Source organism: Biomphalaria glabrata, chromosome 16 (genome assembly GCF_947242115.1).
Source record: "Biomphalaria glabrata chromosome 16, xgBioGlab47.1, whole genome shotgun sequence".
In the NCBI taxonomy this organism is placed as follows: domain Eukaryota; kingdom Metazoa; phylum Mollusca; class Gastropoda; family Planorbidae; genus Biomphalaria; species Biomphalaria glabrata.
This window is the reverse complement of record NC_074726.1, coordinates 29760110-29832198: the sequence shown is the minus strand read 5'-3', so window position 1 is coordinate 29832198 and position 72089 is coordinate 29760110. Positions and strand designations below refer to the sequence as shown.

General features: G+C 36.5%; 1 protein-coding gene and 1 long non-coding RNA gene across 3 annotated transcripts; both read right to left on the bottom strand.

Moving 5' to 3' along the window:
* Positions 1 to 22911: 22911 nt before the first annotated feature.
* Positions 22912 to 64701, bottom strand: LOC106052852 (uncharacterized). Of its 2 annotated transcripts, XM_056013625.1 has the most exons (17): positions 64585 to 64701; positions 60061 to 60129; positions 56594 to 56722; positions 45870 to 45920; positions 45389 to 45451; positions 44908 to 44970; positions 44515 to 44540; positions 42315 to 42484; positions 40164 to 40231; positions 39981 to 40030; positions 34837 to 35080; positions 30105 to 30350; positions 28814 to 28948; positions 27271 to 27437; positions 24748 to 24894; positions 23483 to 23559; positions 22912 to 23140 (listed from the first exon to the last, which is right to left on the bottom strand). In XM_056013625.1, exons 2-17 carry the CDS (start codon positions 60122 to 60124, stop codon positions 22969 to 22971), a joined length of 1872 nt encoding a protein of 623 aa, XP_055869600.1. In that variant the 5' UTR covers positions 60125 to 60129; positions 64585 to 64701; the 3' UTR covers positions 22912 to 22968. The 2 variants fall into 2 exon arrangements, with proteins under 2 accessions (XP_055869600.1, XP_055869601.1); XM_056013626.1 differs by lacking the exon at positions 44908 to 44970.
* Positions 47880 to 56086, bottom strand: LOC129923321 (uncharacterized). The gene is made up of 2 exons (XR_008775253.1): positions 55235 to 56086; positions 47880 to 48653 (listed from the first exon to the last, which is right to left on the bottom strand). It is a non-coding gene; the product is annotated as an uncharacterized LOC129923321 (long non-coding RNA).
* Positions 64702 to 72089: the final 7388 nt, after the last annotated feature.

The following is a 72089-nucleotide window of genomic DNA, read 5'->3' as shown; positions in this document are numbered from 1 at the left end:
TTTATCAATAATAGGCTATTAATAGTTTGTAACCAGTTTGTTAACAACAATGCCTGGTCGTGCGGTTAACGTGCTGGACTGCTTATCTCGACGGTCCCGGGTTCATACCCTGCTCGTTGCCATCCCCTTTAAACATTATTACTCATTGACAATGAAAATAAAATCAAGTCTAGAATATTCCTTGCGAATATGCGGATCCGACGGGGCCGTCTCTGAGTTTGTGTGATAACACAAACCCTCTTTGTAATCTTGTTATTTTTTTTTTACGAAATGTTTTTTTAATGAGGCTTTGAATAAGGGATTGCTCCTATACAGATCAATTAGATCAATAAGATAAACAGTAGGCCTATATGAAATCAGTTAAGCCAGGTTCACATCTAACTTCACCTTTATTTTCACCTATCCTGTGGTTTGCTGTACCGTTGGGCACCACACAAGATCTGTCAACCTTCTTTCTCCATTCTTCTTTGTTATTTGCCTTTGATAGAATTTCATTCTGATATTTTTTCGGAAAATATTGAAACTTGCCTGGGTGGACCACTCCTGGGGTCGATCTGGAGTTTGTGTTTCCACACAAACTGTCTTTGTAACATTGTTTATTTATTTTTTGTTAATAAAAAAAAATTACTTAGATTTTTTAAAAAAATTTGATGATTTCATAATCATGTGAAAACCTGGGGGTGGGGGTTGCGCGGAGAGACGATATTCGTACAATAAGAAGTTATTTTGAAAACTTAAAAAAAAAAAAAATGCGGCGCATGAGGATTCCCACGCGTTTTTACATAGGCGCAGACTCCACCTGGCCTTGAATTTTCGCGGATTGTTTGTAATATTTGTTTCAAGTCGAATAGCTCGCCCTGTAAGTAGATTAGATCTAGTGATTAGAAAGTCAATTTTAAAACATTGTCAATTTTATTTGAATAAAATACATTTTTAATTATCTTCGTTTCGTTGTAAAATCAGTTAAAAATGAAATCTGTTATAAATATTTAATATTAGAACTACTTAATATTTAATTATATATAACGGTATTTACATTTCTTTATAGTTTTTATTAAAAAAAAAAAACTTGTGAATTATTCCATTTCCGTATTGGATTTCTATTACTATTATTCTGTTTTGCATAATTGATCCTGTTGTCACGAGTCGAGCACTGGCGGATCCAGAACTTTGGAGGGGGGGGGGCGATTTTTTTTCCAAACCCTAACCCTAACGCCCAGTAAACCCTAACCCTATGCATAATCGTGCGTACAGCATATATATATATATATATATATATATATATATATATATATATATATATATATATATATATATATATATATATATATATATATTCGATATATGAGAATAAAATAAGACTGTTTCTCAATCTTCGGCGAAAAAAAACAGAAAAAAAACAGTCTTTCTCTTGCAAGCTTGGGGGTCTGGGAGAGCGCTTTAAGCTTCTTCACTGGGGTTCGGGGCGAAGCCCCGACGCCCAAAAGCGTTTTCTTGCATTTTTCTCTGAAGAAACGCATTCTTCTGACATCTACAGCTCATTATTTATCAGTGGGGTTCGGGGCGAAGCCCCGACGCCAAAAGCGTTTTCTTGCATTATTCACGGCTGAAACGCATTCTCATGACATGTACAGCTCATTACCTATTAGTGGTGTTCGGGGCGAAGCCCCGACGTCCAAAAGCGTTTTCTTGCATTTTTCTCTGAAGAAACGCATTCTTCTGACATCTACAGCTCATTATTTATCAGTGGGGTTCGGGGCCAAGCCCCGACGCCAAAAGCGTTTTCTTGCATTATTCACGGCTGAAACACATTCTCCTGACATGTACAGCTCATTACCTATTAGTGGTGTTCGGGGCGAAGCCCCGACGCCAAAAGCGTTTTCTTGTACGTTTCACGGCTGAAACGCATTCTTCTGACATGTACAGCTCATTATTTATTAGTGGGGTTCGGGGCGAAGCCACGACGCTAAAAGCGTTTTCTGGCATTCTTCACTGCAGTAACGCATTCTCCTGACCTACAGCTCATTATTCATTCTATTATAAAGTGCCTTTTGAATAATGAGAAAAATATTCTAATATGAATTTATAGTCCCTTAATACATTGTAAATAAAACTGATTTGTTCTTTGAAAAGATTAGATACCCCACATATTTAGATTAAGGCCTTGAGGATCGCCGCCGAAAAAAAAAATATTCGATTAATACAATTCAAGCATAAATTGTGAGTTATAGTCCTAAATTTATTTAACTAGAAAAATATGAGATAGAGTAAAGGTTGGAAAAAGTCGACTAGGAAATGATTATCTGGCTTTTGAACTCATCTCAACCGTGACTGTTATATTGAAAAATTTCGTTTGAATTATAACTTTTCCAAAGCAAAGTCTTTCTTAAAATAGTTATGATAAATTCATGTGAAATTACACAAACTCTGTCTGGAAAGGGGAAGGGCGGTAAAATGAAAACGATTAATCCTCGCTCCTTTTATAATTTCTGCTAATGATTGCATTTTGCATTAAAGAATAGGGGTTGGGCGACTCGATATAAGAATTTACTTTATAGCATATATAAATTATATTAGTGACAGATTTTTTTTATTTTGTAATTTCTTACTATAATACAAAAAGAAAAGGTATTGATTTGTCCAATGGGGGGAAGGGGATTGCATGTATCGCACTTCCACCTGTTTATATTATATAGATATTCGACTAATTTTGTTCACATACTATGATTTCTCCATAAAAGTAGGACCGCCCCCCCCCCCACTCAAAGGGTTTAGATGGGAAGGGTGGTGGAGGTATTCGCTCTTCCCCTTCCAATCGGCCAACAGGTGAACGAAATTATATAAAGACCGGTTAAAATACCAATAACAAGTTTTAATCATATAGATATTTAATTGATTCTGTTAGCAAGCTGTGATTTCTACAAATAAATAAGACCGCCCCCCCCCACTCGAAAGTTTATGGTGGAGGGGGGGGGCGGATTGATGCCATCGCCCCCTCCCGACCCTACCAAATCGGCCAAAATACTAGAAAGGGGGGGGGGCGAAATAATCTAAAAATAGGTTGAAATATAAATAATTAGTATATATTATTAACATAAGTAATAAATTCGCATACAAATTGTGTGAATTCGATACTATAATTCGTCCGCCCCCCCCCCCTGGATCCGCCAGTGGAGTCGAGTCTGTGACCTATTTCGACCAGTTTCTAGAAGCGAGTTCAAACCAGTGCAAGTGTGCAGCGTAAACAAGTTAATTTTAGGTACCGATATCCAATCAAAGAAAGCGGTTAAGGGAAAGAATAGCACACGTCAGCTTCTAGAAGGTCAAAGTTACCAAATTAATTATCGGAGAAGTTTCCATGATTCTGGATTGTACGATTAAGAAAGGTATACATTAGGGGAAAGTGAGTTAGACGGGGTCCTCGCATAGTAATAGTTCCTGTAGAGCGATGGTCCTCGCTCAGTTATCGCTTAAGTCCTCTCTTAGTAAAGGTTTAGTTAGGTTTTGTGATATTAGCGGGTCCATTTAATTAAAGTTTTAGTAGTTGAAGTTGAAGTTATACTAAGTGAAGTTTCATGTATCTTTAAGTTTTATTTATGAAGTATCAAGTCAAGTTGTTACTGAATTGAGAAGTTAATTTGATGTGAAAGTTGAACAAGTATTATTAAAGAAGTTTTAAGAAAATACAGAGAGATGTTTCTTTCTTCATTTCATTGAATTGTCAAGTTTGATAACATAATTCCCGGCAAGTGTGATCGTCACACTGTGTATTTTTAATGCAGCGTTTTTCAAACTTTGGGACGAGTACCTCTAATGGGGGGGGGGGGGGGAAGCAACTTCCTGACAAAAAAGGGTGTTATAAAGTGTGCGTGTTTCCTAGGTGACGGTAAGAAGAGGTTAAATGATTGATCATTGAGGATGATGAAATTAGTGAAACGGCAGACGATCTTCAGACATGAAAAAGTAAAAAGAGTAAAGGCGTTGTTTTGTGGTGAGCTACGTTTCGTTTTCATATCATTCATATCATTCATATCATTCACATCATTCACATCATTCATATCATTCATATCATTCACATCATTCATATCATTCACATCATTCATATCATTCATATCATTCACATCATTCATATCATTCATATCATTCACATCATTCATATCATTCACATCATTCATATCATTCACATCATTCATATCATTCATACAATTCATATCATTCATATCATTCACATCATTCATATCATTCACATCATTCATATCATTCATATCATTCACATCATTCACATCATTCATATCATTCACATCATTCATATCATTCATATCATTCATATCATTCACATCATTCACATCATTCATACCTTTCATATTATTCACATCATTCACATCATTCACATCATTCATATCATTCATATCATTCAGATCATTCATATTATTCACATCATTCATATCATTCACATCATTCATATCATTCATATCATTCACATCATTCACATCATTCATATCATTCACATCATTCATATCATTCATATCATTCATATCATTCACATCATTCACATCATTCATACCTTTCATATTATTCACATCATTCACATCATTCACATCATTCATATCATTCATATCATTCATATCATTCATATCATTCACATCATTCATATCATTCATATCATTCATATCCTTCATATCATTCATATCATTCACATCATTCATATCATTCATATCATTCATATCATTCATATCATTCACATCATTCACATCATTCATATCATATCATTCACATCATTCATATCATTCACATCATTCACATCATTCATATCATTCATATCATTCATATCATTCATATCATTCACATCATTCATATCATTCATATCATTCATATCATTCATATCCTTCATATCATTCACATCATTCACATCATTCATATCATATCATTCACATCATTCATATCATTCATATCATTCACATCATTCACATCATTCACATCATTCATATCATTCATATCATTCATATCATTCACATCATTCATATCATTCATATCATTCATATCATTCACATCATTCATATCATTCATATCATTCATATCATTCACATCATTCATATCATTCACATCATTCATATCATTCATATCATTCACATCATTCATATCATTCACATCATTTATATCATTCATATCATTCATATCATTCACATCATTCATATCATTCACATCATTCATATCATTCACATCATTCATATCATTCATATCATTCACATCATTCATATCATTCACATCATTCATATCATTCATATCATTCATATCATTCACATCATTCACATCATTCATATCATTCATATCATTCATATCATTCACATCATTCACATCATTCATATCATTCACATCATTCATATCATTCATATCATTCATATCATTCACATCATTCATATCATTCACATCATTCATATCATTCATATCATTCATATCATTCACATCATTCATATCATTCATATCATTCACATCATTCACATCATTCATATCATTTATATCATTTATATTGTTACGACTTTGGAGTAGGCTAAAGATAGTTAACTCACCGATTGTCAGGTCGCCGATATTCTTCTCGTTGCAGAAGCACAATCTACTACGAACAGTCAATAATCCGAATAATCGAAACAATTGCACAGTCCTCCTAATCAAAATGTACATACAACTCTTCACAAAACCGATTTAAGAAAAGAAACAATCCTCCGTTGAGAAATCCACGATCATAACTCTAGTTCCTTTTTCCTCAACACACTCGCTCAGGTCCGTTTCGCCTCCAAAACATAAACAACAATTCAAAAAGATCTCACGTGGGGAAAAATGGTCAGTCGGGGGGGGGGGACAAGTTTACAACACTGCCCCCTCCCTAGGTCTGTGCGTCCCGAACAGACTCTCCATCATCTCCACAATAACGGTTCAACCGATCTAGGTGCACTACTTTGCATTTGGTTCGAGGGCCCTTCTGGATCCGGTACACAACGTCGTTGATCCTTTTCACAATCCGATATGGGCCTTCCCAGTCTTTCTGTAATTTCGGCGATCTTCCCTTCTTTCTCTTGGGGTTGTATAGCCAGACAAGATCATGTTCTTCAAACCCCGCAGAGTTGGCCCTTCTGTCGTATCTGGTTTTCATAAGGTCGCTACTGTCTTTTATCCTACTCCTTGCAACTGCATGAACCTCTTCTAGTCTCCTTCGAAGTCCTGTGACATATTCGCTTGCCGTTGTTGGTTGGTCTCCTGGCTGTCCGAATAAGAGGTCTGCTGGCATCCTAAGTTCTCGACCAAACAATAATTTGGCTGGTGTGTAACCTGTAGTTGCATGAACTGCTCCTCTATAAGACAGAAGGAATAGGGGAATGTAGTCATCCCAATCATTTTGCTGTTCTGCTGACATTTTAGCCAGATGCTGTACCAGCGTACGATTGAAGCGTTCTACCATCCCATCTGATTGAGGGCGTAGTGGTGTGGTTCGCGTCTTCTCGATATTCAGGATTTTACAAATCTCCTGAAACAGATTAGATTCAAAGTTTCGTCCTTGATCTGAATGTAATTCCATTGGGACACCAAAACGACTAATCCAATGTCCTACCAAAATATCGACTATTGTTGTGGTTTCCTGGTTGGGCATCGCGAAAGCTTCTGGCCATTTACTAAAATAGTCCATTATCACGAGAATGTATTTGTTCCCTTTGTTAGTCTCAGGAAAAGGTCCAGCTACGTCCAGTGCGATTCTCTCGAATGGGACACCTACGTTGTACTGTTGCAAGGGTCCTCTAGTTCGACGTTGCGGGCCTTTAGTTGCCGCACACCGGTCACATTTCCTGCACCAATCTTCTACGTCTTCCTTGTAACGACACCAATAAAACCTTTGCCTGACTTTTTCTAACGTTTTGTTAACGCCTAAGTGACCACCTGTGGAGCCGTTGTGCATTTCATGTAGCACTTCTGGGATTCTAATCTTTGGTAAAACTAGTTGTACTCGTGTCGAAGTCCCATCGGTGGATTCCCAAATCCGTTTTAGGACGTCGTTGTCTATCACCAGAGAGTCCCATTGCGCCCAGTAAGCCTTGGTAATCTCTCCCGTACTAGAAATTTGATGCCAATCAGGGCGTTGTCCAACTTCCTTCCATTGCAAAATTGGGGCAATATCTTTGTCATCCTTTTGTTCTCTGCTTATCGTCTCCTCAGACCAAGACGCTGATGCACTTAGCTCCAACCGCCTACAATCCAGGGCACTTGTTTTCCCTTCTACTTTTGTGCAATGCTTGCACTCCTGCTTACAAGGTCGTCGTGATAAAGCGTCAGCATTCGAATGGGCTTGTCCCTTCCTGTGTTGTGTTTCGAAATCATAAGTCTGTAACCTTTCTAACCATCTAGCTACTTGTCCTTCCGGATTCTTGAAGGAAAGTAGCCATTGGAGGGCCGCATGGTCTGTTCTCAACTTAAATCTTTGTCCATACAGATACTTGTGAAAATGTTTAATGGAGTCCACTACAGCTAGCAGCTCACGTCTAGTCACACAATAATTTCGTTCAGCTTTTGACAAACTTCTGCTAAAGTAGGCTACCACTCTCTCGCTACCGTCCACTTCCTGTGATAAAACAGCACCGATCCCTGTATTGCTAGCATCCGTGTCAAGTTGAAACACATTACCTGGTAGGGGATAAGACAACATGGGCGATGAGATGAGAGCCTCTTTCAATTTCTCAAAAGCTTCTTGACAATCTGGCGTCCATTGAAATTGCGTCTTTCTCTCAGTCAATTGGTGAAGGGCTCTAGCGATAGTGGAAAAACTGGGTACAAAGCGTCTGTAGTAGCTGCAAAGACCCAAGAAGCTTCTGAGCTCATGAAGATTAGTAGGTGTAGGCCAGTGCTTGACGACTTCCGTTTTTTCTGGGTCTGTGCTTACCCCGTCTTTGGATACAATATGGCCCAGATATTTAACTTCCCTCTGAAAGAATGAGCACTTCTTCGGATTTAGTTTCATTCCCGCACTTCGAATACGCTGCATCACTTCCCTCAAGTTATGTATGTGTTCATCAAATGTCTGTCCGAAGACTATAATGTCATCTAGGTAGACCAGGCAAGCATTCCAATTTAAGCCCCGCAAAACTTGTTCCATCAGTCTCTCAAAAGTTGCCGGTGCATTGCAGAGCCCGAAAGGCATAACCGTAAACTGCCATAGTCCGTTTCCCGTGGAGAAAGCTGTTTTCTGTTTGTCATCAGGATGTAAACCTACTTGCCAGTAGCCGCTTTTGAGATCTAGGGTTGAAAATATATGAGCTCCAGAAAGAGTGTCTAATGTGTCATCGATACGCGGCAGTGGATAGCTGTCTTTTTGTGTGACGTTATTTAAAGCCCTGTAGTCAACGCAAAAACGCAGAGAGCCATCTTTTTTCTGAACCAGAACAACAGGCGAGCACCATGGGCTGTTAGACGGCTCTATAATTCCTTGTTCCTTCATTTGTTCCAACATGTGAGCGGCCTCTTGTTGCTTTGCTAATGGTAGTCGCCGTGGTGTTTGCCGGATTGGTCTAGTGTTACCTGTATCTATCCTATGGGTTACCATATTAGTCCGGCCACCTTTATTTTCACTGTCTTGCATGATGTCTTTAAACTCTAGCAACAGTTGTTTAGCTTTATTGTACTCTTCCTCTGACAGATTCTCGCCCACATCTCCAAGCATTAGATCAACTCGAGAGTCACATAACGATGCACTAGCTACAGGGGCCACCGCACCACACGTTGCAATAAGCTCCACTGGGCAACAGGTGGCGATAACATTATTCTTTTGTAGGTTGCAAGCTTGAGTGTCAACGTTCATAACGCGAACAGGTACTCTCCTGTCTTCTCTGTTAACAACCAATATTCTCCCAACAGGCAACCTTCTGTATGCTTCCTTTGACTGCTCTATGAGGCTTGTGATAGACATGGGATCGTTGCCTTCTATTGTTCCCCATATGATGGCTTCAGACTGTGGGGGTATGATGGTGTCTTCTGTTACTAAGACCCTCTTAATCTGTTCTTCTTCCATGTTGTCCCCCAGCAAGGGAATTTCTAGATTCCCATATTGTACTGTGCCACCCCCAATGTTCAACGTGAATCCAAATAATTGCATAAAGTCTAGTCCCAGAATACACTCATCCATTATATGGGCGACCAAGAATTCGTGACTAAAACGTTGGTTAGCTATCTCAAAATTTACAAAGGTTTGTCCTAAAATCGGCAACAGTTCACCACTAGCTGTTTTTAGTGAATAGCCACTTGTTTCATGAATCACATGGTTTTCTACGAGACTAGGGTGAATTATTGATCTTGATGCGCCAGTATCTAAGAGAAATCTGCAGAAACGAACTCCTACTTTCCCTTGTACACTCAGACTTCTATTTTTACCTAACACAGCCACTGGGATGATAAGTCTAGGGCTTCCTGTAAATCTCGCTGCCTGTCTCCGCCCCACGAGACCGGCAGAATCTAGTTTTCCTGGTTCTGAGATTGGGCGGTGGCTGCTTGCTGGTTACCCAATCCATCTCTTCCTCTCAGGCGGCCTGCATTTCTTCGAGTACAGTTCCTTTGAATATGGCCAGGGGCATCGCAATTCCAGCAGCGAAAGACCGACCTGTTCTGCCTGGGCATCTGCTGTGACCGCCGGTCCTCTATCGTGTCCACCACCTGTCTGATAATATGCGTGAGGTCCTCCTCCTGCACATGGAGCCCCCGAGTGAGATAGGTCGTTTTCGCTGTGCCTTTAGCTGCCTCAAAAGATAAGGCGTATATCAAAGCATCGCTCGCCTCTCGTTTCCCACTCAATCGGATGGCCTTCTTCAATTCGGGGTCATGAACACCATCGATAAACGCGTCCGTGACGAGAACGTCTAAGATCTCTTGGGTCAGGGTCGGATAAGCCAAGCGTGCCAGTCGTTCGATGTCTGCCATCAACTCTTGTAGTGTCTCTCCTGGTTTTTGCTGCCGAGTCTTCAATTGCACCCTATAAACCTCCTTCATGTGTTCGTCCCCGAATCGCAATTCCATAGTTCTAACAAGTGCCTCATAATCTTGCTGGTCGCTTACTATCTGGAGCAATTCAGTGGCCTTTCCTCGTAACGCAAGCATTAATCCAGTGGCTTTTTCTTCGTTTGTTCTCCAGTTGTTCACTTTTGCAGCCGCCTCAAATTGTCTTTTATAAACTGTCCACGAAACCGTACCATCAAAGATAGGTGGCTTGACTTTTCCAGTTGCCTCGCTTGACCCTAAATTTACTTTTGTGCCTTTAACCTTGCCCAGCTCAACTCTGACTGCCTGGACCTCGTCTCTAAGGACTTGAATCTTTTGCTCCATCTGCACTGTGAGCTCCGACTTCACTGCAGCGATTTCATCCCTTAGCTTACTTCTGAATTCCTCCATATCTGTTTTCTGGCTAGTCGCAATTGTTTGCATTGACCCTAGAAGCTCTTTTTTCATTTCACTCAATATTCCGCCGAGATCAGTCTTCACTTCGAACTCGTGAGTGTCCGGGTCGAACCCATCTTCTTTCAAGGCCTCTCTCAGACGGCTAACAAGGGCTTCTTTGTTTCCTGACGCTACGATGTCTCGCCTCTTTAGCTCTTTTCGGATTTCATTAATCTGGAGCTCGTGAAGGCGTTTAGAAGTAGACATTGTAAGTAGAGTGGGCGGGGTCCCACTTGTGACACCAGTTGTTACGACTTTGGAGTAGGCTAAAGATAGTTAACTCACCGATTGTCAGGTCGCCGATATTCTTCTCGTTGCAGAAGCACAATCTACTACGAACAGTCAATAATCCGAATAATCGAAACAATTGCACAGTCCTCCTAATCAAAATGTACATACAACTCTTCACAAAACCGATTTAAGAAAAGAAACAATCCTCCGTTGAGAAATCCACGATCATAACTCTAGTTCCTTTTTCCTCAACACACTCGCTCAGGTCCGTTTCGCCTCCAAAACATAAACAACAATTCAAAAAGATCTCACGTGGGGAAAAATGGTCAGTCGGGGGGGGGGGGGACAAGTTTACAACAATATCATTCAGATCATTCAGATCATTAAATAATTCACATCATTCATATCATTCACATCATTCACATCATTCATATCATTCACATCATTCATATCATTCATATCATTCACATCATTCATATCATTCATATCATTCACATCATTCATATCATTCATATCATTCATATCATTCACATCATTCACATCATTCACATCATTCATATCATTCACATCATTCATATCATTCACATCATTCACATCATTCATATCATTCACATCATTCATATCATTCACATCATTCACATCATTCATATCATTCATATCATTCACATCATTCATATCATTCATATCATTCATATCATTCATATCATTCACATCATTCACATCATTCACATCATTCATATCATATCATTCACATCATTCATATCATTCATATCATTCATATCATTCACATCATTCACATCATTCATATCATTCATATCATTCAGATCATTCATATTATTCATATCATTCGTATCATTCACATCATTCATATCATTCATATCATTCATATCATTCATATTAGATGTGTATCTCAAGTTAAATCTGTGAATACTGTAGTTACATTGAGTTTATGTTCATATAAGAAGTTTGTTTAAGTTATTTAAAGTTTATTTATTAAAAATATAAAATGCCTACATTGGTTCAGTTGTAGGCCTACTAGCTGTTTGGAGCGACAAGTCAACGACCAACCAACAAGGAGAGGGAGCGGTGAAAAAAAAAGTTTTATTTTCAGTTTAATTTATCTGAATACTAATAAAATTACTTGTTTAAAAATTAAAATATCTTCAGTCGTTTTATAATTATAGCTTTTGTATAGCGCTATAGTTTCATGCTTATAGCATGCTCAGAGCGCTTAGGTCCAATCTCATTTGTGGACCAGTGGGGGAAGGGGGTATCCAAGAGTAGGTTTTCCATGCTGCTTTAAAGCACTCAGTAAACACAACTCTGCCCGAGTCGGGTGTCGAACCTCGAGCCTCTTTCATAGGTAGCCAAGCCAAGCCAAGTTCAAGTTCACATGACCGAAAAAGGAAAAAAAAACGAAATGAAATCGACCTGAAACAATTTTATTAGAAATCTGTGGCTCTAATACTTGATTAAATAATGGGATGTTTGAAGTTTATCTTTTGTTTTTTTTACGGATCGGAAAATGTCTTCACGTCTCTTCTTAAAATGTGAATATCATTGTAGCTACCTTTGCCACCGACTCATTTTGTTGTCGCTTTTTGGTAAATATTCCCATCGATCCTCCAATCTCCAGTCTTTAACCATCTTTATTCACAGCTCAAATAAGAATGACGTCATATTTGTTTTATAATGCTTGAATGCCGTTTATATGTTGTTGTTTAAAAAAAACAACAGCTACACTTTGTTTACAAAACAAACATGGTGTATTATTATCATGTTCCACACACAAAAAATAAAGATCCGTTCACTTTCCCTGGTACATTCTAAAATACATAAATGTACACACATTAAAGGTAATGGTACCAATTCATTAGAGAAATGAATTTAGGTAGGTAATGTTAATTGGGTATTAAAGAATCCAGGCAACGAATGTCGATGTTGGGCCGTACACTTTTATTCAATCATCACTGGGCGCCATCTTGGGCAGAACCGCTTGTTCACAACCAAAGACGCACAACTCACAATGACTAAGGGCTATAACTTACATATATCAAGTATTAACATATTTATTACATATATATTTTATTTATTTATTTTTTTTTTATTTTTTTTTCTGAGGGAGGGGATTTTCTACACTTTGTGCCAACGGTTCGGAGGGCCGGATAGCACCACATCGTGGGCCGGGTCTCCCCCGCTGGCCGTATTTTGGGCATCACTGATCTAGATCTATTACACATTTAATGACATGACAGATCTAAACTAATTGATACAATTACACTTCGTATAGGCCTACGTTTTCTTTTTAAATAATTCTTTAGATTTTTCTTGATTTTATTGATTCCGTTTGATCGTCTTATGAACTGAGCCGAAGGCTCTTCGAGCTCAAAGTTTGAAAAAAAAACTATTTGGACGCCAAACAGTAAAAAAAAAAAAAAAAACTTGCGTGAACACACAGTTCTGATTTGAGAGAGACCCGAGTCAATGCCTATGTAAAGCATTGCTGTTTCCAATGCCTTTGGCCCCGGACGCATGCTTGGCTGCACATGGCCGAAGGCAGAGGACACTGGGAGCCTCCGTCATTTTCCTTCGTTAAACCAAGCTAACCGTGGGGGATTCGCCATTGAATGTGACGGTCCCTTGAGGAACAGCGCATGGATTATCGACTGGACCGTAAGGGCTCTCTTTCAACTACGCTCCGTGCAATGGGTTGACTCTCACCTACCCTTGGTCACCCTCACGGGAGTCTTGTGTTGCTACCCATTTAGCCTAACCACTTCCTCTAATGGCCGTTTCCACACGAGCGCCACGATGAGGCAGAGTAGCCGTGCTCGCATTTGTGGATTCCTGTTTTTTGTCTGGTACAAAAAATAATTGTGCAAACTTTCAACTTGATCCGAGAATGGTTGTGGGAGAAATAGCGTGTTCCAATCTTTTTCAGAGAGCTTTTCTATATCTAGAATTAAAATTTGTGGTGATGATGGGTCTATCAATTGAAGGATACTAAAAAAGAGTTTGGGGCGCTGTAATTGTAATAAAAATGGAGTGACAACTGTGAAACCTGGTGTGTGTGTGTGTGTGTTTTGTGTTTTCCGGTCAAAAGGCAAGCTAGAATATTATAATATTGAATTGTATTGCCGAAAAAAAGTCAAAGATTGGTACTTAGGACTACTTTTTTTTTTCGTTGAAGGGCCCGGGAGGAGCCAGGGCCGGCCTTATGCCACTGCAACATATGCAGCCGCAGTGGGCCCCACACTTTCATAGGCCCCGCGCTAATTCTAGTTGTAAATTATTAAATAAAACCATTATATCTTATATATAATAACAGTTTCCGCGGCCTCCTGATTTACCAGGGTCTCCTGGAAAACTCCTGAAATTCTAAAATATACGAACAAGTCCTAGAAATCTGAAATTTTTAAAATTGGTATTTTGGGATGTCAATTGTACACGCGATAAAAACATGGTTTGTCACCTTGCATTTAATAAAAATTTATTGCAAAGACGAATATATCTTCTAATACAAAATTTTAATTTTGACATTATGTTTATTCCTACCCAGGTTGGGCCCCGCGCTATCCGTTTCGCAGAGGGCCCCGCAATTTTTAGGGCCGGCCCTAGGAGGAGCGTATAAGTGATATCAGAAATCACAAGAACCGAAGTTGCAAAGGGAAAATGGCGTCTCCTGAAACGTAAAATGAAAGAAGATGTTCCTGCGATAATATACACTACAAAGCCTGGAACTATGCTAGTAGAATTATAGAAGTGTAGTTACTAGATTGCAGATGTAGGTGTCAGGTAATAAATAGAGCTACCAGATATCTGGACACATGGGCGCCCGCAGAGAGTGCTCGGTGGTGCACATCAGGATCGGACTGGGTGTCAAAATCGGCCCAGGCATTTCTATACATACCGGCCCATAAATTCTATATCATACGATGGGCCTCCAATTATAGGCTTACCTTTCCTCAAAATCATTATGTTAAGTTTAATAATGTATCGATAACTGTACGCAAGCTTTATATCTTTATAAGAAATATAGGCCTAGTCCTTATGTTGCTTTTTCATCGCTAAGTGTGTAGGCCCTAAAAGGATGAAGCCTACAGTAGCACTGTCTACTGGTGTAGGCTATTAAATTATTTCGGAAAATGTGTTAAATTAGTATTTTAGGACCTACAATGTAGAGTCTGTAAACGATTTTTTAAAACCATGACGCTCTGAGGGCCACTTTTATTAGAGAATACCATAAAACCTTTAACAATTTAATACGTGCCATAGTTGCACTCATGCGGCCCTTTAGGTCGCCCAACCGGCCCTTTAAGGTACCGGCCCACCGGGCATTTACCCGAATGCCCATATAGCCAGTCCGACCCTGGTGCACATGCTTACACTGGATACTGAGTAGCCAAATTCTAGGCAATTGTTTTCGCACCATCAAATCAATTAACTTCTAAGTAAATTAACTAAAAAAGTAGTACTTTCGCTGAAGTACAGTTATAAAGATAAGTAAATTTTGTAGTAGACTAGCCTAAGTGTTATGAAGTGTGTGTGTTTCTATGGTGACGTTGAGAATAGGTTAGCGATTGGGTGTGAATGATGCAACATAGGTGATAGTGTCGTCACTTGGTTTAGTTAGGACAGACGACTATTAAAAGTTTATTATATCTATATTATAAATAAAGTTCTATTTAGTTCCTTCACAAAAGGAAGTTATTAAAGTTATTTGAAGTTTTATTAGTTAAGATACATTACTCCTACAACGAAAGGTTGTCTACCAGCAGTTTGGTGCTTCAAGTCAACGACCGGTAACAACACTAGGCTTATCAGGTATAGATGACCAATCATGTACGCGCACCCCTCTAGATTCTGAGTAACCTAATTTTGATCTTTTTTTTTTTAAAGTCAAATCAATTAACTTTTTCTAATTAGCAACGTAACAAGTGGTGCTTCCATTGAAGGACAGTTGTAAGGGTAACTATTATTGTAATAAAAACTAGATTGAGTTGATGGCTGAACATGACCATTGAAGGTTTACTTTTTTTTTTGTCTTTTTCAATTTCAATTCGTATGAATATGTTATTGTATTCACATAATTAGTCTACGTTGACAGAGAATATACGAACATTCTTAACATTACATCTTCCGAGTGAAGACGTTGATTTGAATCAGCTGATAACTGAGCAAAAGAAACCAAAAAAAAAATACTAGCAGAGGCATCATGAATTAACTTCACTTGCTGGGTATTTTGGTGATGAAACTGCAGATATCTCAGGCCCTTTGGGGCTTTCGGTTTGTTGATTGTATTCGAGAAAATGTCATTGGTTTTGTCCCTGTAGTTAAGAGAGACGCAATATCTGCGTCTAACGTCATAGCCAGCGAATACATTGTGTATAGTCTATAAATGGACAAACCACGCGGCCAAGGCTACGATGGAGGCCCCGTGATGGCTAGCATTCAGAATTGTGTTCAGGCTAGGATTCATGAAAAAACAAATCCAAAAGCAGACCTTGTCCGTTGCGCGTCTCACAGGCTTTTCCTTGTTAACAATGACTTGAATGACGCTTCACATGTAGTTTATGATGTTAGCGACATCAAGAAGACTATCCATTTCTTCCCGCTGTTGGTGACACCAAGAAGACTATCCATTTTCTTCCCGCTGTTGGTGACATCAAGAAGACTAATTTTCTTCCCGCTGTTTTTGACATCAAGAAGACTATCCATTTCTTCCTGCTGTTGGTGACATCAAGAAGACTATCCATTTTCTTCCCGCTGTTGGTGACATCAAGAAGACTATCCATATCTTTTCGCTGTTGGTGACATCAAGAAGACTATCCATTTTCTTCCCGCTGTTAGTGACATGAAGAAGACTATCCATTTCTTCAGTAACAGTTCCAAGAGAAAGTGTTGGTGCTAAATTTACCTCTTTTTATGAGACATGATGGACTGAGAAATACGAACTAATTCTTACTTTCAATCACAACTTTGAGAAGATCCTTGATCCTTGCTTGGCGGATCAAAATCCGTCCATTACAGTGCGTCTCTACATAAACTAAAATCTTAAATCCAAGTCTAGGCTACTTAGAACAGGCCCTAAATGAGCAAAGAAAAAAAAATTCACTTAAACATTTGAATGAAAAAAAAATTATTGACAGTATAGTTCCCCTTTCAGGCCTTGCAATATATAGGGCAGATGATGTAAAGATCATCTGTTTCTATGGCTTATGGTTAACGAGGATGCCATGTGGCCAGCACAACGACCAACTGCCTTAACTTTTCCCAAATTAATGTCAGTTACCCATTAGAGCTGGGTGGACTCAGAGGTGCCCAAAGGTCCGGAAATCGAAAATCCCAGACTTCACCAGGATTTGAGCCCGGGATCCCTGGTTCAGAAACCACTCAGTCACAGTGCCTCCTTTATTGACAGTATGCCCAAAGAAAATTGAACTGTATTTTTACGAAGTATTTAACAATAATACATTTATTTTTGAATTTTCATACAATTTAATGTTATAATTTAATCAAAGTATAAATCGTTAAGGATGCACAGTCCATTTGCTTATTCAATAAAATGTTATGCTTTCTACGACAACCTTCACCCATTAAAGTATTAAACCACTGTTACATAAGATCTGAACGAAGTGGTCGTCTCCTTTCCATTAGGTCTAAAACAGGAAGATTTAAAAACTCCTTTATCCCACTGTCGGTCAGAGTGCTACAAGATCAGCTGTCGTCATCGAGAAGTACATAGAAGTCTAATTCATAAAGCGCTGGTTGTGAGTGTGAATGTGTTTCGTGTGTGAATGTTGTTCGTATTTGCATCTACATTGTTATTGTACAGTAGTTACGCTGAGGTTGTCAATTGTAGTCAAACTGAATTTCCATTTGATTGGATTAATAAAAATTATCTTATCTTATTTTTAGTGTCATTGATAGTTGTGGATTTAATTTGTATGTGTGTGTGAATTAACACTAAATCTGGGAGATTAAAACCACCGTCAAGCCAATCAACATCGTTCAATTATATGAAAGTATGCGTTCGATATTAGTTTAACACAAAAGTTATTGTAATTATGGCTTTAGTCGATTACAACGAGGTTTAGAATGTGCTTTTCAGGATTTTTAGTGACAAAGCCTTCTGTTTTCGGGGGAAAATTCCAGCCTATCACTATGAAGCAGCTTTCTTCATCTTATCACCAAAGAGTGTCTTGTCTTCCCATTGGCGAATCCTATGCCCTGTTCATCTAAATTAATATCAACATTAGCATTTCAGACTCAAGGGATTCGTATTTGCTAAGGAAGAAAACTAGTTCGTTGATAGAGACGTGGAGCTTTGACCTTATTTAACAAACAAAAAAAAACCACACACACACACAAAAACTCGCGTATTACTCAATAGTCCACAGCATCCATCTCTCCTAGGCATTACAACTGTCTGGTGGAAGACTTGGGGTTTAGGCAGATATGTATGGTGAAAGACTTGGGGTTTAGGCAGATATGTATGGTGAAAGACTTGGGGTTTAGGCAGATATGTATGGTGAAAGACTTGGGGTTTAGGCAGATATAATTGTATGGTGGAATACTTGGGGTTTAGGCAGATATAATTGTATGGTGGAAGACTTGGGGTTTAGGCAGATATAATTGTATGGTGGAAGACTTGGGGTTTAGGCAGATATAATTGTATGGTGGAAGACTTGGGGTTTAGGCAGATATAACTGTATGGTGGAAGACTTGGGGTTTAGGCAGATATAACTGTATGGTGGAAGACTTTGGGTTTAGGCAGATATAACTGTATGGTGGAAGACTTTGGGTTTAGGCAGATAAGTATGGTGGAAGACTTGGGGTTTAGGCAGATATAACTGTATGGTGGAAGACTTTGGGTTTAGGCAGATATGTATGGTGGAATACTTGGTGTTTAGGCAGATATAACTGTATGAGGGAAGACTTGGGGTTTAGGCAGATATAACTGTATGATGGAAGACTTGGGGTTTAGGCAGATATAACTGTATGGTGGAAGACTTTGGGTTTAGGCAGATAAGTATGGTGGAAGACTTGGGGTTTAGGCAGATATAAATGTATGGTGGAAGACTTTGGGTTTAGGCAGATATGTATGGTGGAATACTTGGTGTTTAGGCAGATATAACTGTATGAGGGAAGACTTGGGGTTTAGGCAGATATAACTGTATGATGGAAGACTTGGGGTTTAGGCAGATATAACTGTATGATGGAAGACTTGGGGTTTAGGCAGATATAACTGTATGATGGAAGACTTGGGGTTTATGCAGATATAACTGTATGGTGGAATACTTGGTGTTTAGGCAGATATAACTGTATGATGGAAGACTTGGGGTTTAGGCAGATATAACTGTATGATGGAAGACTTGGGGTTTAGGCAGATATAACTGTATGATGGAAGACTTGTGGTTTAGGCAGATATAACTGTATGGTGGAATACTTGGTGTTTAGGCAGAAATAACTGTATGAGGGAAGACTTGGGGTTTAGGCAGATATAACTGTATGATGGAAGACTTGGGGTTTAGGCAGATATAACTGTATGAGGAAGACTTGGGGTTTAGTCAGATATAACTGTATGAGGGAAGACTTTGGGTTTAGGCAGATATAACTGTATGAGGGAAGACTTGGGGTTTATGCAGATATAGCTGTATGATGGAAGACTTGGGGTTTAGTCAGATATAACTGTATGGTGGAAGACTTTGGGTTTAGGCAGATATGTATGGTGGAATACTTGGTATTCAGGCAGATATAACTGTATGAGGGAAGACTTGGGGTTTAGGCAGATATAACTGTATGATGGAAGACTTGGGGTTTAGGCAGATATAACTGTATGATGGAAGACTTGGGGTTTAGGCAGATATGTATGGTGGAATACTTGGTGTTTAGGCAGATATTACTGTATGAGGGAAGACTTGGGGTTTAGGCAGATATAACTGTATGATGGAAGACTTGGGGTTTAGGCAGATATAACTGTATGAGGGAAGACTTGGGGTTTAGTCAGATATAACTGTATGATGGAAGACTTTTGGTTTAGGCAGATATAATTGTATGAGGGAAGACTTGGGGTTTAGGCAGATATAACTGTATGATGGAAGACTTGGGGTTTAGTCAGATATAACTGTATGATGGAAGACTTGGGGTTTAGGCAGATATAACTGTATGATGGAAGACTTGGGGTTTATGCAGATATAACTGTATGGTGGAATACTTGGTGTTTAGGCAGATATAACTGTATGATGGAAGACTTGGGGTTTAGTCAGATATAACTGAATGATGGGAGACTTGGGGTTTAGGCAGATATTACTGTATGATGGAAGACTTGAGGTTTAAACAGATATAACTGTATGATGGAAGACTTTGGGTTTAGGCAGATATAACTGTATGAGGGAAGACTTGGGGTTTAGGCAGATATAATTGTATGATGGAAGACTTGGGGTTTAGGCAGATATAACTGCATGATGGAAGACTTGAGGTTTAGTCAGATATAACTGTATGATGGAAGACTTGGGGTTTAGGCAGATATAACTGTATGATGGAAGACTTGGGGTTTAGGCAGATATAACTGTATGATGGAAGACTTGGGGTTTAGTCAGATATAACTGTTTGATGGAAGACTTGGGGTTTAGTCAGATATAACTGAATGATGGGAGACTTTGGGTTTAGGCAGATATTACTGTATGATGGAAGACTTGGGGTTTAGGCAGATATTACTGTATGGTGGATTACTTGGGGTTTAGTCAGATAAAAGTGTGTAGTTGAAGACTTGTGGTTTAGGCAGATATTACTGTATGGTGGATTACTTGGGGTTTAGTCAGATATAGCTGTATGGCGGAAGACTTGGAGTTTAGGCATATAAAGCTGTATGGTGTAAAACTTGGGGTTTAGCCATCGAAATTCATTTGTTAAGTTTTGTCAGTATTGTGTAGGTCAGTGTCACTCCACTGGGGTGATCAATTTATTTCAGTGATGACGTTGTTTAGTGTTGAGAATTTTAGGTACTGCGTCTTCATGTCAGGGAAATTATTTTAGTTTAGGGTAAAGACTTGGGCTAGATGAGCAGAGATTTCTACGGCGTGATTCTTGAAAACACAGAGAAAGATAATGTTACTTTTAGTGTAAGTTTGTTTGTTTGACATGTTTCGGATGTTCCTTCAGAGTTGAAGATAATTCACTTCCTAGTCCAAACCTCCCGCAGGACGACGGGGGATGGGAGCGGGTAGGGTTTGAACCCGGGACCATCGATGAATCTGAACGACAGTCCAGCGTGGAAACCGCACGACCAGGCAGCCATCCTATAATGGTAGAGGTATAAAGTCTATAATGGTAGAGGACTGCTGACTTATTAATATTAATATATTCTATTTATAGTTTAAGATGTGCTTGATATAGACTAGAATAGTCTAGATAGACAGATATATATATATATATATTTATAAATAAATGAATAGATTGATAGACACATAGATAGACAGACAGATTGATAGACACACAGATACAGACAGATTGATAGACACACAGATAGATAGATAGATAGATAAAAATACATATACACACACACGCACATATATATACATACATACATACATAGTACATACATACATACATACATACACGCATTATATATTAGCCCAAATACATACATGCACATGTACTTGAAAAAATACTTGCACCTAACACATTTTCATATTAAAAAATCTCTTTTATTATATTCAAATTTTTTAAATGTCAAGCGTGTATAAGTGTAGTAATAAATATAGAAATAAAATGATATTTTAAAAAAGCACATTGTTTTTCCTAACATAAGCTATCAAGTCCGGACTAGTGTTACAAACATCTCATCATACCTGTCAAAACTTTTTTTAAAAATCAAAACATGAAGCACAATATTTGGATTGTGTTACATTAAATACCATTGTTTTTAATTAAAAATAAATTAGCATTACAGTTATCAACTTTTGGTTTTCCAATTTTAATTATATTTTAATGTACAATTTTTAATCAAATTTATAGCTCTTGAAAGTGACAACATTGTCAAAAATTGAAAAAAATGGAACCAGTTTGAAAAATGTAAGTATTAACAACTTTTTAATAAATATTTTCAAATAAAACTACTTGATTCAGAAACATAAAGTATCCTAGTATTATAATTAATGAATAGATTTAACATTTATAGCATGGTCTTTTCAAATTTTAATTTTTTGTAATGTACATACCACTCCCAGTGTAGCCTACATGGCAGGATATGCCACTGTAGGAATCAATTACTGGTATATGAATCAAAATAGATCAAGACTTCATTTAGAACATAGATTTGCTTGTTTTAACCAATATTATCATATATTATTGCTATAAAACACACATACCCTTATAATTGCAAATTATAGAACTAATTTTGATGATTATAAGGTTATTATTTAAAAAATATAAACAATAATATAAAAATTCCTTTTCTATATTTTGTTTTGTTTTGCTTCATGTAGTTCTCCTAGGCTATAGTATTTTAACTGACTGCTAAGAAAAATATTCTTATTGATATATGGTTATGTGAAAAATAAATATTATAATAATAATTATAGATATTTATAATTTTTTTTAGGGTCTCAAGTAAATATTAACAGTTTACAATGTCATCATTAAGAATCAAGATGAGAACCTGATATCTAATAGTAAATAAATGAATTAGACAAAAACATGATTGAGTTTTAGTGACATTGGAAACATATAATTTGTTATTAGGTCCTTGTGTTATATTATAACATATTATGTTTACCTCTTAGACACCGTTATTTATTATGTATAATTATTTTTACTATTTAGTATTACAAGATAATGTTGTATATTTGATGCCTTTTTTGTTACTATATTGTTATAATTTTTTAGTAAAAAAAAAGCATTAAAAATATGCATTAAAATGCTTAATTTGTGTGTTTTTCAATGTTATTAACTAATCTATTTTCACTTAAAGATTGTAAAAAAAATAAATATTTTCTTTTATATAATGTTCCTCACGGGGCCACTTCCTGCTACGTACACTGCCAGTGTACATCTCACAGAATGGTTACTAGGTGGAATTTTTCAAATAATCTTTTTGCAGTGTCTTAGTTTGACCAATAGAAATTGATATTTAATAAAAAATATATATTTAATGCAGTAATAAAGTTTTGGGGGTTAATGGGTTAAAGTTTAAAAGAAAAAACTAATCTTGAATAAACTTTATGTTTAAGAGTAACTAGCTCAGATTACTTTAAAAAAAAACACACCATTTCAGCCAAATAATGAATTCCATAAAGATGGCCTCAACATAAACTCCCTCTGATCCAATGTGAAACAGAGTTTCCTTGTCCGTAGACTGGTAACCATCTTGGTCACCTCATTCTCATCTTCTTGGCTGAAGTTCTTGTTTGTCATCACTTTCAGTTGTACTAAGGAGGCCATTCTGTTTAAAACAACAATTTAAAATAAAAAAAACAATTTTAAAAAGAATGTTCGAAGTAAGTCCATTGCTCCCAAAATAATATAAGTATAATAACAACAAAGCTTGTATTCAAGTCCAAGGGAATGCAGTATTTCCCGTGGCTACGCAGCCCCAGCTGTGACCTTCATATTTTGCCACATCCAGAGCAGACATAAAAATTGTCCGCCGGTGGTTGATCTAGATTTTCTTTTTGCGAGTGGTAAAGCGCTTGGCTCACGAACCGGGTTTTCCCGGGTTCAAATCCTGTTAAAGATCTATTTTTTATATTTTTTCTCATAATGGTAGCTTATAACTATAACTTACTTTATTACGCCTCGAGTGAAAGCTAGTAAGGCTACTATGCTGCTAGATTCAGTGACAACTAGTACAATCTCTTGTATCTATTTAATAAAAACAAATAACTAAATTACATAGGGAGCATTGTGAAAGAGATAGAAAGTTAGAGAGAGAGAGAGAGATAAATAGAGATAAAGTTATAGATTTAAAGTTAGAGATTAAAGTTAGAGAGAGATAAATAGAGATAAAGTTAGAGACATTTAAAGTTAGAGATGATGTTAGATAGAGATAAAGTTAATGAGAGAAATAAAGTTAGAGATAAAGTAAGAGATAAAGTTAGAATGAGATAAAGTTAGAGAGAGATAAAGTTAGAGATAAAGTTAGAGATAAATGTAGAGATAATGTTAGAGATAAAGGTAGAGATAATGTTAGAGATAAAGGTAGAGATAATGTTAGAGATAAAGGTAGAGATAATGTTAAAGAGAGATACATATAGAGATAAAGTTAGAGATAAAGTTAGAGATATAGTTAGCAGAAGTTTAAGTTTAGAAAAGTTAAAATTAGAGATAAAGTTAGAGATAAATGTAGAGATAATGTTAGAGATAAAGGTAGAGATAATGTTAGAGATAAAGGTAGAGATAATGTTAGAGATAATGTTAGAGATAATGTTAGAGATAAAGGTAGAGATGAAGTTAGAGATGAAGTTAGAGATAGATAGATATAGAGATAAAGTCAGAGAGAGAGCTATAGAGATAAAGTCAGAGATAAAGTTAGAATAAAGTTAGACAGATTTAAAGTTAGAGATAAAGTTAAAGAGAGAGAGATATAGAGATAAAGTCAGAGAGAGAGATATAGAGATAAAGTCAGAGATAAAGTTAGAAAGAGATAGATATAGAGATAAAGTCAGAGAGAGAGATATAGAGATAAAGTCAGAGATAAAGTTAGAAAGAGATAGATATAGAGATAAAGTCAGAGAGAGAGCTATAGAGATAAAGTCAGAGATAAAGTTAGAATAAAGTTAGACAGATTTAAAGTTAGAGATAAAGCTAGAGATAAAAGTTAGAGAGAGATACATATAGAGATACAGTCAGAGATTAAGTTAGAGAGAGATAGATATAGAGAAAGTCAGAGATAAAGCTAGAGATAAAGTTAGCGGAAGATTAAGTTAGAAAAGATAAAGTTAGAGTGAAAAAGGGGAAGAGGAGAAAACTATACAATTACAAAGGATCTTAAGAAATAAATGAATAGCATCCAAAGCCAACAAAATAATGTACAATAAAATACACACGTACTGAGCTGCAAGTGGCCCTCAAATAAGACCCTGAACTTTGAGCATCACTTTCTGAAAGTGTTTTATCCAGGTGGAGCTCCAGTTTTGTAAGTGGCATGGATTTTACAAAAATTCGGGAAAAATTCTGTGCCGCTAGCAGGTTCATTTTCTAGAATAAATATTGAAAGGTAAATATTATGTTTTATCTCTTTCCATTCTCTGGATACGAGGGTGGGAATTGCAAGACAACCACCAAAAAAAAAAAAAAAACTACAGTAGCAGTGTGCATAGCTCTAAACCAGTGTTAAATGAGAGGTCAATACGGTACAAGAAAAAGGCCCAGCCTAACTTGTATGATGACGCAAGGCTTTCTATCCTGACAACCAAGAAGTCATTTAATATGCGTCGTTAAAGGGTCGTGCGTATTGGCCACGACTCATTCTTTTGTAATTTAATCTTTTTTTTTTTTTTTTTTTTTAACATGTGCTCTTCTAGCTTTGAGAAACAAAAAGTGTGTTGCAGACGCCTGTAGAAAGAGTTTCAGAGGTTCAGAACTATTGTGTAGGAAGTTGTCTATTTCTGAAATTATTATGATGCCCAGGGGAAAAGGATGGAGTTTCAGAAAGAGAGAAAGAACAAGAAAGAGAGAAAGAGAAGAACAAAGAGAAAGATATACAGTGAGAGAGAGAGAGAGAGATAAGGAAAGAGAAAGAGAGCGAGACATTTAATTGTTTTTTTTTAGCAGATACAAATTTTACCGGCTAAAAAGTATGTTAGGATGATCGTTAAAATGTGGCCAGGTTATTGAAGTTAAAAAAGAAAATAAGGAGCAGATGTCACTGCCCAAATGTACATTACAGTGTACAAAGCCAGGGAACCATGCTAGTAGAATTATAGACGTGAAGATACTAGAACGTAGATGTAGGTTTTAGGTAATAAATAAAGCTACCAGATATCTGGACACTCTGAGGATTACACAAAGGAACACAAGGCATTACAAAGGATGGGCCTCGCGATCTCACTCTCTCTCTCTCTATGTCTTTGTCACTCTCTCTATATATATCTTTGTTGCTCTCTCTCTCTCTGTCTTTGTTGCTCTCTCTTTCTCTCTCTGTCTTTATTGCTCTCTCTCTCTCTCTGTCGCTCTCTCTCTGTCGCTCTCTCTCTCTCTATCTTTGTTGCTCTCTCTCTCTCTGTCTTTGTTGCTCTCTCTCTCTCTCTGTCTTTATTGCTCTCTCTCTCTCTGTCTTTATTGCTCTCTCTCTCTCTCTCTGTTGCTCTCTCTCTCTCTCTGTCTTTGTTGCTCTCTCTCTCTCTCTCACTCACTCTCTCTGTCTTTGTCGCTCTCTCTCTCTCTCACTCTCTCTGTCTTTGTCGTTCTCTCTCTCTCTCTGTCTTTGTCACTCTCTCTCTGTCTTTGTCACTCTCTCTCCCTGTCTTTGTCTCTCTCTCTCACTCTCTCTTAGTCTTTGTTGCTCTCTCTCTCTCTCTCACTCACTCTCTCTGTCTTTGTCGCTCTCTCTCTCTCTCACTCACTCTCTCTGTCTTTGTCGCTCTCTCTCTCTCTGTCTTTGTCGCTCTCTCACTCTCTCTGTCTTTGTCGCTCTCTCTCTGTCTTTGTCTCTCTCTCTCTGTCTTTGTCTCTCTCTCACTATCTCTGTCTTTGTCGCTCTCTCTCTCTGTCTTCGTTGCTCTCTCACTCTGTGTGTGTGTGTCTCTCATCTTTGTCATCACTTAATGCTAAACAAAAAACTTCTGGCATCCACAGTAAACGAAAAAAACAATAGAAATGTAACATGTATAAATATAGAAATGTAACATGTATAAATATAGAAATGTAACATGTATAAATATAGAAATGTAACATGTATAAATATAGAAATGTAACATGTATAAATATAGAAATGTAACATGTATAAATATAGAAATGTAACATGTATAAATATAGAAATGTAACATGTATAAATATAGAAATGTAACATGTATAAATATAGAAATGTAACATGTATAAATATAGAAATGTAACATGTATAAATATAGAAATGTAACATGTATAAATATAGAAATGTAACATGTATAAATATAGAAATGTAACATGTATAAATATAGAAATGTAACATGTATAAATATAGAAATGTAACATGTATAAATATAGAAATGTAACATGTATAAATATAGAAATGTAACATGTATAAATATAGAAATGTAACATGTATAAATATAGAAATGTAACATGTATAAATATAGAAATGTAACATGTATAAATATAGAAATGTAACATGTATAAATATAGAAATGTAACATGTATAAATATAGAAATGTAACATGTATAAATATAGAAATGTAACATGTATAAATCTGTCTGTCTCTCGCTCTTTCTGCCGCTCTGTCTATGTCTCGCTCTCCTGCTCTCTGTCTCTCTAAGATGCTCTTGGTCGCTCTCTGTCTCTCAGTTTTTGTTGCTCTCTCTCTCGCTCTGTCTTCGTCACTCTATCTCTCTCTCTGTCTCTCTCATTGCTTATTGCAAAAAAAAATTTTAACTCACGTATATTGTGTAGCAAACTGACACGTGACTCAATGTCTGCCACATTGTTGATCCTGGTTGATATATGCTGACGTCAGTAGCCAGCACTTCCAAAGACTCCAATGCCTCAAATTTGGCGATTTCTTTAATCACTTTCTCACATAAGAGGCAGTTGTCGAGAACTAAAACTAATATTGGAAAAAAACAACATTAAATTTAACAAGCTCAATGTTTGTAAGGTAGATACAGGATTGAATAAAATAGTGGATGCCCTCGAATGTGATTGAAAACCCACGATCATCAATTTGACTTATCATTATGTTGAAAATATGCATGGAGATTATTACCAACATACGTTAATTGGTGTACAGCAGTAAAACTAGAGAAATACATTATTTAAAGGAGTACAGAGTTTGTAATAGTTTGTATTAAGCGTAGCTGTTCAAATTAGTTTGGATCTGTCATGTGATTAAATTTGTAGACTCGCAATAATAAATCTGTGCGATTAAAAATAGTTTGTACCACTTGTTTTTGTTTAGCGCAATTTCATGTTTTTAGTTTAGCTTTCTCAGTGCGCTATGATCCTATCACTTGTCTGGACCAGTTGGGAAAATGGGGGGGGGGGAGAGAAAGTGGTATATGTGTGAAGTTTACTATGACTGCTATTTTAAAGCATTTATACGTTTGGATGATCTGAATTCGAACTTGAAGGCTCAAACCTACCTATTTAAGCCTCCGTCAAGCCAACACATTAACTGTTGTGCCAGCGATTTGCTCATGTAAATAGAAGTTATTATAGTTTTCTATTGTTAGCTTCAAATTTAAAAGTGGTGATATACAAAGTATAAAGGGGGCAAATTCAACAAATACGGCCACACCAGTCAAGTACATTTCCTTTCCCTTCTTTGATACCGAACAAAATAATGAATTACCAATAATTAATTAACTGATTGGTTAATTATTTTATTGATTCATGTATTGTCTAGTAAAATAAATAATTGTTCGAAATTTCAGCTTCATCCGAGACTGGGTGCAGGAGAAATATTGTGCACAAGCTTTGTACCTGACGACAGAGTTTATTTTTAAAAATGGAGTCGACTCTACTTTAATTAAAGTACACCGCATAACCATATAGTCTAATATTTAATTTGAACAAAGACTATCAAAACGAATTATTAGCCTTTTAGGATACAGTATCATGCCTTATGTAGAGATAAAGTTCAATGACTTTTGCTTAGTCAGTTCTTTGTTCGAAAGATACATATTTTTATTTTTTAAATCAACAAAACATGAAAAGATTCTGCTAGTGTTGAAGAAAGTATTTCTCACAAAGTATCTTGAAGTTTAGGATTTGTTTTTTTTTTGTGCTCCGACCTTGACTAAAACCCGCTTGTTCTGCTATCAGTAAGACCATATTCTTAAAAAAAAATTAGAGTAAAGAAAAGGAGACATTGCAGACAGCTGGTAATAAACCTTGTCTCGTGTCCCTCTTAGTATCTACGCACTACGCAAGCTCAAGTTCATCCATTACAAAAATCTAAATTTTGGAATACAAATTACTTACTCCTCAGATTTCCGAAATTTTTGGAGAACATCTGTGAGACATCATTGAGTTGAATGCTCTCAAATTTGACTAGCTCACTAATGTTCAAGGTTGAGAGACTGTGCAAATTGGCTATACCATCTATTAGATATGTTGCTAGGGAAAATAAAATATTTCATAGCTTTGAAGTCTATTGACTATTTGTATAAGCTGTCAGTTTTTAATAATTATTCCTCTTATTTCTCTTTTAGACCTTGAGATCTATAGGACAGATGATGTTAAGGTCATCTGTTTTCTTGGCCAAGGGTTAATGAGATTGGTGTCATGTGGCCAGCACAATGACCAACCGCCTTTACTTTCCTCAAACTTAAGTGATGTGCACAAAATAGAGCAGTGAGATTCATAACAAACGAATATTCACACTTGACTAGAGTAACACCTTTAGTAAAATCACTAAATTTAGAAAGCCTTCAGGACAGAAGACTCAAAAGTAAAGTAGCATATTCGGGTGCCTCTGAGTCCACCCAGCTCTAATGGGTACCTGACATTAGTTGGGGAAAAGTAAAGACAGTTGGTCATTGTTCTGGCCACATACATAGAACACTGAACCATAATCTTCAAATACAAAAACAAAATCTAATAAAATACTCAGAAAGACACAAAAATAAAGGCACATTCTTCATCCCATATGCTAGGACAAATGTGTACAAATACTCCTTCTTCCCTAGTGCTATTAGAGCATGGAATGGGTTGCCTGAGCTACCCAGGAAAACCAGTGACTTGGCAGAATTTAAGTCATTGGTTAATATGCATGACTGAATGCATGACGCATAGGACCTAATCATCTTCTTTGAAGTAACGTCTGTATTATATAAGATAAGAAGAATGGTGGACCCAGGAACGACCTAAAAATCACGCTATTCAAAATCCCAGTCTTCATCGAGATTCAAACCCGGGACCCCAACTTAAGTTAGCAAAGTAAAGGCGGTTGGTCATTCTGCTGGCCACATGACACCCTGCCAAAAAAAAAAAGTTGGTATTAACATCATCTGCCCTATATATTGCAAGGTCTGAAAGTGGAAACTTTCTTTTATGCTTATGTGTTATGGTGTTATCAACAAAGTGCAACATATTTCATATTAATAATAAAATTAAATTAACAACTCAGTTTAGGATGTTTTCTTAGTTTCATTGCTATTTAATTTTTCGATTTAGTTGATAATTTATGGTCTAGTAAAGTATAGTAATTAATCGTTAATGATTTTTTAATTATATTTTTTTATTTCTAATTTAATATATGAAAATTCCTAACCATGTTTCACTGAGATCCATGAGCCGCTTAAACTCAACCCTTTTAAATTTTTTTGTCTGCTTATAAAGTTGGCAGCTGTTTTTAAAAAATCATTCACTGCAGCGGTGCTAAAAACTGTAAACAGCCTCTCCGTGTTTACCAATTCAAGTGTTTGAATTTCAAAAAATTCAAAATCTATAAGCCTTCGAAGCATTTTCGTCAAAGCTCTGAAGCTCTCACAGTTTTGAGCATGTGTGCTACATCTTGCTGTCAAAATAAAAATATAATAATGAATGAAAAGCTTTCAATTAAAAATGATGCGAAATAAAGTAAGTGTTAAAAAAAAAATATTGAAATTATCAATCACAAACTATTCTGCATATAAGAAGTGAAACATATGTAAGTCTATAAATTATAGTAATGAAAGTCAGGTAGCAATTGACATGTTAACAAGGGACAGCAAAAGTAAGTCTTTTGAAAACTGCATACATGGCTTTATGAGCTGGATTAAGTGATAAGACCGATTGGCCCCAGCGTAAACTGTACCTGCATCAGCCCTGCTGGACATGGGGTATTTAGCTACATGCCCCTGGCAGGACACAGGACAATGGCCAATATTAGAGCAGAAGGAATGCATTGGATTCTAGGATAAAGGGCGCTATTGTAATGACACAAGATGCGTAGAAGTTGATGTGAATCGGGTTTTTCCTAAGTAATGTGACGAGTAAGAACAGAGTAGGATTATGAACAAGAAGAATAACGGACAAGACGCCTAAGAGGACGACGCTAGGCTAGCGACGACAGAGGACTGTGCCCTTTTTATTGTTTATTAAATTGTTGAAGTTACCAGCCTGCGTTATTAAGTATATTCTTGATTCATTCTGTTGTTGTGTCATATGGACTCGCATGCACCATTAACATATATATACTCATCAACAAAATAGACCATCAACAGATGTGGCGACCCCGACGGCCAGGGCGTCATTTTGATCTACAATCTAGTTAACTTCATGTTCTGGATATATCTATCTACAATTCTACACTTGGCGAAGTACACTGGAGAAGTACTGGATTAACATTCGTTTATTTCTACTAGATCTACCCTACGTCTGTGCTAATTATCTGGACTGCAGCTGGATTTTGGCATCTTTGTTCCAGTGGATCTAGACTTTCTATTAGAGAAAATTCGAAACCGTTACCAGCGTCTAGCTTTGTCAGCCAGGTTAGATATTTTTAGATTGAACCTGGATCTATATATAGATCTATATTGACTATATTGTGTCTGAATCCAGAACTATTTCGTCCGTGTAAGTGATCTAGGGCAGTCCGTCGTCAGTATATCTCTATCTAAATATATATACCTCAAGACTACTCAAGAGTGAAGATACCTCATTTTGTCAGGTTTATCTGTTTATTGTGAGTACGGAAAGTCATCTGAGTCTACATATCTAGTATCTACAAGCTGACCGTTGGATCGAGTCACCTTGTCAGGTTTGTTTTTCAAGCTATTAATTGACTGTTGCAGTGTTGCTGAGCTTACAATCTAATCTACACACGAGTGATGGTATACCCTACTACCACACTGCGTGACCATCTAATCAACTTGTAAAGTTGACTAATTTATATTCATCAAAAGAGAGAGTTGGACTTAGTCATTTTTTTTACCTCTCTTGAGACAGCACCACCAGCTTGTCTCAATATTGACTTATGTTCCTGACCTGAAGACAGAAGCCAGCACCAACAGATCATCAAGTGGAACCGGAACCTTGGAACCTGACCAGAGGACTTTATCTGAGAACCGTACCATACTGTGGCAGCAACAGGAGAGATTGGCCTAACTCAGTACTGCCTGTCGAATAGCCTTTGTGGGAGCACACCTTGCCTTGCCTAAGACTAAGACAGTGGGGAACTTGGGTGGAACTGACCGTTGTAGCTCCGTGGACTGAACAAAGGGGATCTAACTAAAGATAAGTTTATTTTTTCTCTCCATTATTATTAAATTAAGTCTATTAGGGACAGTAGATCTTTGTTAAGAGCAGGTTGCCTGATAAGGGCGTCATTATAGGACACATTAGAAAGTGGACCTGCTCCATTTAATAAAGTCTCGATGATTGTTTAGATTGTCTTGTTTTGTTCGTATCCACGTACATTTTATTTTTTTTTAGAAGTCAAGTGAAGTTATCTTTATTTGTCTCTTTCAGTGTATACTTCCTCTAAAAAGTCTCATCCCATTAGAATAGATTTATTTTTTTGTGTCTTATTACGTTTATTTTACATTATTCTTATTATATATTAGTAATTTTATCTTAAGTAGATAAGGTAAGCCACGTTTAATCTAGATTATAAATTCTAGATTGTTTCCAGGTAGTAACTAAATTGTTATACCTATGAGAGCCTTTGATCTATTTTATCCTGAAGACAACTGAGTCTAAGGAGTAATTATTTATATATAGATCTTTTGTCCCGATTAATCGGTTGACATTATTTTATAGATGTGTTTAAACACAGTCTAATTGGTCAGAATAAAATTTTTTGTCAGTATCACTGGATTGTGATTTACTGTTGGAGGTATAATATTGATTAATCTATTTGAAGTTGTATTGAATTTGTATTGAATCTAGACTAGTGACTAGAATAGTCCTGGGGGTATTTATTGGCAAGAAGTAAGTCCATTGAATTAAGTATTGAGGTATTGATAAAAGTATATGACATTTGTTTATGTGGCCTAAAGTAAGTCCACTGAATTAAGGTGATATAAAATTTGGAGTTGTATTCAAGTATTGTGGCTGTGAGTAAGTCCACTGAGGTAATATTTGTTGATATAACATTGAGCAAAGGTATTTAAATATATAAATATATATATATATTACAATCATCCATTAGTAAAAGGCTAGGTCAGTTTGGAAATGGTAAGTGGAGAGAAAATATACTTATTGGTACCCAACAAAAAAGTTAAGTAGAATAATTTGGAAAGCTGTTTTGACACAAATATTACATTTTGTCTGACAGGAAAAGTTTGGTGTGATGTGAGGCGACCAGCCATGAACATATAGCCAATGACAGTATTTACTCTGAAAAACTCTGATTTATGCCTATGGAGTCAGCAAAGGTATCTTCGTATGTGGACTATATACATGTGTATTTACTCTGAAAAACTGTTTTATGTCTGTGGAATCGACAAAGGCATCGTCGTATGGGGACTGTATACATGTCTTGATGGACTTAATACTATTGGTTGGTGAAACTATTACACTGTACTATACTATTTCATCGTCAATGACATGAGTGATGATTAGAACACTATATACCGGATATTTTCTTACCAATAACTGTATTGGAACTGTATTGTTTTCTTGGTGTCAACATTCAACTACAGTGTGAACTTTGTGACATAGGAACATGGACAATTTTACCAGGGAACTGATGAAGATGGGAAACATTATGATGTCCATCAAGATCAAGATATATGTTTGTTTTGTCTTTCCCCAAAATTTTGGCCATATATATTGTACAGACATGACAGTAGGGATAGTGTTTTAGACTGAAAAAAAAAATTGACAAAATTTTTTTTTTTGATAAAGGGGGGAGGAAATATGTAATGACACAAGATGCGTAGAAGTTGATGTGAATCGGGTTTTTCCTAAGTAATGTGACGAGTAAGAACAGAGTAGGATTATGAACAAGAAGAATAACGGACAAGACGCCTAAGAGGACGACGCTAGGCTAGCGACGACAGAGGACTGTGCCCTTTTTATTGTTTATTAAATTGTTGAAGTTACCAGCCTGCGTTATTAAGTATATTCTTGATTCATTCTGTTGTTGTGTCATATGGACTCGCATGCACCATTAACATATATATACTCATCAACAAAATAGACCATCAACACTATTGACACAAATTCAAAAGGACCGAAGGATGTCACTTATAAATTGAATGTCTTTATTCATTACGGTTGTTGTAACGTGTATAATGCTGATAATGTAGCTTTATAAGAGTTGATGATGTGATGTTTAGGTGTTTGTTATTAGATTCTCCTTCTCTGATGTTGCATCACTTTCTGCTACTGCTAATCTCGTGTTTCTGTGTAGAGTTTACAACTTGAGTAGCACAGCAGATATTAGAATTCACTAAGTAACACTCTTGTCAGCAGACGATATCTATAAATATAATCCTCTCCAGGCCCAACCATGCGGTATAGCACAATAGAAAATTCATGGAAAGATAATGCTTTTATTTCTGCAAGTCGGATTAGAGTTACCCCATGTACTTGACAGAGAGCGAGGCTCAGAAAAAAAAGAGGTGGAGGGTGGAGAGTATGATACGCCGCCGGTCAGCTCGTATTTATCAATATAAAACAACAATAATCTAGCGCTCCAGCCGTAAAGGCTCAATACACAGGTGAATAATATCTTTAAGAACAAATTATAACTCCAACATCAAATACACTTTATAAGGATGCTTAATAATACTTTTCTTCCCATTACAAAAAATATATCATACGTCCTTCCCCTCTCAGGACCAAGTAACAACTGCCATTCTACCTCGTGGGTCCAGCTCAGAACAAGTGAGAAGAACATGAAATATTATAAGTGGTCACAAGTCACTACCTGCCACAACGAGTCGCAAACAAGGCTATGACATTTGCCAGTGCCAATTCACCTATATTGCAGGCAGAGTGTAATGGCCATGAATATTTATATGGGGTAATGTTGTTGCTTCTTTGTGATCGAATTACCCCATTAAAAGACTTACCATCGCAATCAATTCTGAGGCATTTCAAATGTTCTTGTTCGAGTAGATATGGGAGAAGCCGATAACTTTTCTCGTGTCTATTATCAAAAAAAATTGACACGTCCTGCCAAGTTTCCAGATCCCGTAACGTTGAAAACAGCTTTGGAGCACTCAGTGTAAGATTAAATCTATCTTGCTTTTCCAACTTACTATAAATTAAGACAAGGCAGTCCGCTGGAAGGTCTTCTAGGGTAATAGGATTTTTCTTAAGTTGAAGAACAATTAAATATATTAAATATAAAGAAATTCATATTAATGGTGATATTTTTGTAACAAAAAGCAGACAAGAAAATTAGTAACTAAAACGCATGTAATTTACATGCGCTACATAAAAGCAATCAAATAAATCAATAAGATCTATGACAGCGTTTAAACACCATCCTTCATTCTTGTATAAAAAATTACCCCACCCCACTTTTTTTAGCCATCTTTGTTGCTTAGATTTCATAAGGTTAATATTGACAAAAGTTAGGGTTAGGGTTATCAGCAATCCACTACCTATAAAAGTCGTAGCGGCTGAGTAGTAAAGCGCTTGGCTTCCTCCAAGCCGGGGGCCCCGGTTCGAATCCTGGTGAAGACTGGGATTTTTAATTTGGGGATATTTGGGTGCCTCTTTGAGTCTAATGGGTACCTGACATTAGTTGGAGAAAAGTAAAGGCGGTTGGTCGTTGTGCTGGTCACATGACACCCATATAAACGGTAGGCTACAGTTTGAGTTTGAGTTTTTGGGCACATCGGCACACTTTAGGTCATGTTGTGCCCGTAATCCCTAAAAAGTTACATCATCTGCTCTATAAATCATAAGGTCTGAAAGGGGAAACTTCATCTATATCTATAAAATGATTTTTAATACCATGCATCACAAATAGTTTTGGACTACCAGTCCCATTCCTGGCCTTACTTATGGTTCAGATATTCAGTCCGGCAGAACTGTTTTCACTGACAGGAGCAAAGATCAATAACTGATGAGTAAATAAGCTTTGAGCAGCTAAGGCTCGTTGGACTTTAATTAGCTACCCTACTAAGATAAGGAGACTCTGAAACTCTGTTTCCATCTGGCTACACCAAAAAAAAAAAAGGGAATGGCTTCGAGAGACAACCCAGAAGAAAAATCAGGAGCAAGCGACCCTTAGGCAGTTGGTGGCACACTGTACTACATCCTGGCATAGTTCAAAGCCAAACTGCTTTGCCATTTGCCGTTCCTTAGAACTGTTTCATGTCAAATCATTCCCAGACATTTCATTAACGCGACAATCTGCTCACCGAACACATGGCTCACTAGAAATTAGGGGTGCACCAGATAGTACTTTTTGATATCCGGCCGGAGCCGGATATAACCGGATAGTACAATTAGATATTCGGCCGGAGCCGGATACCTACATGACTCAAACAGCTCGTTTTACTGAAGTTTTTGCAAATCTTCTATATAACATACCTATATTCATATTATTTTGTTATTTACTTTCTTACTTTAAACTCTAGCACTGATTGATAAATTAAAATGAACAGCATTTTTTTTTTACAGATATGCTTATCATAAACTAATCTTTGTAACATGAGATGGTGTGTGCGTATGTATTGTAAAGTAGAATGTGGGATAACTCATGCAGAATATATAAACTTATATGTAACTAATGTAAATCTTTCAAAGGTAAAGTTCACTCTTGGTTTTATAGCGTAAATCTTTCTTAAGTACAATCTAAGTTGTATAGTGGGTAGATGTTTGTGTTCATGTATTTGACACCATCAACTTTTTTTAGGCTCGTGTTTTAAAGGCCACAAACCGCTTCTGGTTTGTATCTAATACAGATAATGGCTTAGTAAATATCTTAAGTACAGCAAATTTGCAGCCGTATGCTGGCCATTAAATTTTGTACAATGCAAAACATAGCTGCTTCGGTCAAATGACTCATTCAACCAATGGGCAGTTAAACCAAAATATGATTCGGTGGTATTATCAGCTGTCCAAGTGTCCATTGAGAAAGCGATGCTTTTAGCATCAGATAGCATTTCACGAAGCTTTGAGGAAATATTGTCGTAGATATCTGGAATAACACGTTCTGTAAAATATTTGCGACTAGGCACAGTGTATCTTTTCTCCAGTACTTTTAAAAGTCCAATAAATCCAGGCTTCTCAACTACTTGGTAAGGTTCCATGTCAGTTGCAATCATCTTTGCTATGGCCAAGTGAATGCGTTTAGCATTATCACTATTAATATCCCACAATTTAGCTTTGTCTAAGACCTCTTTAATCCCTGGTTGCTGCTTGTGTGTGAGGCTTGACGAATCACTGGAGCTCGTAGACGTACTGGCACAGGCAATGATATTACTTGATGCTGATTTCAATGCAGTCATTTCGTTGAATAAGTCTGGGTGTTTCGAGCGTAGATGACTAATCATAGTGGTGGTTGAGAAGTCTTTAGGTTTGCCTGGTTTACCACGTGACATTACTATTTTACAAGCATTGCAAACTGCTTTAGAGTTGACCATTGTTTTGACATTAAAGTAACGCCATATAAGTGATGACTTTTTATCAGCCATTATTATTATTATTATTTAATTTACTAAATGCCCTTTTATACCCGTGGCTTGTGTAACAAAATACTTGTAGGGGTGTGTCCTGTAGTTCAGCGCTCTAATTTACATTTCTCTTCAAGTAAACAAACTTAGTGTCATCATCTAGTGACCTCTAGACAGTGTCAATATGTCTTAACAATTTGGTTTGTGGTTCAGACCCTTGATTGACAACCTATCTCATAATAAACAAACTCATACCAGATTAACCTTATAGAGATTTGGCTTGTAGTCCCGCCCCTAATAAAAATTCTACTCCAAGTAAACAAACTCAGTTCCCTCATAAGATGTGACCTCTAGAAAGTGTCAACATGTTGACCTGCCTATCCGTGAACTCAATGTTAGGGACTAAACAAACAAAAGGAGGTGGGGGTGCTCATCTCTACCTCTGGAGATATACTCGCACATCTAGACAGATTATCAGCGTGACGTAGTTAAGGAATATTACGTGTTTACAAGACCACTCAAAGGTCAAGACAAGCTTTTAAAATGTGCCAGACATCGTTGCTACGTATGTAATACGAATTTATAATGTAAAGTCTGGTCCACCCCCACCCCCCCAATAACAAACCTAGTTCCCTCGTGTGACCTCTAGAGAGTGCTTACGTCCATCGTATCTGACTTGGGGTCACCTGTCAATCAATGAACTCAATGTGATGGGCTAAACAAATAAAAGGGGGAGGGAGTTGTTCATCTAGAAATATACCTGGTTACCTTAGAGGTGTGGCTCTTGTAGTCCAGCCCCCCCTCCTAATAAAGATTAACTACTAAGTAAACAAACTCAGTTCCCTCGAAAGGTGTGACCACTAGAGAGTGTCAATACGCTGACATTAAACCTACGTCCATCGTATTTAACTTGTGGTTACCCACCCATAAAAAACTCAATGTGATGGACTAAACAAATAAAAGGGGGTGGGAGTTGTTCATCTCTACCTCTGGAAATATACCTGCACAGCTAGACAGACGTCTGGTCAGCATGACGTAGTCAAGGAATGTAGCATTTTACATGTTAACTAACTTACTCAAAGGTCAAGACAAATTGAAAAAAGTGCCAGCCATTGCTGCTCTGTATGTAAAGCGCATTTATGATGTAAAGTTTCATCTCTATTTATATTAAGTTATTAACACGCCTTGTCTTTATAATAAACGATGTTTGGTGCATATTCATAATGGCTCTATTTTTAAGCACATTATTTTGTTTTCATATAATCATTAATACATTCTATAACAGACAGTAATGGAACTAGGTCCACTTTATGCATATTAAATTATGTACTTTTTACTATCCGGTTTACTATCCGGTAGTGATATCCGACCGGAGCCGAATAGCACCGGATAGTAAAAAATGCCGGATATTCCGCAGAAGCCGGAGCGACTATCCAGTGCACCCCTACTAGAAATATCATTTATAAAAAAAAAAACAGGTTAACTGACAGTCAAGTTCCCCTTTCAGACCTCGCAATCTATGGGGCAGATGATGTAAAGGTCATCTGATTCTGTGGCCTACGGTTAACGAGGGTGTCATGTGGCCAGCACAACGACCAACCGCCTTTACTTTTTCCCAACTAATGTTAGGTACCCATTAGAGCTGGATGGACTAAGAGGCGCCCAAAGATCCTGAAATTAAAAATCCCAGTCTTCACTAGGATTCGAACCCGGGACCCCCGGTTCAAAAGCCTAGCACTTTACCGCTCGGCTACCGCGCCTCCGGTTCACTGACAACTTGTTCACTATTCTGAACATGCCGTCTGAGGTCTAAAGCACTTGGGGTTTTTTAACCAAGGGGTCTCTGGGATTTTTTTTTATTTTGGGATTCCTAGGACTCTTCCTGATTCCACCCAGCTCAAATGGGGTATCAGACATAAGTTTGGGAAAATATGGTCATTGTGCTGGCCACATGGCACTCTCATTACAACTTTATTGTAGATGTTTGTAGTAATTTGTTTTATAATACAGCTTAGTTTTAAACCACACATTGTTCTGTTACTCATCTCCCGCGTTCTCTCCTGTATTTTCACTATTAATCTCCTAACATTCATGGACTAAACCTGGTTGCATCATGACCTATTAATTCTACACAACCGAATTATTCCTACAATGATTACTCAAGAAAGACACAAACACTTTAATAAGAGGCACTACTTAATATTTGACAACTACACAGGGTAGGGCACCTATCAGGCATGGGGCACAACCGTAAGTTAAAGGCAACCTTTTTTTTTAGCAAGCTGTAAGAATGATAGCATATCAGAGGTGACGCCTCGGAGAACGCTGTCAAGGTCATCTAAGGAGTAGACCAGTGTTTCCTAAACTTTTTCCTTAACGGAACACTTCGCACATTCTGAGTATTTAGCATTTATTTTAGAGGGAATAATTCACGTGGTTGTCCACTAGTTAATTATTCCAGTAGTTCGTGGAACACCTAGTCAGGCGTCACGGAACACTAGGGCGCCATGGTACACAGTTTGGGAAACACTGGTGTAGATTGTTCTGAAGAACACCTGGAAGACACTTAAAAACTTCAAGGTTACCTTAAACTTTTTGGAACCTGCATCTTTTTCACTTGATTTCCTTTTAAACCCTAAAATTAACAATAAATGTTGAATAATAAATAAATGTTAATAAACAAAAAGCAACTTTTGATTGATAAATTGATAGATAAACAGTTACCATTTCAAAAAAGTGAATTATTATTAGTTTCAAAAAAAGCTTACCAGCTCTGATGGGTACCTGAGAATTAATCACCACTACAGTTGGCTCACTTTCCTCTACAGCCGTTGATCTATTCAAATAAAAAAAATAGTTTAATCAAATTGTTATAGAAGTATGTTCATCATTAACAATAAACTGCATGCCTTGTGGTAAGCAAGTTTTTATAAAGCTTAAGTCAACTCTGTCTGTCTGGGTAAAATCTTCTTAACCTGTTTCTTCCACACCCCATTCTCGGATCAAGTTAAAACTTTCTACATATATTTCATTTTCCCTAACAAAACATGAATCGATTTAAAAAAATCCTATTAATTAATTAATTAACCATAACTTATAAATTACATTAAAAAAGAAGAGCATTAAGACAAATTTGTCCTAGCATATGGGACGAGGAGTGTGCCTTTATCTTTGTGTCTTTCTGAGTATTTTATTAAATTTTGTTTTTGTATTTGAAGATTATGGTTCAGTGTTTTATGTATAATTGCTACTTTACTTTTAAGTCTTCTGTCCTGAAGGCTTTCTAAATTTAGTGATTTTACTAGAGGTGTTACTCTAGTCAAATGTGAATATTCGTTTGTTATGAATCTCACTGCTCTATTTTGTGTCTGTTCCAGTTTCTTAATTTTTTCTTGAGTTGAGGGGTCCCAAACGGAGGATGCATATTCTATAATTGGCCTAATCAAGGTTAAATAACATTTTTGTTTTATGTTTCTTATTTGATTTATAGAAATTTCTTTTAAAAAACCCTAATGCCTTGCTTGATTTTTTTGTAGTTTCATCAATATGTGGATTTTTCATTTCATTTTTCATTTATTATAACACCTAGGTATTTTGCTTTTTTAGTCTGTGTTACTGGTTTGCCATGAATAAGATAAGTGGAATTAATTTGTTTTAGTTTTTTTGTTACTCTTAACAACTGACATTTTTCTGGGTGGAAAGACATGCTCCAATTTGATTCCCATTTCTGTAATTCATCTGATTCTCTTTGTAAAATTTCTGTATCTTGTGTTGTTTTTATTGTTTTATATATTATGCATTCGTCTGCAAATAATCTGACTTAATGCAATTTGGCAAATCATTTATGTAAATTAAAAATAGTAGTGGACCTAAGACTGTTCATTGAGGTACGCCTGAGTTTATTGTTATTGGTGTGGATTTAGAGCCATTTATTATTACAGTTTGTTCTCTCCCTATCAGAAAATCTTTATTCCACTGATGCAAAGGACCATCAATGCAAAATATTTTAATTTTTTAAGCAAACTATGGTGTGAACTTTGTCAAAAGCCTTAGAAAAATATAATAAGATAGCATCTATAATATATTTGCTCACTATTATCTAAACCCTTTGAAAAATCATCAATTAGTCCTATTAGTTGTGTTTCACATGATCTATATTTCCTAAAACCATGTTGGTATGGGGTGAGGACATTATGTTTGTCTAAGTGGTTTATGGTGTTGCTACATATTATGTGTTCTAGGATTTTACATGTGATGCTGGTAAGTGGTACTGGTCTGTAGTTTCCTGGGTCAGATTTTTCTCCTTTTTAAAAAGGGAGGGGAGGGTGACGTTAGCTTCTTTCCAGTCCCTTGGTACTTTGCCCTGGTTAAGAGATGCCTGAAAAAGTAGTGTGCACTATATACAGACAGTAGGGCCTACCTAGTAAGTAAAAGGCAGCACTGAAACCCTATTCCTCCTCTTCCCAAAACATCCCACTTGTTCATTAAAATGAAATAAAAATAAACAAACTATAACTTTTATATAGCGCTACTTTCATGCTCATTTGTGGACCAGTGGAGGGAGGGGGTATCTGGGAGAAGGTTTTTCCATGCTGCCTTCAGGTGTTCAGTTAACACAACTCTGCCCGAGTCAGGTGTCAAACCTCAAGCCCCATTTCATAGGTAGACAAGACAGACATAGGCCTACATAGTCTTTCAACCACCCACTCATAATGCACTTAGCATTATATAAGAATGAAAGCTGCTAATTTGTTTTTGTTAGTCTAAATCTACTAAAAATCTTCAAGGTAAATTAACAAAAATAATAATACAATTTCGGTCAACATAATATTTATATTGCCAAAAAGCATGTTTTGTATTTAATTTGTGAAAAAAAAAAAAGGAACCCTGCTATACCAAACATTTGTCATTAAGCTTACATTGGTATCGTTGGCTCCACTTTGTTTAATAGGTTGGTCAAGACATTTTTTATCTCTTGTAATTCATTGCGTATTCTTTCATCCCTCCTAAGCCAGTTCGTATGGTGTCTCCCAAGCTTTTTCATATCACTTCTTACTTCTAACAACTCCCTTTTTAGCGTGCCAAAGTCCTGTTGGTGAAGCACACAGAACATATTCAATCTCCAATTTTATGTAACTTTTAGTTTAAGACAGTTAAGAAATTAAAAAACTAGTTACCTAACAAGAAAAACATTGTTTAAAAAAAAAAAAAAAGAATACCTCTGCGGTACAGCTTAGAGGCGATTGTTTTTCTCTTGATAACTAAAGAATATTAAATTTAAAAAAGGTTTGGATTATTTTTACTTCACCCAATGTTCTCCTTCACACCCTCGGGAAAGAATCCTGGTTAAGTGAATATATAGATCTAATACACTTTATAATATTCCAGTGATAGGCCTTTAGATCCAGACGTAGAAGGCGATGTGCACAATTTTCCTGAACATTATATTATTCAACTCTTTAATGAATGTTGACTTATGGTCCATGTTACAAATGAAATGACGAGCCTACATGTTTCAAATGAAATGAGGTTGCTTGTAAGAGTACCCCATGTTACAAATTAATGGGGATTGATTCTAAAAAAGCACCTAACTCAATATAACAAAATTTTGATTAATTTATTTACCTATTTGAGGGTATAGCTAAAAATATTCAATTAGAATTATAGCTAGACTTAGATATTTTAGATCAACAGATCAGTGTTAAAAGTATGCTGGCACGTTCGTCCAGAGGTGTACTGGTCCCTTCTTGTACTGCCTAGGTTATTAAGTATAACCTCCAGGTATACAATTCAACTAATGTATGCAACAAAAGATTTTACAAAGTCACAGGTAAACATATATACAAAGTTTATTTACATGATTAAAATAAATGTGTAAATAAATGGCCATCAATTCACAGGCCGACACAACAAAAAGTAAACAAAAGATACTCAAAAATAGTATGGCACACAGCCCTAGTCTTATGTTACATTATCGTCACATTCTGGAGAATACACATTTACAAGAGTAAAATAAAGGTCACAGGCTTCAGGTCAACACATGACCACTTTTGACCACTGGGTTACAAACTTCCGGCGTACACAGCCAACTGAAGGTCACAGGCCTCAGGTCGAAACACAACCACTTTTGGCTACTCTAGGGTTACAAACTTCAGGCTTACACAGCCAACTAAAGGTCACATGCCTCAGGTCGAAACACGACCACTTTTGGCTACTCTAGGGTTACAAGCTTCAGGCTTACACTAGCCACTTTTAGCCAAAAAACAAACAAAATGGTCATGATGAACTATAGGCTTCAGGGAAACCTTTGAGCCTACAAGCTTCATAGAATCCCACCTATAGACATCCGTTTGGTAAAGCCCATATGATGATTCAATACAGGTTGAATCCCTCAGAGACAAGGCTATAAAAATATGTAAAGTCCAACTGATGATTCTATACAGGTTGAATCCCTCAGAAAAAGATTACAAAAATATGTCACGTTTGGGAGTACCCCAGGATGCAGAACATCAGTGTAAAAATATACTGCCTGGAAATCATTTGAGGCTATATATTCTTATAAATACCTTATATAATATACAATAATACTAAAGATATACTTAGCCCAAAGATCTCCAGAGCAGGGCACACTTCTCCGAGTACCCCATGACACACGACCACTAATAGAAAAAAATACTATACACAACACAGGTCAAGTGGTCAAGCTGGTAACTCAGGAGCAAGTGGCAACTAAACACGGTTTGCAAGGCCTTATATTAACTTCCTAAGGGGAATCACTCCTAACTATACAAGTAATCAAAAATAGTTATTTCCCCATTATGTCACAGTCCAGTTCAAAATAAACATTTTCACGTTCTCTAGCAAAATTTAAATTAAATTCTTTTTTTTTTTTTACTTTAGAAAAATTATATCGGTCAAACTTGAGTTTTCCCAGTGTGGACGACAAGCTAGTCATTCTTTTCACAACGATGTACAACAACTATCGAATTTCTAGAAAAATCGTAAGAGCCGTTTTCGAGATCCGTGTCAACCTAGAAGTTTTTTCCCCACCTATAAGTTTTCACAAAGTTATGAGTAGAGTAGAAGTATTATTTTAAAAAGTATACAAAAAAGTCTTACATCATTCGTCGATCCCAGGTCCGCACCTAAAATATTCATTTAAAAAATGCATTGACTAAAATATTTACATGGAATTACAGACAATTAAGACATTTACCAAAAAAAACAACTCAATATAGGACCTTAAAAAAAGGCGGGAACTGTTCATGTATTTTTTTAAATTTTAAAATGTATTAACGACAACACTATTTTAATCTACTATGTCACATGATTAAATGTTTTATAGTTGTCAACATAATAGGCACATGGACATAATATATGGCTACGGAGATATTAAAGCTCTTCCCTTCTTTAGAAAGAAAACAACAGATATTATATCAATAAATGTATGAATTAAGTTAGTATATTGCTAATGAATTATATTAATTAATATTAAGTTTAAACATTACTCACTGCATTGACTTCCTTGAGGGTTAGAGTTAAGAATATCGGCGACTTTCGAAGACTCTGCCTCATCTAAGAAAAGAAAAAGCAATTTCATTTTCATAAGTCTTATATCAATCAATTCATTCTGTCAATCTGTTTATCAGTGTGGTTATCAATTCGAACACGTTTTTTCTCCCAGACCCATTCTCTGGTCAGGTTAAAGCTTTGCATAATTATTCAATGTCGAGGAAAGTACGTGAAACAATTTTAAAAAAATGAAACAATTAGTTTAGTAATTACCGGTAGTTTATTATTTTGATGGATATTAACAAGGGAAATTAATCCTTCAGTATTCAGAGATGCACCATTGATACATTTCTTATTCATATTAAAAATGAAATAAGTGCATAAGAAAGAAAGCAATGAACATTATATATAAATAAATGAATTAAGTTAGTATACTGCTAATGAATTATATTAATTAATATTAAGTTTAAACATTACTCACTGCATTGATTTCCTTGAGGGTTAGAGTTAAGAATATCGGCGACTTTCGAAGACTCTGCGACATCTAAGAAAAGAAAAAGCAATTTCATTTTCATAAGTCTTATATCAATCAATTCATTCTGTCAATCTGTTTATCAGTGTGGTTATCAATTCGAACACGTTTTTTCTCCCAGACCCATTCTCTGGTCAGGTTAAAGCTTTGCATAATTATTCAATGTCGAGGAAAGTACGTGAAACAATTTTTAAAAAATGAAACAATTAGTTTAGTAATTACCGGTAGTTTATTATTTTGATGGATATTAACAAGGGAAATTAATCCTTCAGTATTCAGAGATGCACCATTGATACATTTCTTATTCATATTAAAAATGAAATAAGTGCATAAGAAAGAAAGCAATGAACATTATATATAAATAAATGAATTAAGTTAGTACACTGCTAATGAATTATATTAATTAAAATTAAGTTTAAACATTACTCACTACATTGATTTCCTTGAGGCTTAGGAATATCCACGTCTTTCGAAGACTCTGCTACATAATAGAAAAGATATTAAAAATTTATAAAATTATAAGAGGATAAAGAATTTGTTTGCAAAATGAATATAAGCCTGACATACATCTGTAAAACCCATAGGCCTACTATGGTCCTCGCCGACAAACTGGGCCGCTCCTGTTTACAGCATATTATTGTATACTGGTCGATTTGAGAGGCGGGGGAAACTGCATCTACTCCTCCCAATTCTATCTCGTGGTGGAAGTTTTTTCATTTTTATTGAAAAAGCTTATATCAACTCTGTCTGTCTGGTAAAAAGTGTGTACACGTTATTTCTCCCACACCCAATCTTGGATAAGGCTGCACGGGTACGCTATTTTGCCTCAACGTAGCAGCCGGGTGGAAACGATCACTAGAGGAAGTGATAAATGAATAGCAAAACAAAACTTACGTTTACAGAATCAGAAAAAATGTAATAATTTTCGATATCATGATATTTTAGATCTTACAAAGTTGTTGTGCATCAGCCACCTTTTTCTTTTCTAAAAGCGAACCGTTGAATTTTTATAATTAAATATGTAAATTTAAAAAAAAATAAAATACACTACTTTTAGAATGAAAATTTTAGGGAAGATAATTTTTTTTTATGATACGTTACTTATCAAGGAGGCAGAATTTTTTTTTTTTACTTTTGTAAAGGCAGCACGGAAACCTTCCCACACTGATCCGCAAAATAAATAAACAAAATAAATAAACAAAAATGGAGCATTGTTAAAAAGCATGACTTTTGCGTCGTACAAAATCGATTGAAAAAAAAGCCTATAACTAAATCCAGTTGAAGCGGAGAAATGTCCAAATTTATTTCACAGTACAGTGGCGTCACGCCGTTGCTTGCATGGCGTGTACACGGTGGGCTACTTTTGTGTCGTCTGTCTGTCGGTCTGTCACATTTAGATCGAAAACCTGTAAAGCTATTGAAAGGCTAATTTCTCCTTTTGGGCAAAAAAATTCAATGTAAGTCATAAAAACTCATCATCACTAATAGGTTGTTCAGTTTGGTTTCAAGTGAAAAAAAAAACGCCAAATGATTTTTTAAAATTTAATTAATTTAGACAATGTAAACTTATCCATGAATGGAATATTCCTTGCCCATAGACTGATCTGGGGGGGGGGGGGTGCCTCTGAGTTTGTGTGAAATCCTAATCTCTCTTTTTAATCTTTTTTTTTTTTTATTTTAAATCGATACTGACAGCCCTGACAAAAAAAAAAAAAAAAAAAAACACTGTAAAGGAAAACGCTATTAGATTGAAGCCTACAAGTCTTGATGCGTTTCTCGGGTGTCCCACTTAGTGGGCGGCTCATGAAAATATGTCGGGGGGCTTCAATGGATGTAATTTTGAGGAGAGCTCTATTACGTAAGTGTAAATCAATTTCAAATCCTAACTCAAGAAACACTGCTCTAGATATATATTTTTCTCAAGTTTAATGCAATTAAATACCATTCAACTACGTAACTAATTTAAAACAGAAATCCCAACAATAACATTAATAAAGTAGTTAAAAAAAAAACACAATAAATATGAGGGCAAATACTTATCTAATAGTGAAGAAGCCCATTAAATAATCAACATAATATAATACGGTAACTGGTAACCCACTCTTGCGTTAGCTAATTTCACATTTATGTTGTATGGTATAGTATCTTTCTAGATAGTTTTCAACACTGATAGAATGTACCATCGCCTTGCCAGAGATTTCATTTTTCTTTACCCTAAATATAGTTTATGCAAATTAATGTTTCATCTATAAACATTTTTTCTCTTTTATCTTCTGCTTTTTATATAATACAGACGTTACTTCAAAAAAGAAGATGATTAAGTCCTACGCGTTGTTGATGGTCTATTTTGTTGATGAGTATATATATGTTAATGGTGCATGCGAGTCCATATGACACAACAACAGAATGAATCAAGAATATACTTAATAACGCAGGCTGATAACTTCAACAATTTAATAAACAATAAAAGGGCACAGTCCTCTGTCGTCGCTAGCCTAGCGTCGTCCTCTTCTTAGGCGTCTTGTCCGTTATTCTTCTTGTTCATAATCCTACTCTGTTCTTACTCGTCACATTACTTAGGAAAAACCCGATTCACATCAACTTCTACGCATCTTGTGTCATTACATATTTCCTCCCCCCTTTATCAAAAAAAAAAAAATTTTGTCAATTTTTTTTTTTCAGTCTAAAACACTATCCCTACTGTCATGTCTGTACAATATATATGGCCAAAATTTTGGGGAAAGACAAAACAAACATATATCTTGATCTTGATGGACATCATAATGTTTCCCATCTTCATCAGTTCCCTGGTAAAATTGTCCATGTTCCTATGTCACAAAGTTCACACTGTAGTTGAATGTTGACACCAAGAAAACAATACAGTTCCAATACAGTTATTGGTAAGAAAATATCCGGTATATAGTGTTCTAATCATCACTCATGTCATTGACGATGAAATAGTATAGTACAGTGTAATAGTTTCACCAACCAATAGTACTAAGTCCATCAAGACATGTATACAGTCCCCATACGACGATGCCTTTGTCGATTCCACAGACATAAAACAGTTTTTCAGAGTAAATACACATGTATATAGTCCACATACGAAGATACCTTTGCTGACTCCATAGGCATAAATCAGAGTTTTTCAGAGTAAATACTGTCATTGGCTATATGTTCATGGCTGGTCGCCTCACATCACACCAAACTTTTCCTGTCAGACAAAATGTAATATTTGTGTCAAAACAGCTTTCCAAATTATTCTACTTAACTTTTTTGTTGGGTACCAATAAGTATATTTTCTCTCCACTTACCATTTCCAAACTGACCTAGCCTTTTACTAATGGATGATAATGATTATATAAAAAAATAATGACTGTAGATGATCATACTTACTTTAATTTACACCTTTGACTTCAATTATTGAAATTTTATAGTTATCTCCCTTGATTTAATAAAATTCCCAAGTTATATTTTACTGAGTTATCTTCCTTTAAAGGAAATAAAATATATAGTCCATATATAAACAACTTATTCATACCCATTGACTAAAACATATACATATATATACATGCATAAACAAATCAAAATGAATAATCATTATTTACAACAGTTTATCTCACGGTAACTCTTGACAACATGTCAGCTACAATATTAATTTCTCCCCTAATAGCCTCCAATTGAAAATTATATTCTTGTAAAATTAGAAACCACCTGTATAATCTACCATTTTTAATACTTTTTTCTTGCATAAACTTTAGAGGCCTGTGATCAGATAACAATATGAATTTGTTTCCCAGTAAATAGCTTTCCAACTTAGTTACAACCCAAACAACAGCTAAAGCCTCCTTCTCTATGACACTGTATCTCTTCTCACTATCAGATAATTTCCTACTTACATAAATTATTGGGTGTAATTTATCATACTGTTGCATCAAACAACCTCCTATAGCACTACCAGAAGCATCAGTAGTGACATAGAATATTTTAGAAACATCTGGTAATCTCAATATCAAATTTGTAGAAAAAATATGCTTAACTTTCTCTATAGCTTCTACACACTTTCTATTACAAGTCACTTTTCTAGGCTGTCCTTTCTTTAATAACTGGTTTAATGGATCAACTATCTCTGCTAAATTTGGTATGTATTTTCTATAATAGTTTATCATCCCTAGTATTGATTTAATCTGTTTTTGTGTTGTTGGTATTTCTATTTCTAATATCTTCTTTACATTATCTTCAATGGGACTGATAGTATTATTTTTAACTCTATGTCCTAAAAATGTGATTTCTTCTAAGCCTATCTCTACCTTTTCTGCTTGAACTGTTAGACCATTTTGTTTAATTAACTCAAAAATCTCCCTAATTCCTTTTAAATGTTCTTTCCAATCCTCATGAAAAATGCATATATCATCTAAGTAACAGATTACATTTTTTCTATGACCTATAACTGATATCATCATCCTATTAAAGGTAGCTGGAGCATTTATAAGCCCAAAGCTCATAAAGTTCCATTGGAATATTCCATAAGGAGTGATAAATGCAGTATAAGGTTTAGCTCTATTGGTTAAAGGAATTTGCCAATATCCTTTTGTCAGATCCAATTTTGTAAATACTTTAGCATTGGACAATTTGTGTAATATGTCATCAATGTTAGGCATAGGGTAAGGATCAAATTCAGTTATCTTATTTAACTGTCTATAATCTATGCATAACCTTATATCCCCATTCTTTTTCTTTGCTATAACTATTGGTGAAGCATAAGCTGAATTGGATGGTTCTATTATTCCTAGTTTTAATAAGCTGTCTATTTCATCTTTAACTTTTCCCTGTAAGTGTAATGGAATCCTATAAGGCTTCATGAAAATAGGTTTGTCACTATTTAACTTTATGTCATGCTTTATGATATTTGTTTTTCCTGGCAAACTGGAAAAAATTTCTTTAAAATCACTGATTACATTTATTATGTCTTTTGTTTTTTCTGGAGATAAATTTTCTAGATTCAGTTTTTCCCATGTTTGGTTATCTTTAGTTTCTAGTATAGGAATATTTTTAATATCATTTTCATTAGTTTCCTCATTGATTAAAACAATTAAACATTCATCTACCTGATTTTCATTTTCCACAGTTTCTGTATCTAACTTTTGAGTTTGATTTTCATTGTTTACTTCTGTATCCAAATTTTGAAATTGATTTTCATTTCTCTCATTGTACAACTTCAAATTATTTATATGATATGTTTTTATTTTTCCATTCATATTAATCTTATAGTTTACTTCACTTGTTTTATTTGTAACAACAAATGGACCCTTCCACTGTTTTCCTAATTTGTTTTTTAAGTCAATTACCAAAAGTAATACCTTGTCTCCTACCTCCAATGTTCTTAATTTTCTTTTTTCATTTAAGTTCTCATGTACTGTTTCTTTATATTTCATGTTATTCTCAAAAGCTTCCGCCCATATTTGTTTTAAATCTAATGCTGTTTCATTGTCATTTTCCTTTTCTATTTTATTTAAGATCAAACTTTCTTTAAAAATTTGTATTTCATCTCTAGGTTTCCTTCCATGTACTAACTCATATGGTGAAAATTGAGTTGCCTCATGAATATTATTTCTAATAGAAAATAGAACAAAATTAATATAGTGATCCCAGTTTTTCTGATTATTTTCTACAATTTTAGCTAAGGATCTTTTTATAACACTGTTTAGGCGTTCACAAAGCCCGTTGGCTTCCGGGTGGAATGGCGATGATTTAATGTGTTCTATACCATATTTTAATGTCCATCTTTTAAATAACTCAGATGTAAACATAGAAGCATTGTCTGATAGTAATGTTTTTGGTATCCCATGTCTGACTATGAACTTTTGATCTAAAGCATTAATAATATTTTCTGTGTCTATATTGGATAATACCACTGCTTCAGGATATCTACTGAACATGTCTACTATTGTCAATATGTACTTATTATTATGTTCTGTTTTAGTTAAAGGTCCTATGATGTCTATTGCTATTTTTTGAAATGGTTTATTTGGTTCATCCATTGACTGTAATGGAGCTTTACCTAATTTACCCTTAAGTCCCCTTCTTTGACACATATCACATGATCTTATGTATTTTGATATAGTTCCTTTCATTTTAGGCCAAAATACTTGAGTTGCTAAATTTCTAAAACATTTCTTTATACCCCTATGTCCACTTAAATTACTGTCATGTGACAGAATCATGACATCCTTCCAATACTTTTGTGGTAAGACTAATTGTTTTATTTCTCTATCATTTATTTTTGTTTTCCTAAATAGTATTCCTTCTTCTATGACATATTTCTCCATTGGGTTATTATTTCTCCTATCACTAATTCTGTCATATGTTTTCCCAATGATGTTATCTTGTTTCTGTTCTTGAGCCAATTTGTTTATTCCTTTCAATTCTTCTGTTTTCATTTCTTCAGTTCCATCTTTCTGTTTTTCTGCTTGCGTTTCATCTTGTTTTTGACCTTGTATTTCAACCTCTTTCTCTTTATCTTCTTCACCATTAACTATTTCATCATTCACATCAATAAATTCCTGAGTTTCTTGTTTTGGCTTGTTCTTAGATCTGGTTATTACCATATTACTAATGTAATTTTCTGTTTCAGTATTCCTATTCTGCTGTAACCTTTCATATTTCTTTTCCCATGCTTCAATTTCCTGTCTTGAACATTCCTTCAAACCCGTTAGGTTTCCAATTAACATATCATGTCTCATGTTAGGCATGGCTACTCCCTCACAATGGCCAGTGTAAAAAGGTGTCTCAATAAACACTTTAAATACTTTAAATTCCTTTATACTGCCATCTGCCAACTCCACTTTCCTTGTATATCCCCTATAATATTGCGCCTCAATGAGATCAGCCCGAACCACGAGTGTGTTACAGCCACTATCTTGGATTGCCTTTATTGGAACATTGTTAATAAAAGCTGGGTAGAAAGCAAAATTGTTTTTATTTTCCCTAACAAAAAACACTCTGTCAGAATCTCTATTTTTATATTCCCTGCTTTTACTCCTATTGTATGTGTTATTATTGTAATTGTTGTTGTAATTGCTGTACCTATTCCTACTGTCTGCTCTGTAATTATTTCTACTATCTGTCCTATTGTAATTATGTGTACTACTTGATCTATTATAATTATTCCTACTGTTTGACCTGTTTTGTGTTCCCCTGCATCTCATAGCCATATGTCCTTTTTTCCCACATCTATAACATGTAACATCCCTGTTGTTTGACCTATCTCTACTATTGCTATATCTAAAATGTTGGCTATCCCTACTTCTATTTCTACTTCTTTCATTGTTTTCCTGTGTATATCCCACTAGATCAATATTCTTTTTATCTTTACATGAAAAAAGGTTGTTGGGATAGGCATTTTTATATGTTCTTATTATCTCAGTAACATCATCCAAAACTTTGGGATTCCTTTCTTTGATAAATGATTGTAATTGCGGGTCACACTTAGCTACAAAATTATCAAGTAATATAAAATTTTTTAATCCCTCAAAGGTACTGTCAATCTTCTCAAATCCCAGCCATTTATTAAAATAGTCTTTTTCCAAATTTATAGTGGTTTGTGGTTCTATCTGATTGGAAGGTGTGTTTTCAAAATATTTTTTTCTGAATGTGCTGGCATTGTGTCCATATGCATTCAGCAATTCCTTTTTTAAAATTTGGTAGCTATTTTGTACAGTATGATTATGGTTTTGACAAATTGTAAGAGCTTGCCCTTGTACAAAGTCTAACAAAATTTGAGACCACTCTTCCTCCCTTATATTGCAATTAACCATTTTAATTTCATATCTCTTTAGGTAGTCTGAAATACAATCTCTAGCCTCCTGAAAGGGTTGTAGTTTTTTCCTCAACCAATGGTTGTTATCACTTGAAATATTAGTGTTGCTTGTGTGATTATTACAATTATTGGTTTCAATGTGATTGTCTGGGGCATTGGTAGTATTAGTATTAGATCTATCATTAGTATTAGTGCTATTAACTTTTTGTTTATTTTGTTCAGCTTCAATTCTCAATTTCTCAAGATCATATTGTAATTTCCTATCTGCTTCTTCTTTTATTAATTGTGCTTCCCTATCCTTTTCTTTCTCTCTACGCTCTGTTTCTTCTCTTCTTTCTTTATCTATTCTATCTCTCTCTATTGTCACCATTTGCTGCACATAGCTAGTTAGGTCCTTCCCTTTAAGTTCTAGCTGTTTAGCCTCAGCAATAATTTGCTGGCGAAAAGTCTCCATATAATCAAAGTTTGGAGCTGTTGCCATTATGCTTATTTTATTTTAAACAATGTCTCAATATAGTTTTGATATGACCTCCCTATTGGCCTAAATATCACAATTTAGTTTTCACAAAAACTTTCTTTCAAATACTTCTTGTAATATATATATATATATATTTATATATTTAAATACCTTTGCTCAATGTTATATCAACAAATATTACCTCAGTGGACTTACTCACAGCCACAATACTTGAATACAACTCCAAATTTTATATCACCTTAATTCAGTGGACTTACTTTAGGCCACATAAACAAATATCATATATACTTTTATCAATACCTCAATACTTAATTCAATGGACTTACTTCTTGCCAATAAATACCCCTAGGACTATTCTAGTCACTAGTCTAGATTCAATACAACTTCAATACAACTTCTAATAGATAAATCAATATTATACCTCCAACAGTAAATCACAATCCAGTGATACTGACAAAAAATTTTATTCTGACCAATTAGACTGTGTTTAAACACATCTATAAAATAATGTCAACCGATTAATCGGGACAAAAGATCTATATATAAATAATTACTCCTTAGACTCAGTTGTCTTCAGGATAAAATAGATCAAAGGCTCTCATAGGTATAACAATTTAGTTACTACCTGGAAACAATCTAGAATTTATAATCTAGATTAAACGTGGCTTACCTTATCTACTTAAGATAAAATTACTAATATATAATAAGAATAATGTAAAATAAACGTAATAAGACACAAAAAAATAAATCTATTCTAATGAGATGAGACTTTTTAGAGGAAGTATACACTGAAAGAGACAAATAAAGATAACTTCACTTGACTTCTAAAAAAAAATAAAATGTACGTGGATACGAACAAAACAAGACAATCTAAACAATCATCGAGACTTTATTAAATGGAGCAGGTCCACTTTCTAATGTGTCCTATAATGACGCCCTTATCAGGCAACCTGCTCTTAACAAAGATCTACTGTCCCTAATAGACTTAATTTAATAATAATGGAGAGAAAAAATAAACTTATCTTTAGTTAGATCCCCTTTGTTCAGTCCACGGAGCTACAACGGTCAGTTCCACCCAAGTTCCCCACTGTCTTAGTCTTAGGCAAGGCAAGGTGTGCTCCCACAAAGGCTATTCGACAGGCAGTACTGAGTTAGGCCAATCTCTCCTGGTGCTGCCACAGTATGGTACGAATCTCAGATAAAGTCCTCTGGTCAGGTTCCAAGGTTCCGGTTCCACTTGATGATCTGTTGGTGCTGGCTTCTGTCTTCAGGTCAGGAACATAAGTCAATATTGAGACAAGCTGGTGGTGCTGTCTCAAGAGAGGTAAAAAAAATGACTAAGTCCAACTCTCTCTTTTGATGAATATAAATTAGTCAACTTTACAAGTTGAATAGATGGTCACGCAGTGTGGTAGTAGGGTATACCATCACTCGTGTGTAGATTAGATTGTAAGCTCAGCAACACTGCAACAGTCAATTAATAGCTTGAAAAACAAACCTGACAAGGTGACTCGATCCAACGGTCAGCTTGTAGATACTAGATATGTAGACTCAGATGACTTTCCGTACTCACAATAAACAGATAAACCTGACAAAATGAGGTATCTTCACTCTTGAGGTATATATATTTAGATAGAGGTATACTGACGACGGACTGCCCTAGATCACTTACACGGACGAAATAGTTCTGGATTCAGACACAATAGATATAGTCAATATAGATCTATATATAGATCCAGGTTCAATCTAAAAATATCTAACCTGGCTGACAAAGCTAGACGCTGGTAACGGTTTCGAATTTTCTCTAATAGAAAGTCTAGATCCACTGGAACAAAGATGCCAAAATCCAGCTGCAGTCCAGATAATTAGCACAGACGTAGGGTAGATCTAGTAGAAATAAACGAATGTTAATCCAGTACTTCTCCAGTGTACTTCGCCAAGTGTAGAATTGTAGATAGATATATCCAGAACACGAAGTTAACTAGATTGTAGATCAAAATGACGCCCTGGCCGTCGTGGGTCGCCACATCTGTTGATGGTCTATTTTGTTGATGAGTATATATATGTTAATGGTGCATGCGAGTCCATATGACACAACAACAGAATGAATCAAGAATATACTTAATAACGCAGGCTGATAACTTCAACAATTTAATAAACAATAAAAGGGCACAGTCCTCTGTCGTCGCTAGCCTAGCGTCGTCCTCTTCTTAGGCGTCTTGTCCGTTATTCTTCTTGTTCATAATCCTACTCTGTTCTTACTCGTCACATTACTTAGGAAAAACCCGATTCACATCAACTTCTACGCATCTTGTGTCATTACAGCGTCATGCATCTAATCATCTATTTTAACCAATGACTTAAATTCTGCCAAGTCACTGTTTTTTTCTGGCTAGCTCAGGAAACCCATTCCATGCTGTAATTGCTCTATGTAAGAAGGAGCATTTTTACAAATTTGTCCTAGCATATAGAACGAGGAATGTGCCTTTATCTTTGTGTCTTTCTGAGTATTTTATTAGATTTCGTTTTTGTATTTGAAGATTATAGTTAAATCAAAAGCAAACATTTTATTTATTGTTTCCCTAACTAATATAAATTTTTACCGCTTGAGAAGCTCGAGGTTTTTTTATTTTTTTTTATAATAAAAACGAAAGTAGCCGTTGCAAAAGATCTTTGATTAACCTAGAAAAAAAAAATAATGATATCGGATTATTAATAACTTTTATAGTTTTTACGATCAAAACGGGACGAACAGACAGTCAGACAGACAGAAAACACAAAACTAGTTAGTGGCTTTTTACCTTTCGGTGGGACGCTAAAATCGATTAACAGTATATATTGTATATAAAATAATTACCTGCAGGCGAATGTTTGGTAGGCAAGGTCACATGATGGCTTGCGCTTCCAGAGGTAGAAGCCACTAAACCTCTGTTATTTATTGCGAATCTGCCCTTACTGGTGTTGTACGACTGAACAAAATGACTTCCTTAGAAAACAATCAAACAAACAATTTTTTAAAAAAGTCAGTTTGAACGATGTTATCTAGATATTCTATTGCAAAGACTGTTGATCTCACATATTCATACAGGCATGGCTTTATTATTTCCTACTTTGCCTAGATATTATATAGAGTGACCAGTTACGGAATGTAGAAAATAATTCGTTTAGAAAAATATTTATACTAACAATATAATTAAATATTAGGCTGTAAATATCTGTCTTCCTTTTTGTGATAGTATGTGTGTGTGTTTTGAGTGGCTAGTAGTGCAGTGTGTGTGCCTGTGTATCAAATGACCAGTTGACCTTTACTGTACATGGTTGAGTGAACAGCAAAGAAAGTGGGTATGTTAGGACTGTGTGTAAAGGTGAGGTCAGATTCACACCAAGATGCTGGAGTAAAGGAGACGAATGGAAAACCAATAAAAATCAATGGTTTTTCATTGAGACTCTTGTTGTTTCAGTGTGTCCATTAGTCTTCTTCTTTTCTTGACAGTGTTTCCTACTAGAATGTCTTTGCTAACCATGAGCTCTCGTGATATGCTTATATATTTATGATTCGCTGTAAACGGGTCATTTGTGATGCAGTCTTTTGCAGGTGATACATAGAGTAATTCCAATTCCATAGCAACTCAATTTCATTGATAGGATCTTCCTCTCTGCAGCCAGCGTCCAAGATTAAAAAGCATGTAAGAAGCGTATCATTCTAATTTTAGTGTCGAGAACTATGCCTTTGTCTTTCCAGATTGTTTTGAGTTTTGGAAGTAAGTTCTGGCCAGTAGTTCAAGTTTGGTTTATTTGCTTTTATATAGTCAAAAATTTAAGGATGTAAAATGTAATGAATTAGCATATCTTTCAAACATGTTGTCTTATCAAAGAAACATCTGGAAGTTTAAATTTGTTAAGAATAGACAGAGAAGCAGAATTTGGAGAAAATCACTGTTATTCGTATAACTAACCAGGCTACCTATATGTAGACATAGGCCTACATTATCTTACGTTAACCCAACCATGCATGAGAACAGTTTTTCAATATATCATCGAACTTTACATGATGAGTTTGAGGACAGATATAATTGGTTGTATATCATCAAACTTTACATAATGAGTTTGAGGACAGATAGGCCTATAATTGGTTGTCCATATAAGTTTGACTGTAAAGCTGGCTGTAAAGCAGTATTAAGTATGTCATGTTTGCTCATGCATTGAGTTGCTTAACGAATGAGTTTCACTATTTACAACCATTTTGCAGCAAAATAGTAAATTTTGCTATTTTTTTCTAAAGCTTATGTCAACGTAATGCCTCGCAGCCCCCCCCCCCCATAAAAATTGGTAAATCACAGAAAACACCTCCTTACTAAATAACCTTATAGAGACCCTATAACCCAGAGAGGACATGTTAGGACAGGGAACTTATAGTGACGATATAACCCAGAGAGGACATGTCAGGACAGGGAACTTATAGTGACCCTATAACCCAGAGAGGACATGTTAGGACAGGGAACTTATACAGACCCTATAACCCAGAGAGGACATGTTAGGACAGGGAACTTATACAGACCCTATAACCCAGAGAGGACATGTCAGGAAAGGGAACTTATAGTGACCATATAACCCAGAGAGGACATGTAAGGACAGGGAACTTATACAGACCCTATAACCCAGAGAGGACATGTCAGGAAAGGGAACTTATAGTGACCCTATAACCCAGAGAGGACATGTAAGGACAGGGAACTTATACAGACCCTATAACCCAGAGAGGACATGTCAGGAAAGGGAACATATAGTGACCCTATAACCCAGAGAGGACATGTAAGGACAGGGAACTTATACAGACCCTATAAACCAGAGAGGACATGTAAGGACAGGGAACTTATAGAGACCCTATAAACCAGAGAGGACATGTAAGGACAGGGAACTTATACAGACCCTATAAACCAGAGAGGACATGTAAGGACAGGGAACTTATAGAGACCCTATAAACCAGAGAGGACATGTAAGGACAGGGAACTTATACAGACCATATAAACCAGAGAGGACATGTAAGGACAGTCTGTACAGTCACAGTAAGACGTAAAAGACTCTGTTCAGAGTCGGTAGAGTTCAGTATTACTAGGAAAAGTGAGTTGATTGAAACATTGGTCGAGACAGTTGAGAGGAGTTGAGTACAAATTTGCATCGAACTGGTAAGAAACACGAAGAAGTGCAGATATTGTACATCTTATAGGCTTCTTGAGTTTTGGGTTTAGGCACATCGGCACAATTTAGGCAATGTCGTGCCCGTAATCCTTTAAGGATCACTCTCCCTTTACATAACAAGATATTGTAAACTAAATTTAGAATTGTTAAGTTCTTTGCATTGGTCATACCGATGTGCCTACATATGCAAATGTGTAATATTAGTAGTAAATATTTTCTTTCTATTTATGGTTTATCTTATTTGTATACCTTCAGGCTTTAGTGTAAATTTGGATTACTTTGGAGTAATCGAAGTTCTAAAGGGGAAACTCCCATGGTTTTGACAATTTTATTTATATATATATGTATATAATATGTGTTTTGATTTACAGATAATGAGTGTATTGTTCTTTTTTCATTGATGTTCAACTGGTGTAATTTTCCTGTGCATCCAAAACGATAAGACCACTCAACACACAACAACACTATCGCTTGGTTGTCTTGTCAAGACCGACTACACGTAGTCTAGACTAGCCTTACACTGACCAGTTTGTTAGAATCAGACACACGATCTATTTACTTTTTAGGTTATCCTAATGCTTAAAGATCTCTCTCCCTCTCTCTTTCTCTCTCTCTCTCTCCTCTCTCTCTCTCTATATATATATAATATAATATAATATATATATATAACTGTACCATAGCTCTGGTCTAGACCGTCAATAAGCCTAACAGCCTAACAACTACTGTATGAATGAAGCAATACGATTGGTTAAATCTGGTTTCCCTTTTAGTATTGTTGAGGAAAGTGACGTATGCCTAACCTAAAAATAAAACCTCAAGGAACCCCGTTTTTTTTTTTTTTGGTGTTTTTCTTTTTTTTTTTTTTGGAGATGTCAAGAATTTACTGACCAATTTATTAAATAGAAATGTTTCTAAGCATTTAAATACCAAATGGTAACATTTTCACTACAACAACTTTTTACGCAGAATTCAAATATGTTAATAATTCAAATTTGAAAAACTATCGGAGTTTCCCTTTAAAGAAAGTTTTATTTTCTGTTCTCGGCTATCTAACGAGTACTATTATTATATAACTGGTAATAGCCGTCTTATTTACATTAAAAATATGGTTTAAACCATTTTAATTACCTGCTGGTTTCGTGAAGCGAAACAATCCGGTGCCTCTAGCAGAACGTATATTATGATCGTCCATTGAGCCTAAAACAATCAAATTTCATATTACTAGCAATAGGTGTAACAAGTAAAAAAAAAAGGAACATCTAGCAAACTAAAATAATTGAAGAGTTGAGAAACATTGGATGATTGAAGAGTTGAGAAACATTGGATGATTGAAGAGTTGAGAAACATTGGATGATTGAAGAGTTGAGAAACATTGGATGATTGAAGAGTTGAGAAACATTGGATGATTGAAGAGCTGAGAAACATTGGATGATTGAAGAGTTGAGAAACATTGGATGATTGAAGAGTTGAGAAACATTGGATGATTGAAGAGTTGAGAAACATTGGATGATTGAAGAGTTGAGAAACATTGGATGATTGAAGAGTTGAGAAACATTGGATGATTGAAGAGCTGAGAAACATTGGATGATTGAAGAGTTGAGAAACATTGGATGATTGAAGAGTTGAGAAACATTGGATGATTGAGGAGTTGAGAAACATTGGATGATTGAGGAGTTGAGAAACATTGGATGATTGAAGAGTTGAGAAACATTGGATGATTGAAGAGTTGAGAAACATTGGATGATTGAAGAGCTGAGAAACATTGGATGATTGAAGAGTTGAGAAACATTGGATGGCTGAAGAGTTGAGAAACATTGGATGATTGAAGAGTTGAGAAACATTGGATGATTGAAGAGTTGAGAAACATTGGATGATTGAAGAGTTGAGAAACATTGGATGATTGAAGAGTTGAGAAACATTGGATGATTGAAGAGTTGAGAAACATTGGATGATTGAAGAGTTGAGAAACATTGGATGATTGAAGAGCTGAGAAACATTGGATGATTGAAGAGTTGAGAAACATTGGATTATTGAAGAGTTGAGAAACACTAGATGATTGACAAGTTGAGAAACATTGGATGATTGAAGAGTTGAGAAACTTTGGATGATTGAAGAGTTGAGAAACATTGGATGATTGACGAGTTGAGAAACATTGGATGATTGAAGAGTTGAGAAACATTGGATGATTGAAGAGTTGAGAAACATTGGATGATTGAAGAGTTGAGAAACATTGGATGATTGAAGAGTTGAGAAACATTGGATAATTGAAGAGTTGAGAAACATTGGATGATTGAAGAGTTGAGAAACATTTGATGATTGAAGAGTTGAGAAACATTTGATGATTGAAGAGTTGAGAAACATTGGATAATTGAAGAGTTGAGAAACATTGGATGATTGAAGAGTTGAGAAACATTGGATGATTGAAGAGTTAAGAAACATTGGATTATTAAAGAGTTGAGAAACATTGGATGATTGAAGAGTTGAGAAACATTGGATGATTGAAGAGTTGAGAAACATTGGATGATTGAAGAGTTGAAAAACATTGGATAATTGAAGAGTTAAGAAACATTGGATTATTTAAAAGTTGAGAAACATTGGATGATTGAAGAGTTGAGAAACATTGGATGATTGAAGAGTTTAGAAACATTGGATAATTGAAGAGTTGAGAAACATTGGATTATTGAAGAGTTAAGAAACATTGGATTATTGAAGAGTTAAGAAACATTGGATTATTGAAGAGTTGAGAAACATTGGATGATTGAAGAGTTGAGAAACATTGGATGATTGAAGAGTTGAGAAACATTGGATGATTGAAGAGTTGAGAAACATTGGATAATTGAAGAGTTAAGAAACATTGGATTATTGAAGAGTTAAGAAACATTGGATGATTGAAGAGTTGAGAAACATTGGATGATTGAAGAGCTGAGAAACATTGGATGATTGAAGAGCTGAGAAACATTGGATGATTGAAGAGTTGAGAAACATTGGATGATTGAAGAGTTGAGAAACATTTGATGATTGAAGAGTTGAGAAACATTGGATGATTGAAGAGTTGAGAAACATTGGATAAGTGAAGAGTTAAGAAACATTGGATGATTGAAGAGTTGAGAAACATTGGATCATTGAAGAGTTGAGAAACATTGGATAATTGAAGAGTTAAGAAACATTGGATTATTGAAGAGTTAAGAAACATTGGATGATTGAAGAGTTGAGAAACATTGGATGATTGAAGAGTTGAGAAACATTGGATGATTGAAGAGTTGAGAAACATTGGATGATTGAAGAGTTGAGAAACATTGGATGATTGAAGAGTTGAGAAACACTAGATGATTGACGAGTTGAGAAACATTGGATGATTGAAGAGTTGAGAAACTTTGGATGATTGAAGAGTTGAGAAACATTGGATGATTGACGAGTTGAGAAACATTGGATGATTGAAGAGTTGAGAAACATTGGATGATTGAAGAGTTGAGAAACATTGGATGATTGAAGAGTTGAGAAACATTGGATGATTGAAGAGTTGAGAAACATTGGATAATTGAAGAGTTAAGAAACATTGGATTATTGAAGAGTTGAGAAACATTGGATGATTGAAGAGTTGAGAAACATTGGATGATTGAAGAGTTGAGAAACATTGGATAATTGAAGAGTTAAGAAACATTGGATGATTGAAGAGTTGAGAAACATTGGATGATTGAAGAGTTAAGAAACATTGGATTATTGAAGAGTTGAGAAACATTGGATGATTGAAGAGTTGAGAAACATTGGATGATTGAAGAGTTGAGAAACATTGGATAATTGAAGAGTTAAGAAACATTGGATTATTTAAAAGTTGAGAAACATTGGATGATTGAAGAGTTGAGAATTATTGGATGATTGAAGAGTTTAGAAACATTGGATAATTGAAGAGTTGAGAAACATTGGATTATTGAAGAGTTAAGAAACATTGGATTATTGAAGAGTTAAGAAACATTGGATTATTGAAGAGTTGAGAAACATTGGATGATTGAAGAGTTGAGAAACATTGGATGATTGAAGAGTTGAGAAACATTGGATGATTGAAGAGTTGAGAAACATTGGATAATTGAAGAGTTAAGAAACATTGGATTATTTAAAAGTTGAGAAACATTGGATGATTGAAGAGTTGAGAAACATTGGATGATTGAAGAGTTTAGAAACATTGGATAATTGAAGAGTTGAGAAACATTGGATTATTGAAGAGTTAAGAAACATTGGATTATTGAAGAGTTGAGAAACATTGGATTATTGAAGAGTTGAGAAACATTGGATGATTGAAGAGTTGAGAAACATTGGACAATAAAAGAATCGGTATATGTACCGGGCAATATGTACATACAAGTCTGCAAAAGTTTGGTACTGTGACCTAGGTAGCATTGAACCAGTTAATGACCTTAACAGATATTTTGGCCAATCAGCATCCATTGTTTGGCGATGACGTATTAAATTATTTGCCATTAGGCTATGTGCATGTACATCGGGTGGTCGTGGTAAATCCGGTGTTCCCGTGTTTAAAAAAAAACAAAAACGCCGTGGTATTTTGTTCCTTTATTTTCTTGAAAAACCTTGGGATAGCTCTTCTACGAAAGTCATATTTATGAAAGTCAAGGGACCCACTGCGTGGATGCAAATCTCACACTTTGTTCTTATTGCATAATATTAGTAGTTCGCGGGTGTTTTCCTTTTTATTTGCTTCTGTTTGTTTGCTTTAGTTTTTTTTTTATTTATTTAAAAGGGGGTTTAAATTTCAAAACCCCCAGGAGCAGTGGCGTAGATCCATGGCGCGAAGGGGTTCAATGTACCCGGGCCCACGACCATAAGAGACCCACAACTTTTAGCTTTTATATAGCTCTACTTTTATGCTTTGCTATTAGCATGCTCAGAGCGCTATGGTCAAATCTCATTTGTAGACCAGTTTGGGGGGGGGGGGAGTAGTGGGTATCAGGGAGAAGGCTTCCGTGCTGCATTTATGCGTTTAGTAAACACAAATCTGCTCGAGTCGGGTGTCTTGTCATACACTGAATCCTATTGGGGGAGGCCCCCCCCCCCCAAGATATTCTTGAATCCGTGACCATGGGTACTTTGCGACGCCACTGCCCAGGAGTGTAGTTTTAGACTCATAGCAGTCTGTAGGGAGTTTAAACTCAAAATCCCACTTCAGTTTGCTCAATCTTGTGACCTTAGTTTTGTAGTTTGCTTTAGTTTTTTTTTTTTTTTATTGTGGAGTAGTTTTTAACTTCAAACGCCCCTTTGGCAACACTGGAGCAAGTCATGATTTAACCTAAAATCTCCCGTGAAAAATAAAAGTCACTGATTTCCACCACCCCACTACGTAGGTAGGTGGGATTTTATATGGGTGGGGGGGGGGGAGAGAAGGGGAGACTCACCACTCAACCTCATTCCTCTGGCTACGCCCATTCTAAGTCTAAGTCTCTACCTAACATATTTGACAAGTTAACTCAACTATTAATATGCATGACGCGTAGGAGTAATCATCTTTTTTTTTTTGAAGTAACGTGTGTGTTATAGATCTATAAGGTAGATAAAATAAGAATAATTAGATCACTGCCGGAATAGCATAGATCTAGATGTAAATTTTTGGTCCATGTTGTTTAATTAAAAAAAAACACTCACAGGTACGAAGTGCTTTTAAGATATATACAAATTTTAAAAAATTCCACTTAGTATTCTAGTTAAAAGAGATTTAACAACAACTTTCTTTTCAATTGAGATATGAATGATACTCAGCACCTTGGAAACACGAACTTCCTTTTTTTTATTTTAAGAATTTATTTGCAAATTTGCGCACCGTGTGAATTAACCATTAGCGGGATATATTCAAATATCACTCTTTTATCAGCTTAATCTAAAGGACTGTGTTTTGATTTTCTACTAAGTGTTATTATTATTTTTTTGTTTGTTTTGCATGTCCCTAAGTTCAGGTGTGCAATTATAGGACCTTTTTGTTTTTTTCCATTCTTTTTTTTTTATTAGAGAAACTTTCCCAATGAAAGCCAACAAATTAATTCTCATCTTTCATCATTCTTACATTATCAGGTAGTAGAATTTCGAGACCTGTATCCACCCCCAAACCAGAAGCTTCCAATAAGCTACAAGTTGAATATAGGTATTGTACAAACAGGAAAATGTTTTGGCAAAATGTGTGACTGCTGGAAAGGGGGGGGGGAGGCGTTGTAATGCTATTTCATTGAATGTATAACAGCAAAGCACACAGATCAGCTTCTAGATATTGAATTGCAAGGTGGAAGAAATGACAGATTTTATTTAGGACTTTTAAAAGTGGTTGTGTGTATGGCTGGGTTTGTGAAGCGTTTTAATGCAGACCGGTCCACTAGGAGATAAAAGTTTCTCGCCAAAAATAAACAGTAACTATTTAGTGTAACAAATCATGAGTATCGTAGATGCTCGAATTCCGGTGTAAAAGTTTTGATTAATTGTGTGGCATTTTAGACTCTCTCTCTCTCTCTCTCTCTCTCACTCTCTCTCTCTCTCTCTCTCTCTCTCTCTCTATCTATCTATCTATCTATCTATCTATCTATCTATCTATCTATCAGCAGAACCCCATACACCCTAGTGGGGTTCTGTAGGAGGAGCAGTAGTTCTGTCAACTGGGCAGTAGGGCTCTCTGAGCAGCTCATTGACCTTGGTCTCCACTCAGAGCCCAGCTCTCACCTGTGGCTCCAAGCAGTTGTCTGCATGCGGCAACGGCCACACCCCGGCAAACTTTCTCGACTGACGTGCCAAACCAGGTGAGGGTTAGCCAGAGCTAGTGTCTGGTGAAACTAAGGTCTCTGTTCACCACCAGCATGTGAAGTCTAGTTGCGGCTGCATGGCGCTCAAGTCGAATTGGACTACCAGGGCCATCAGGCGTCATCTAGTAAACGCCGTGGAACGTTTTGGAGCACTGTGGGACATGTAGAGCACACTGGTCATCCACTGCACCCCAAGCCAGCTCCAGTTGTCTGGACTCTGTTCTGCTACTGATCCAGGTGGCAAGGGGCGAGAGAGTGAGGCTGATGCAGCGCAAATCTCCCTCACTTTAATAAATTTTCATCGCGCAAGCCACATTCTCATCTCCCATGTTCATCAATCAAAAAGCCCAGCGGCGATAGGCAAGTGGCGAAGTGGTAGGTGTGGATACACTGGCAGCCATAGCTACAAACCTACACGTAGGCGGCCCAGACCTTGTGGTCGCTTGCCAGTGACTGGGACAGCACTGGAACTCGGCAGCCGTCTGAGCGTCTAAGCAGCTCATTTTAGGAATGCACTGCTTACCTCCTAAGCACGAGGAAGGGGCTAGAAAAGGTGCCCTAAACATTGCCTGTCCCCCATGACCCTGGCCAGTTTCCCGCGACTGGCGGGGATCCCACTAATGCGGAAGAAACAAATCAGCAATACCAATGTCATATTCTTTGTGTACTGTCACAGTGATTGTGACTTCATTTTATGACTTTTAGGCTATATTTAAACCTTTGCGCAATGTGAGAATTAACGTGTAATATTTGTCATCTTTCAGTCACGAAAGGTAATTGGAATGTCGCATGGAAGTAAGATGAATGCCTGGGCATTAGCTATGGCTGGAACGATGTCGTCCACGCAGCAGTGCTCGCACCCCTCTCCTCTTTTCCGCGCAGCTGATGTTTCAGAAGGAACGGCAATTGTTGACAGTTTGAGATCAGCTGCTTATCAGTTTCTGCCAGGGTGAAATAGTGTGTGCTACCTAACGGATGTCTGCTCAAGCCGTTGTCGGGGTCTGTACTATACTTTTGAAAAAATCCTATGGCTTAAATTCTTAAATAATCTAAATATCATGGTTAGCTTTTAACTGTTTCTCTATTCAGCTTGTTAATTCATCGGCTCAACAATCAAAATATAAAAAAAAAAACTTAAACAAAAAGCTTATCAAAAGTGGATGAACTTCCCCCTTAAAACCATATCCACCAATAATGTACACATTATTTCCCATATTCGATATCAAACAAAATAATTAATTAGTAATTACCATTAATTAATTGACTAATTGAGTATTTTTATTTATTGATTCATGTTTTGTTAGATACAATAAATAATTGTTTAAGGTGTCAACTTGATCGGAGAATGCGAGAGGAAGAAATAGCGTTAATAAGAATTATTTAAGGGGACTAAACCCTACAAATTTAGCCCTATCAGTGAATACTGAAGTATTAGTTTCCCTTGTGCTATTATTTACCAGTAATTAAAAATCTTATAGGTATCTTTTTTTTTATTGATTCTATGTCAATGAATAATTGTTTCAGTTTGATCCGAGAATGGGTGTGGGAGAAATAACATATACACATTTTTTACCAGACAGACAGACAGAGTTGATAGAAGCTTTGTAACAAAACAACTCTTTACCCAGTTAGCAGCTGTTCTTAGCAGGGTATTAAGAGATAGGCTGTAGGATCTTTAATGTCACATGGAAAGAAAAAGTGTGCAATACTGAGATCCTTGCGCGATCAGGTATTCCCAGCATATTTACAGCCCTCAGACAACGCCGTTTGCGCTGGCTTGGACATGTTCGCCGGAAGGAGGACAAGCGCATCCCGAAAGTCATCCTCTATGGTCTATTGTTATAAGCAATAAAACAATATTAGAAAACCATGTCTGTTTTCTATGTATTTAATGTTTGTTTGTAAAATGTTTTACATGTTCCTTCAGAGTTGAAGATAGTTTACTTCCTAGTCCAAACCTCCCGCAGGACGACGGGGGATGGGAGCGGGCAGGATTTGAACCCTCGATCATCGATAAATCCGAACGACAGTCCAGCGCGCAAACCTCACGACCAGGCAGCATTGAATAACTAGGCATTACACATTTCTGATATTAATGAACACATTATCACGGACGAGTTACAAGTACATGTAAACATAAGAACGACAACCGATATAGTAATTTCTGTAGACACATATGTCTATTGTAAATCCAGGACCTTTCTATCCTGAGCCAATCTTCATTAGTCCTTACATTTTCTTTATTGATGCCATAATTTAACTTCTGATAGGTACAACAAATATGAATCTTAGAAATATGGTTCCCAATCGGAAGCCTAGATTCAAGACCACATTACAAAGTTAACTAACAAGACTTAAGAGATATGACCGCCCCTTTTTGTAGAACGAAGAAGGATCACCTAATAAGCTTAAAAGAGACATTCCTGTCCTGATACAACGCAGGCTTGGTTGAATACATCATTTTTTCGTTTTGCTCTGTTTTTTCAACCGGGGCAGATCTCATCACTTAAAGGCTGTCCAGAGCGTTCTTTGCCACCATCTCTTTCCACATAATGTTCTCTAGGGCTAGGTTTCACATCGATACTCATCGCATTCACCAGTGGCGTAACTAGAGGTGGTTGTCACCCGGAGCGGCCTGCACGAACTCCCCCTTTTTAACGCCACTTCTTTCCAGACATCGAACAAAACGTACAAACATACAAATCAATATAGTTCATATTAACAAGAGAATAACTATTAATAAAAAAAACAACAACATTATAATGCTTTATTCTCATATAAACAGGTTATTATTAGAAGTATGGCTGGTTCTTCAGCGTGAATGCGACACCCTGTGACACTCTGCGACACCCTGTGACACTCTGCGACACCCTGTGGATCCATCACTTCGCTGTGGCGAAGATGCAGCAATTAAAATGACAAGAGCCAGACATGTTTTGGCCGAGGACTTCCGGTTCATTGCAGTACTCACTATTTTCACACTTAACTGTGAAAAAGAAATGAAGACATATGTCAGTGGCACGGACATAAATATTAAGCTACGGCTTCTACTCATATGCGACGAGTGAATGTGGTAATATTTAATATAATATCAAACTAATTCTAATATTGGCTTGACTTCGATCCCCAAACATTTCCGATGAGTGCGGTATGTCACATGACCACGAAAACCCAGTTGTGACCTAGTTATTTTGCTTCACCTCAGGCAGACAAAGCCGTTGTCGGCGGGGATGGGAGTGATACGTTGGCATTTCGTCTTCTGCGCCTGTATTCGGCAAGGACCTTTCTTTGTCTCAGATGTGTGTCCTGCGACCTGTTTTTTTCAATCGGGGCAGATCTCGTCACTTCCAGGTTGTCCATAGCATTATTTTGCCACCATCTCTTTCCACATAATGTTCTCTAGGGCTAGGTTTCACATCGATGCTCATCGCTTTTACCAGTGGCGTAACTAGAGGGGGTTGTCACACGGTGCGGCCTGCACCCACTCCCTCTTAGCAGTGCCACGTTCTTTCCAGACATCGAACAAAACAAACATACAATTAATATAGTTCATATTCACAAGAGAGTAATTATTAATAATAATGATTAAAATGCTTTATTCTCATATAAACAAGTTATTATTAGAAGTATGGCTCATTCTTCAGTGTGAATGTGACATCCTACGGATTCATCACTTGTATGTCGCAAATATGCAGCAATTGACACTGCACGTGCCAAAGAAGTTATTGCCGAGGACTTCCGGTTTATTGCAGTCATCTTTAGCTTCGCACTTAACTGTAAATAAAAAAAAAATTACGACATATATCAGTGCCATTGACATACATATCAAGCTACGGCTTCTACTCAAATGTGACGAGTGAATGTCGTAATATTTACTATAATATCAAAATAATTCTACTATTGGCTTAATTTTGATTCCCAAACATATAGGATGAGTGCGGTATGTCATATGACCACAAAAACCCAGTTGTGACCTACTTATTTTGCTATATCTCAAGCAGACAAAGCCGTTGTCCGTGGGGGGTGGGGGTGATACGTTGGCATTTCGTGTTCTGCGCCTGTTTTCCTTCAAGGACCTTTGAGTCTAAGATGTGTGTCCAGCGACCTTCGAGAGAGCCTCCCCAACTGTATCTTTCAGAGGCCACCTGATTCCAGCTCCCTTTCTGCCAATTAGAGTGAAATGACGCCTCTTTTCATCTTTTTCGCGCTTCTGCTGAGCCCCTCTGTTACGTCATTCTCCTTTAAGCCCGCCGAAAAAAAATATCGCCATGCGGGATAAGGAAAAGAAAGTTCCCCTTTCAGACCTTCTGGTCTATAGGGCAGATGATGTAAAAGTCATCTGATTCTGTGGCCTATGGTTAACGAGGGTGTCATGTGGCCAGCACAACGACCAACCGCCTTTACTTTTCCCCCAACTAACGTCAGGTACCCATTACAGCTGGGTGGACTCAGAGGCGCCCGAATATCCTGAAAAAAAAAATCCCAGTCAGGATTCGAACCCCGGTTCGGTAGCCAAGCGCTTTACCGCTCAGCCACCGCGTCTCCCCATGCGGAAAAGGTGTCCGACAAAGAGTAACTGTCGAATGGTAAGTAGTGTTTCTTTACAGTCGACCTGGAGAAGGCTATTGAAGAAGATATAAGTAGTCGATACTATTCACATTAACCATACGATGGGTGCAAAGCGTCCTAAGTGTAGGAACATGTCTCTGTTATATGACCCAACACTCATTTACTAAAACCACCCCACGGCATGAACGTCACATAATTAATTCGTTGACATGCGAGGCAAAGGGCGTTAACTAGAATAAAACGATATTGCCCTTGTTTTAAAGAGTAGCGTCCCTTGGAAAACTGATAGTTCATTATTGGGCACAGAGGTCACGAATGTTTAGAACTATTGAGAGAGAGAGAGAGAGAGAGAGAGAGAGAGAGTTGGGAGAGAGAGAGAGTGAGAGAGTTGGGAGAGAGAGAGAGAGATAGTTCATTATTGGGCACACAGGTCACGAATGTTTAGAACTATTGAGAGAGAGAGAGAGAGAGAGAGAGAGAGAGAGTTGGGAGAGAGAGAGAGAGTGAGAGAGAGAGAGAGTTGGGAGAGAGAGAGTGAGAGAGTGAGAGAGAGAGAGAGAGTTGGGAGAGAGAGAGTGAGAGAGAGAGAGTTGGGAGAGAGAGAGAGAGAGAGTTGGCAGAGAGAGAGTGAGAGAGAGAGAGAGTTGGGAGAGAGAGAGTGAGAGAGAGAGAGAGAGTTGGGAGAGAGAGAGTGAGAGAGAGAGTGAGAGAGAGAGAGTTGGAAGAGAGAGAGTGAGAGAGAGAGAGAGTTGGGAGAGAGAGAGTGAGAGAGAGAGAGTTGGGAGAGAGAGAGTGAGAAAGAGAGAGTGAGAGAGAGAGTTGGGAGAGAGAGAGTGAGAGAGAGAGAGTTGGGAGAGAGAGAGTGAGAGAGAGAGTTGGGAGAGAGAGAGAGTGAGAGAGAGAGAGTTGGGAGAGAGAGAGTGAGAGAGAGAGAGAGTTGGGAGAGAGAGAGTGAGAGAGAGAGAGTTGGGAGAGAGAGTGAGAGAGAGAGAGTTGGGAGAGAGAGAGAGTTGGGAGAGAGAGAGTTGGGAGAGAGAGAGTGAGAGAGAGAGTTGGGAGAGAGAGTGAGTTGGAAGAGAAAGAGAGTAAGAGAGACAGAGATTTGGGAGAGAGTGAGAGAGAGAGAGAGTTGGAAGAGAAAGAGAGTAAGAGAGACAGAGATTTGGGAGAGAGTGAGTTAGAGAGAGACAAAAGAGAGTTGGGAGAGAGTGAGACAGAGAGAGTTGGGAGAGAAAGAGAGTGAGAGAGAGAGAGAGAGTTGGGAGAGAGAGAGTGAGAGAGAGAGAGAGTTGGGAGAGAGAGAGAGAGAGAGTTGGCAGAGAGAGAGTGAGAGAGAGAGAGAGTTGGGAGAGAGAGAGTGAGAGAGAGAGAGAGTTGGGAGAGAGAGAGAGTGAGAGAGAGAGTGAGAGAGAGAGTTGGGAGAGAGAGAGTGAGAGAGAGAGAGTTGGGAGAGAGAGAGTGAGAGAGAGAGTGAGAGAGAGAGAGTTGGGAGAGAGAGAGTGAGAAAGAGAGAGTGAGAGAGAGAGAGAGTTGGGAGAGAGAGAGTGAGAGAGAGAGAGTTGGGAGAGAGAGAGTGAGAGAGAGAGAGTTGGGAGAGAGAGAGAGAGTGAGAGAGAGTTGGGAGAGTGAGAGAGAGAGAGAGTTGGGAGAGAGAGAGTGAGAGAGAGAGAGTTGGGAGAGAGAGTGAGAGAGAGAGAGTTGGGAGAGAGAGAGAGTTGGGAGAGAGAGAGTTGGGAGAGAGAGAGTGAGAGAGAGAGTTGGAAGAGAGAGTGAGTTGGAAGAGAAAGAGAGTAAGAG

Coding starts and splice junctions, on each gene's coding strand:
- LOC106052852 (XM_056013625.1), bottom strand. CDS start 60,124: ATGGACGATCATAATATACGTTCTGCTAGAGGCACCGGATTGTTTCGC. Junction 44,971..45,388: donor CCCTCAAGGAAATCAATGCA/GTGAGTAATGTT, acceptor TTCTTTTCTTAG/ATGAGGCAGAGTCTTCGAAA. Junction 24,895..27,270: donor CAGTTTGCTACACAATATAC/GTGAGTTAAAAT, acceptor TATTTATTCTAG/AAAATGAACCTGCTAGCGGC.